At 35.0% G+C, this 72089-nt stretch overlaps 3 protein-coding genes and 1 long non-coding RNA gene across 5 annotated transcripts in view; 1 reads left to right on the top strand and 3 right to left on the bottom strand.

The window, feature by feature from the left end:
- Window positions 1-30402: 30402 nt before the first annotated feature.
- On the bottom strand, window positions 30403-37853 carry LOC147386858 (uncharacterized). 2 transcript variants are annotated; one of them, XM_086424500.1, is made up of 3 exons: window positions 36588-37853; window positions 35421-35497; window positions 30403-34128 (listed from the first exon to the last, which is right to left on the bottom strand). In XM_086424500.1, exon 3 carries the CDS (start codon window positions 33037-33039, stop codon window positions 31972-31974), a length of 1068 nt encoding a protein of 355 aa, XP_086280626.1. In that variant the 5' UTR covers window positions 33040-34128; window positions 35421-35497; window positions 36588-37853; the 3' UTR covers window positions 30403-31971. The 2 variants fall into 2 exon arrangements, with proteins under 2 accessions (XP_086280626.1, XP_086280627.1); XM_086424501.1 differs by having other exon boundaries at window positions 36592-37853.
- A 14437-nt stretch (window positions 37854-52290) lies between these two features.
- Window positions 52291-54352, top strand: LOC147386857 (uncharacterized). The gene is made up of 4 exons (XM_086424631.1): window positions 52291-52632; window positions 52716-53294; window positions 53896-54219; window positions 54302-54352. The coding sequence occupies exons 1-4, from the start codon at window positions 52291-52293 to the stop codon at window positions 54350-54352; spliced, it is 1296 nt and encodes a 431-aa protein (XP_086280757.1).
- Window positions 54353-65518: 11166 nt separating this feature from the next.
- LOC147386856 (uncharacterized) lies at window positions 65519-67514 on the bottom strand. Its single transcript, XR_015172053.1, has 2 exons — window positions 67209-67514; window positions 65519-66338 (listed from the first exon to the last, which is right to left on the bottom strand). It is a non-coding gene; the product is annotated as an uncharacterized LOC147386856 (long non-coding RNA).
- Window positions 67515-70582: 3068 nt separating this feature from the next.
- Window positions 70583-72089, bottom strand: part of LOC147386855 (uncharacterized) — a 3877-nt gene continuing 2370 nt past the window's right edge. The window contains exons 4-5 of the mRNA XM_086423906.1: window positions 71622-71679; window positions 70583-70758 (exon numbers count right to left, since the gene is read on the bottom strand). Coding sequence (XP_086280032.1) covers window positions 70724-70758; window positions 71622-71679 — 93 coding nt within the window. The 3' untranslated portion in view covers window positions 70583-70723. The remainder of the gene's footprint in view (window positions 70759-71621; window positions 71680-72089) is intronic.

Here is a 72089-nt window from a genome sequence, read left to right as displayed (position 1 = left end):
CCCTATAGGCAGAATGGATGAGGAAGTGATATGTGGGGGATGTAGATATCTGGGGATGCCAACCCCCAAATAATGCGTCTTGGGCATGGCGAGGTATTTTAAATGAGAGAGAATTTGTTAGAAAGCACGTCCGATTTTTAATTAGAAATGGGAAAGACACGTACATATGGAAAGAGCCATGGTTACAAGAAGGGAGCATTATTTCCAGATTTGGCAACCAAGTTATAAATCAGTTCGATAGTCACTCGAATGTAGTTATTCGAAATTTTACTGTGGACAAAAGGTGGGTGTTTCCAAGACCATATAATGATCGCATGCAAATAATTATTGATATCATTTCAGAGAGACCAATCCCTAAGATACTGATGAGGGATAGAATAATTTGGAAACTTACATCAAATGGCCAATTCTTGTCTAAATCGGCTCACGAGGTGCTATGTGAAAGGCAAGAGTCAATGGCTTGGAAGAAAATTATTTGGAGTAATTGTATTCCAAGGTTTTCTTTTATTGTGTGGTTAGCAATTCAAAAGAGGCTTTCTACAGTGGAAAATCTAAATAAGATGGGATTCAAATGAGTGTCTCGATGCTCTTTATGTTATAGCCATCAAGAGACAAATGCCCATTTGTTCTTTCAATGTGCATATACTAGATGGATTTGGATTCAGTGTTTAAGAAGTTTGGAATTTTGTGAGTAGGAGTGGACTCAATAGAAGCGGAAATTCAAGTGATTAAGAGTGTGCGATTTCAATGTAATTAGATAAAGCAATTGCTTTATGCTTCTTTTTATGTAGTGGTTTACTATTGTTGGAAGGAAAGAAATCAGAGAGTTTTTGTAGAAATTAATTCCCCAAAGGAAGTTGTTTTGAAATAGGTTGGAAAGGTGATACAAAACCGATTTGATGGCTTATCGATTGAGGAAAGATTTAGTCCTGTATATGGGCAGATTTTAAACAATTGGAGCTGCTGCTACTCCATTGTTAGTTCAGATTTAAAGCTCATTTCTTGGTCAAAACCAGAGGAGGACGTGGTGAAAATTAATACTGATAGATCTAGATTAATGCAAGGCTCGGGTTTGGGGTTTATTGGCAGAAATAGTGATGGTACATTAACTTTTGTAGGTTGGAGCAATATTTCTGCAGATGACATTACCCAAATTGAGTTGCAAGCAATATTAGAAGCTATGAGATATGCAAGAGCGAGGGGATTGAATCATATTCTGATTTCCTCTGATTCGTTATACTCTATTAAATGCATAAAGAATGAAATCGTTTCATCATGGAAATATGAGGAAATGCTACTGGAAATTGCAAAACATAACCAAAATTTTGTGAGTTGTTCGTTTGAATTTTTGTGGAGAGAAACAAATCGAGCAACGGATTATTTAGCGAAATTGGGTACTTATTCAGATGATTTTTTTATGATTAAAGATATATGTAATGTTCCTCAAGAACTTTTGACAATTATTGAGGAAGACTTAATCTGTACCTACACTCGTTAGTAGTGTTTCAAGGTGGGGTCCCTTTAACCCCAGCTTATCAATGATGATTGCAAAGAACTCGAAGGCTTGTGAGTATTGTCCCTGAGTCCTTCTGTTTCCAATCCTTTCATCTCCCCTACTCGTTACGACTCGACGTAGAATTTTACGCACGCCTAGGATCGCTACACCTTACATTCGATTTAGCAAGCACGTACGCTTAGGTTCGCTATACAGTCCGATAACTTAGAGACCTCGCTACGCTAGGAACACATGACTTTGAAACTTAGAAATAATCACGTCGGAATTGAAAGAAACCTCACGCTAAAATTTGTAAAAATCGACAAAAATCCATAAAATGACGAAAATACCCCTCATAAATTTTAGACCTCCGAAAGATTTCGAAAGTACCTCCATTGCACTCAAAACATGATTTCGAGTCTAACGAGACCTAAATCGACGAAAACAGAGAAATTTAGGAAAAATCATAAAAATGACCGAAATGCCCCTCGACCTCCAAACTCAACTTAGAGACCTCGATCGTTAGGAAAATGTAACAAAATCAAATTAAAAATCCAATTTAAACTAAAAAAAATAATAATAAAATTCAAATTAAAAAATCAAACAATTCAAATAAAACAATTAAACAATTCAAACAATTAAAACCTAAAAATTAAGCAATTCAAACAATTAAAACTAAAAATTAAACAATTCAAATAATTAAAACCAAAAATAAAACTCAAATTAAAAGTTAAACAATAAAAAAATTAAAATTAAAATCAAGTAACAATTAAAATTAAACGTTTAAAATTAAAATCAAACAACCGATAAAATCAAAATGCAATCAATTAAATTAAGAAATTTTCAAATTAAAATCGAACAACCAAAATAAAATTTTCAATTAATCAACTCATTCAACATTCGAATTAAAAATCAAACTTAAAATTACATAATCAACTAAAATGAAAAATTAAATTAAAACTTAAATCAAAATGTCGATTTACCGATCGCCATTCGTTAATGGTGGACTACTAATGCGCTACGAGTAGCAGGGGATCAGCCCACCTCCATTCTCTTAAAAGAAGGAAAGTGAAAAACGTGTAAAAGAAAAAAAAAAAAAAGGAGAGAAAACAAAAAAATTAGAAAGAAAAAAGAACTGAAAAATAGAAAGTGAGTTTCTATATAAAGAAGAACGCCTTCTTCTTCTAAGGGGCTTCTTCCTCAACGTCTGTGAGGTTCTTCTCCTCTTCGTTGGTGGCTGAGTATTCTCATCTCTCTCTCTATTGATGTAATACAACATTACTGCTGCAATAAGGCTCCTTCAGATCTCTTCTCTCCCTGACTCTCAGACTTCTTTCTTCCCCAACGAAGTTGCTGCAACAGCCCTCTCTACAAAACGTGGCTGTTGCAGCCATCTACCCTCAGCCCCATCTCCAACGCCTTTACTGCCTTCATCCTCTTCACGCCCCAGCAGCCATCTCTCTCTGTCCCCTTGCTGCCCCCTCCATCCTCTCCATTAAACCTGCAACTAGACTCCCTTCTCAACGTCCTCAACACAGCCACCGTAACAGCCCTCCATAGCAGCCCCCATATCACCTCTTTCTCACGTCCTACTTGCTCCAACACAGCCCCATCAACATCCTTTGCTGCCTCCTTTTTATTCACCATCAAACCTGCAACATAACATTGCAACTACGATCCCAAAACGCTCCAGACTTGCTGCTCAGCCATTAATTCTGCACCCACGTTTTGCCCAGCCTTATGTGCTATTGCTACAACGTCGCTCTTCGGCTCACTGCTACAGCACTTACGAGAACACATCTCTCTCTGCCTGCGCTCTTTCTCAGCATCCACCCCAACAACTCTCTCGCTGCCCTCGTCTCTCCTCACGGCAGCGAATACTTGCAAGTCTTTGGATCGGACTTGAAGGAACCGACTCGGCATTATTTTGTTATATAGGTAAGTCGCTTTTCTTTTAGTTTGTTTTCATGTATTTATTTTTATTTACTTTTACACGACGATAGGATTAGAAGGATTTTGTTACGAATTTTTTGTATATTTTTTATTTTTGCATAGCAATAGGATTAATAGGATATATTTTTTTTTATGCATTTTATTCTATGTTTTTTTATTTGTTTTTTTTTTTTGCATATTGATAGGATTAGGAAAATGTTGTTTTACTTTTGTCTCTATTTTATTTTTATTTTTTATGCATTTTTATGAACTTGCGATGACATGATCCTTGTATTTTAGCATGACGGTCCTATACGTTTACAATGAGGTTGTGATGATATTTTTTAGCATGACGAGTATGCATGTCATTGAATGATAAATGTTGCTGAAAAATTGAGATATGTCATTGCATGATGGTTGCTTTGGAAAAATTGATGGTCCTAGATGCTCGCCCGTTTGAGTCGATTTGAGAATAATTTGAGTTCCAATATTTTGTATGCATTGGTATTTGTTGGTCTAAAATTTGGTAAGCATGGTATTGTGACTTTTTTTCTTTGTTATTTCATAAATTTTCAAATTGGTGACCCTTGGTAAATCCATACTTTTTGATTCTGAAATTCCCATTCATAATTTCGTTTTGAAAATTCATATTTGGAACTTTCTGATATAGAAATTGCATAATTGTCTATTTAAGGAAGGAATATATTTATAAATTCCTATTTTAGGAATTTTACTTCTCATCAATTTCTAATTTAGATGATTTTGCAATTTTGTATTTAGAAAGTTCATGAATTTAGAAGTTTCTAACTCAAAATTGTGATTTTTGAAAAATTTCTATTTCGGGAATATTCCATTTTTTAAGAAATTTCTAATTTGGGAATTCTGCATATATCTCTTGAATTCTGATTTAGGAAATTTATGTTCCTAATTTGGAAATATTATCAGTCCCAATTTGGCAGGTTTCTATTTGTTCAGAACATTCTCATGATTTTCTATCTTGGACAATTTGAGGAATACTTGCAGGTGGAGTTTTTTTAATTGATTTCAGGTCATGGGGCTGATTAGGACTTTTTCAAACCCTCCCATACTTTGTGGAATTCAAAGAAGAATCATGTGATAATTGGGATAAATTTTAGCCATGAGATTTGGTTGAAAAATCCAATATGAATTGATGATGATGATTGGACTGTGACCTTGACTGTAGTCTTTGTATGTTGACCATAGGATGATTTTGGATCGTAGTAGAGACCGATCATCTTGATCGGGCGGGTTCGGTGCCTAACACCTTCCGAAACCCGTAATCTGACCCCTTACCCATATCTTTGATCCGTGGATCGATCCATATCCATTTGGAGTTATTTATGGTTCCTAGACCTAAACTAGGTGGCGACTCCCATTTCTCAAAAGTCCCCCATTTATAAATCGGACCCCTATCCACTATTTAGTGAAGACGGGTCGAGGCGATTTCATTTGGCTTGGATTCTTTTGTAAGACTTGGCGGACGTACTTAAGCTTTGAAACGACGACACACGACCGCAACTTATAATCATGCGAGAAGCAACATTTGATAATTCCCAAGAAAATAATCTTCCAGAATAATATTTTCTTAAAAATCACTAAGTTATATTGAGACTTACTTGAGAAGCACCACATTATACCACCAAAATATCCGAACTGAAAACTTAATGGTACCTGAGATGTATAGGATTAGACCTTCAAAATATCTAAAACCTAAGGCTTGTGTATACGAGTTGTACAAGATCAAACCCCCAAAATTATCTAGCAACTCATATTCTATTGTGGTTGATGTGCATAATCAAGACTTGGTGCATCTGAGATGTATGGGATCGGACCACATCTTCCATTTTCTTGAACCAATCAAAGCTAGTTCTATTACATTAGGATTGAAGAAGAAATACAAAATTGCAAACCATCTCCACACCGGAGGTCTTCGAAATCTAGTCAAAGTCCATTCCTTTTCTCCAAAATTAATTCACCATTCCTTTTTATTTGTTTACTTCAAAGTACCATTCTCTTTAAGCTTAAAGACCATCTTCTTTATTTCAACATGGTTTGGGAGTCTAGAAGATAATGGATGCTTGGGATCTTAAAGATCAAGTCTTGACTAGCGAACTCTTGCGTTCAAAAATCAAACGTTTGTATTTGAGTCAACTAGCTAGAATTTCGGAATGATCTCAAGAGCTCCTGTGAGTTGCATCTGAGTCACCTCAAATTTAATTGGGCCGAGTTAAATGGGTAGTAATGGACCCGATTTGTTGATTGTTGGCCCAAAAGGAGTGGGCCATGCATTCGGATACCACAAGGTGAGCTCAACAACTTTAGTAAGACTTGAATGTTACTAAGTTAGTAAGCTTAGCTTACCATCTTCTTCTTTTTTATTATTATAATTTTTTTTTGACGATTTTGTGTAAAACCTTTGAGGTTTAACAATTAATAGTTGGGGTGCCTACATAAGATTGGAGTTTAAGAAGTAAAACAGTTGGGGTGCCGATATAAGTTTCAACGAAACTAAAACCCAAAATATCTTCCATGGTTGCTCATTCTTGAGCGTTTGACGAATCTATGTGTTCTCCTTTCTCTTTGGCGAATAACGGCGATTCTCATCGTCTCCTCTCTCTCAAACCTTCTTTTCTCCTCTTCTTCTACAAACTGATCGAACCGGTTAGGTGAATCTCTTTCAATCCTTCTGCTGTTAATGGTTGATTCTTGAAAGACTGTTGCTGCAACACATCAATTCTTAGACTACTACGTGCCCATAGGTACCCTCCTCTTTTTCTCTTTTTTTTTTTGGTATTTAATCACCACCCCATTAAGCCGTGAAGTATTTACTTCCTGAATCAGCGAAGCTTTGGAAACTTAGATACGATGTCGTTAAAGCAATCAAGAACAGAGCCCATAAGAACATAGTGCTTGTAGAAGCGAAACATAGACAAAATTGACGATTTAACATGTTTGTTCTCTCGATTTTTAACTTTTCCTGGTGTTGATGGGAAGAGGTCATCTTCAAGAGATCTCATATTGTTAGGGATTTTATTTTATTTTGATTTTGATTAAAAGAAGAAGAACACCCCTCTCTCTATTGAGAATAAAATTTGAAAGCTTGTAAGGGACCTTTTTCTTATTTTCTCCAATCCCTTCCCAAACCTCATGATTTGATATCTCTCTTCATTGGCACACACGACGTAGAGATTACTCACATTTAGGAACGCTACACTATGTATACATACCCATAAGTTCATCACACATTTTGATAACCTAAAAAATTAGTGACAATTCAAAAATGTGACCTCGAGACTTAGAAATAATCATATTGAAATACAAAGAAGTCGTATGACGAAATTCGTAAAAATTGACAAAATGACGAAAATACCTCTTGTGAGTCCCACAACTCCAAAATATCTCTAAAATACCAATGTTCTAATGACAATAAAATTGATGAAAATAGAAAATTTTACGAAAAATTGTAAAAATAACAAAAATACCCTCTAATATCTGATTTTTATTTAGAGATCTCGATTCCTAGGAAAGCGTGACTAAAAATAAATTTTCAACAATCCTCGATCGCATGAATAGTTGAAATTTAATCCATAATTAGAAAATCAAAATTTGAAACCAAAGTTAGATTCAGAAAATTGATTAAACCTCAAATTGCTCAGTCAAAACGAACATAAAAATTTTCAAATCAACCATAATTAAATCACTCGATGGACAATCATAAAAAATTTCATAAATCAATTAATCACGAATTAAAATTCTTCCAATCGATTTGAAATAAACTTTTAAAAAGTCATCAATCTCGATGATTCATTGGTTAAGATACAATCAACAAAAGAATTGCCATAGATACATGAGTTGCATGGGATCCTACCCCCTCTTTACAAATGTGGGTTTTATGAAATTCGAAAACTTGGCTTAGTCTCTAGGTTCACTCAACAAGCAACCAAAAAAGGAAAAAAAAAAAAAAAAGAATATACAAAAGAAAAGGAAGGAAAAGATTATAAAAGAGACCCTCTTTCCTTGCTCTCTCTCTTACCTCCCACTCTTCTCTTTGCTTTTTTGGATGGACAAAATTAAAAAATGAGGACTGATGACAACTAGGATGAAAGCAAATACTTAAAAACAACACTACTACTAATTATTTAAAGAAACCTAAAAGCACCACCCAATTAAAAAAAGAAAAATTCTACTGCCACACCAAAATTAATCATGATTAAAAAATGCAAATGCTTCATGCATCCTTTTGTGTTGTGGTTTACTTATGTTGGAAGGAAATCAAAGAATTTTTGCAGACATTAAAAATCCAAAAGAAGCTGTATTGATACAGGTTGGTGAGGCGATAAAATTTCGGTTTGATGGTTTATTAATTGAGGACAGCTTCATGCATATTTATATGCAGATTTTAAACAAATGGAGTAGCTGCTATTCTATTGTTAAATCAGTTACAAAACAGATATGTTGGTCAAAACCAGAGGAGAATGTTCTGAAGATAAACATAGATGAAGCACGATCATTGCAAGGGTCGGGATTTGGATTTATTGGGTGAAATAGCACTGGTTCAATGCTTTTTGCAGGCTGCAGTAATATTGCAGCAGATGATATTATTCAAATAGAAATTCAAGCAATACTAGAGGCAATGAGGTATGCTAGATCAAGGGGATTGAATCGAATTCTGATTTCTTCAGATTCATTATATTCAATCAAATGCATAAAAAATGAAATCATTCCATCATGGAAATATGATGAAAAGTTGCTGGAAATTATAGAACAGAGACTTCTTTTTGCGGACTGTTCTTTAGATTTTTTTATGGAAATAAACAAATTGGGCAGCAGATTTTTTAGTGAAACAGGGTACTTATTCAGATGGGCTTTTTGTTGATGAAAAATTCCTTAGGAACTTTTGAAAATTGTTGAGGAAGATTTAACTTGTATCTACACTTGGTTGTAGTGTTTGTCAGGGTGGGGTCCCTTTAACAACAATTTATCAATCAAAAACAAAAACAAAAAAAGATGAAAGCAAATAAAGAAGAAATAACAAAAAGGAAAAGAAAAGGAAATCAGAAAGAAAAGAAAGTTATAAAGCGGACTCTCGCTTCTCATACATTGGAGGAGATAGCAGCAAAATGAGAGGAACATAAGACAGCAAAGACGACTAACACATAGCCGTAAGCAAAGGGAAAAGAGGAAAAGAAGAAGAAGAAAGAATAAAAAGAAAAAAGCTGACTCACCTTGCCAACTATGCAACACCAAAATAACAGCTTGTTGTCCCTATTTCTCCTCTCATTCTTAAAAGTTCTAAAGGAATATTCCACAGTAACCACCCAGCATACTATTCATTTTTTTAGTTCTCTTAATGATTTAGGGAATCGATATAGTTGGCCTCATACCAATCGCCACATTTGATTCAAGGTAAGGATTTCCATGATTTTTATAGTATATATCATGTCACTTTCCAAGTTGGTAATTATGGTGCTTAGGAATTATGACCATTTTGGTAATTGTTCATACGTGCATATAATGACATTTTAACGGATTTGGTAATTATTCGTGCATGTTATGATGATTACTCATTTGAAAATTATGAATGCATAAATATTGACTTAATTTGGAGAATTATATATGCAGGTGATATTCCAATCAATTTTGGGAATTTTACGCATGCTATACTTTTATCAATTTTGGTAATTTTATGCATGTGATATGTTTACTGATTTGAAAATTTTATGCATGTGATATAATTATCGATTGGAAAGTTTAATACATGTAAGAATATTTTGATTTGGAAATTTTGTACATGTAATATAATTACTAATTTGAAAATTTTATGAACGTGACATGTTTACCGATTTAGAAATTTATTTATGCATATGATATTTTTTAGTGACTTGAAAATTAATTTGCATGTGGTATTGTTTACCAAATTAGAAATTATTCATGCGAGGATGTGGCCACCAAATTTGAAATTATTGATGTGGTATTTTTTACAAACTTGAAAATTATTCATGCATGAGAAATTTTTACTTATTTTAAAATTATGTGGGCATACGGTTATATCTGGCCGATTTGAAAGTCATTTATGCATGTGATGAAATTGCCACGTGAGCTTTAGAGCATTAAATAACATTTGGACTTTTTTTTCGCATTTTCTACCCCTTTCGTGTGTAGAACTCCAAGAATCATTTGGATATTTGGGGAATTTTAGCCATAGGATTCGTTTGGAAAATTTGATATAAAATGATAATAATTGAACCATAGCTTGACTTTAATCTTTGCCTATTGGCCATAGGATTTTCTTTGTTTTTAGTAGAGACCGATCATCTTGATCAGGTGGGTTCGGTATCTAGCACCTTTCAAAACCCGTAATCTGACCTCTTTCCCATTTCTCTTACTCATGAACTGATTCAGAGTGGCTTTAAAGTTATTTTTGGTTCCTAGTCCTAAATTAGGTTGTGACTCCCAATTCTCATAAAATTCCCCAATTTACAAGTACGAAACTTTTTATTATTTAGTAAAAAGTGTCGAGGCATTTTTACCTGCCTAAGGGTCATCCATGGCCAGGCTTACAATCAGACTTGAAAATGGCCCTTGGTCCCTATGACTACTTGATTGATTCGATTTAAGGTCTTCTTGAGAAATTCCTTGTGTCAAACCCATTTTTGGAAGGTTCTTAATACTCTCAGGCTTGATCAAGGCAAAATAGGTTGTCTAGAACTACCCCTTTTGTAAGAGTTTCGTGCAATGAATCACAACTTTGTAAACTCAAACTTCTTTTTCTCTGGCCAAGATCGAGCATGATTGGTTTTTCACATATCAATTTAATGAACTTAGATTGAATCTGTCAAAGCCAAGACTTGGTCTTCTTCTAGTCGGAGTCTAATAGGGATTAGCCATAAAATTCTAGACTTTTTGGCTCGATGTATGGCTCTCAAAGCTTTCGAATAAAAAAGTTTTTCGGTACAATATAAGACTCTTGAATTTTTTTTTATAGACAATAATTTGGAAGTATAAATTTCAGTGTGTGTAAACTTAAGTAAAAAAATTGAATTTGCCTTTAGTGTTGCTAAAACTTTCCAAACTAGGTTTTAGCTAGGATTTTTTCTGATGATCGAACGTCCACAAATAAATTCTAGGCATGAAAATCTACCTTGTGAAAATGAATGTCTTTCTATTTTGTTTAACATTATTTTTTTGCTTTTTAATTCTTTTTTCAAATATTTTATTTTCGCCCTTTGTTTTTTTGCTTTTTTCTAACTTTTGCTTCATTTTTATTTTGTTTTTTTTTTTTCTCTTTTTTCTTTTTTTAATTTTATTTTCTATTTATTTTTTTTTTTTTAAACCTATTGTGTTTGTGAAACTTTCATTTATTTTACCTGAGTTTGGTCTCTTTCACCTGTTTATCTTTTTTATGTATGTTTTTTATGAATTTATCTTTTCTATAAAATAAAGAGGATAAATTTGAGAGGGAAAACTCCATGTGGATTGAATCATAGAGAAATTGATAACTCATTGGAATATAAACAAAAAAACTTTTCGAGAAGAAAATTTTTGGTCCGTAGATCACCCAAGGTCGACCAGAATGAATTATGCAGCTTTAAAACCCAAAAATTGAGTTTTCAACATGAAATTTGAAATTATTCTTCAAAAACCCTACAATTCTTTTGCCCTAAAATGAACATGGACCTACCAAACACCCAATAATGAGTAACAATGAAATCGGAGAAGCATCCAATACTTCGGGGTCTACTCTCCTCAACCTAAATTGATAGTTTACCAAGGAAACCTATACCACTCAATGGATTGAATCAATGTTGACAAGTGAAAAGACAAAATGGGTTGGTGAAAACAATTTTGGGTTTGTTTTGTCTTTGTATGGTGTGTTGGTGAAATGGGATTTGAACGAAGCTATGGTTTGATGTTGGATTTTAGACTCAAATGCATGTCAATTTAGGGAATATGAGCTCACTTTGATGATTGACAAATTTGAGAAGATTCTCGGATTATACTTCTCAAACAAGGTAGTCTTCCCACCCCTTCGACATAGTTATCGGAATAAGGTAATTCAACTCCTTTGGGTTCGTTGACATAAGCTAGAGAAGCTAGATTCGACTATCAATGCTCTAACTTTGATGATGGTGAATCAAATTATATTTTCTAGGGTGGATAAGTTAGCAGATTCCTCTTTGGTTGACAATGTCTCTCAAGTTCGAGAGGATAGTTAGCTAGCTCCAAAGATTTTAGCTGAGCTTTTTAGGGCTTCGACAGCTTGTGCTGTCGAGAGGTTTCATTTTTTCTCAGGGTGTGCATCCTTTTCGTAACTTTCCTATTTTTTTCAAAAGCATTTCTAGAATTTTCTGAATTTTTATGGATTTTTTTTTAAAAAGAACTTTATCTTTATTATTTTTTAATTACTTCCCTGTTAGGATGTAGCTTTGGCTATTCAATCTTCTCTTTTCTACTGAGGCAATTGGGCGTCCCTTCTCTTACAACATCGATTTGGTATCCATGATGTCTACGAGAGAGTATTTACTCTTTGTGGTTGGGAAGGAGAATTGGTACACTTACTTTTGGACCATATAATAGAGCATGATAAGACAAGTTGGTTCTTTTCAAAATTCTGCCCCAGCTTCCTCTACCTTTTAGTGATTGTCATTTCTTGTTTTGAGTCCTCTATTAATATGATCATATCTAGGGAGTCCATTTTCCTTAGGGTTTGGTAACTTGATTGGAGACCTTGATTCTTTAGATACCCCCTTACGAGATCAATTTTGTAAGTTTCGATAGAACATGGAGAATTTTCAAGCTCCCATTTTTGCTCCTCATGAATATTCCTAGTACCAATTTTCAATTTGAGAGGTGATTGATGGTTGTCCTCTTCCTACCCTAGTCCTCTCCTTAGTTTGCGTATTTCTCTCATACATGACAAATATAATCAGATTGAGGAGTTCCAAGTAGATCACCGATGTTTTGGACGCATTTGGTCTCAATCTGAGCATAGGCTACAATCTGACAATCATTGTCTAAATGTCATTTTGAGTGATAGTGACACTTTGAGACGTAACGATACTGAGAGGTACGGACTAAGATTGATGGTCTCAATGTTTGTGTTGATGACATGGCCTCGGATCTTGTGAGTGGGGATCCTTTTTATGCAAAACGAGTGAATTTTGATCAAAGTGTTAGTGTCTAAGACTTGGAGACCCGCCTTGATGCATTTCTCTCTTCATATAGCTAGATGTGGTTTCCTTGTATTTTTTGCTTCTTAGCTTTTGTTTCTACATGCTTGAACAAAAGAATGTAAAATTATGCGATGAACTGAAAAAAAAAATTTGGTATTATTGGTCTCAGATACATCTACATTTTGTTTTGAAAACTATTATTTTGATACAAATTCTAGAATTTTCCTCATAAACCAAATTTTTATTTATTTATGTTTTTAAGATTTTTTTTAAGATTTTTGAGATATAAAACAAAGTTGAAAGAAAATAAGTGGATTATGTTTTTGCAAAGTTGATCAAGTCAACGGAAGTTAGGACATGTATAGTCAAGCCTGAACACCTTGTAATCATCATGGTAAAAGGTCAAGCAAATCATGTGGATCTATTCTTGGCTTTTCCTAGATCCTTTAGACTCATTCCCTGAAATTCGAAAAGTTTGACTTTGGAATTTGAGGGAGTTGAGGTGAAGGATTAGGTTAAATAAGAGGTACAACAGAGGTTGGTGGATGATTTTCGAAACAAACTCTTGGTAATTTTTTTTTGTTTTTCTCTTTTTAGTTTTTTTCTATTTTTCTTTAAACTACCCTTCTGTTAGAACTATCAATCGTGTTATCCTCTCAACTTTTTCTTATCCTTTGAGATGCAAGTCGAGACTACTTTTTCTCCTTCTTTTCTTTTTTAGCCATTCACAATTTATACTCATGCGGGTTAGGAGATAACTAATTTTTTTCCTTTTTTTATTTATTTCTTTCTTTGACTGGCACTTTTTCTTTTTTCTTTTTTTGACAATGAATCTTTTCTTTTTATTGGAAAACTAGTTATTCACCTAGTTTACCCCTAGTGTATTCTTTAGCTTGCCCCAGTTCTGAGTAGTCAAAAAAATGATCATGCTCAAAAGGGTTTGACTAAGAGATATTTTGGTAAAACCTAAAGAGAGAAACATTTTCCTCTCGTCATTCTAGGTATTAGATCCCAGGCATAAAATTTTTTTACCGTGACAGTATTTGATGGCTTAGGGAATTCTTCACCATCAAATATCTATGAGGATTAGTTCACCTACTATCATCACCTTCTTGACAATAAAGGGACCTCGTAATTCAGCTTGAACTTCCCTCTGGATCTTCCTGTATTGAGAAGATCTTATTCATAACTAGGTCACTCGATTGAAATTCTCTCAGTCTGACCTTTTTGTTGTAAGCCCATTCAATTCGCTTCTAATTGAGCTGACCGTGATATATTATGACAAATCTTTTCTCTTAAATTTAGTTGGTCAAAACATGCCTTCGCCCATTCAGTTTCTTCCAACTCTGCTTCCATAAGGAATCTAAGGGAAGGAATTTCTACCTCAATTAAACGGACCACTTCCATCCCATAAATGTGTAAGAATGGCATTGCCCCAGTAGAGGTTCTGTACACACATGGAACGAAATGTAATATTGAGGCCAATTTTTGTAAGTTACTGACATTTTCTCTATGATCAACTTAATGTTCTTGTTTGTTGTTTCCACTACTCTGTTCATTTTTTTTTTCTATGAGCCATTGATCTATGCTGCTTTATTTGAAAATCTTTACAGATATTTCCTCATGTCTTTATTTTTTATATTGAAGACATTATCTAATATGTGGACAATTGGTAGGCCATATCTACAAATGATTTTCCGCTTCAAGAATCTGATGACATACCCTTTAGTATCATTTGTGTAAGATATGGCTTGCACCCACTTGATGAAGTAGACGAAGCAAGCAAGATAAACTTGTGTCCATTCAATGTTTTAAGATTGATCAGACCAATAACATCCATGCCCCTGAGTGAGAAAGGGCATGGTGATGTCATGTTGTGTAACTCATTTGCTGGTGCATTGATTTTATTTGCGTAAATTTGGCCAAAATGACATTTCTTGACGTGCTGAAAATAGTTGCTTTCCATTGTGGACCAATAATAGCTTATACTCACCATCTTTCTTGCTAACATGTGACAATTTATGTGAGGACCATAGACTCCTCCGTGGACAACCTCGACGAGATGCTTGGCTTCATCCCCTACGGACCCGAATTTTGTTCTACTCTCTAAAATACCTTCGCAAGATCAGTTTTCAACTTTTTTTTGTAGGTTTTGGTTCCCTTTGAGTTGGAAATTGACTTTGGGGACTCTAAGCCATTAGAACATGAATCATAAGGTTGAAAATAAAGGTAAAAAAGTCGCATACTTACCAAAGGAGGGACTTCCTACTCTATTACATGGATATTCATAAAAACCTTACAATTTGACCTTCAAGGGCTAACATGGACTTACCAAGCTCTAAGGTGTTGGCACACAATCCATTGGGATTTATTTTCAAAACACGTGTCCTAGAACTTCTGACCGAAGGCTATGCATTATTGGCTATGGGTAGGTTGGAGATTATCAAACTTCGAGCATCTGTGCAAGTCAAAGTAAACACTTTATTACTTGGTGATTGAGTTGGATGTTTTCGTCTTCTTTTCCCAAGGTGAGCGACTTGAAGGCGTAAGATTACTTGGATCCAAGGCAAAAGTATTTTTATAAGATAGGTGATTTGTGTAATTTCTATGATCAAGAGTATAAAACTGCATTTTAAAACACAAAGTTATGCTAACTTTACTAAATAATTTGTCCAAAATAAATAAGAAAAACAACCCCAATTACAAACATTCACAACAAAAGAATAACAAAAGCAAGTTCGTGTTTGAAATTTAACCAATGGTCAAATAAAAATCTGGTTTGAACCCCCATCTAATCCCCAAGGGAGTCGCCAAGCTATTGATTACATTCGATTTCTTGGTTAAATTTTAATTTGATTTTTTTAATTTGAGTTTGATTTTTAATTTAAATTTTCAATGGGCCGATTAATTTTTAATTTGAAATTTTAGTTGATTTTGAATTTTAATTGGCCGGGTAAATTTTTATTTTAGATTGATGTTGATCTAATTTTACTTAATTTTTTTATTATGTTTTCCCTAAGAGTTGGTGATTTCTCTTAAATTTCTGCAATGGCGGTACTTTCGAGATTTTTCGGAGGTCCGAAATTCATAAGGGGTATTTTCGTCATTTTGTTGATTTTTGCAAATTTTTATGAATTTTGCATGAGGTTTTTTTCAATTTCAACGTGATTATTTCTAAGTTTCAAGGTCGCATTTTCCTAGCTTAACGAGGTCTTTAAGTTATCGAACTGTATAGCAAACCTAAGCGTATGTATTTGCTAAATTGAGTGTAAGGTGTCGAGTCGTAATGAGTAGGGGAGATGAAAGGATAAGAAAAGGGAAAGATTGAGGACAGTACTCACAAGCCTTTGACTTCTTTGCGTTCATCATTTGGAATTCATGGCAATCAGGTGAAAAATTGTTAAATTAGGCAAATGCAAAAATATGGTGTCTACTATAACCGTAGGCTTAGAGTACAGTCTACTCTACTCTCTGTGTTCTCATCTGGAAATCTCTCAACTTGAGATATTAAGTCTAGTTCTTTCAGCTCTTCTATTGTGTTACCAAAATCCATGGCACTGCAAGGTAAAGGAAAAAAATGATGATGAGAGAGAAGAAAATTGAAAGAAAGATAGATAGATAGAGAGCTATATCCATAATCTGACCTCTTACCTTTGGACTGTAGTCATGATCGATCATCTTGATTGGGCGGGTTCCGTGCCTAACACCTCCTGAAACCCGTAATCTAACCTCTTCATACCCATAGACCGATCCAAATATATTTTTAAGCTATTTTTGGTCCCTAAACCTAAACTAGGTAGTAACTCCAAATTATCAGAAAGTCCCCCAATTTATTAGTACAATACATTTTATTATTTAGTAAAAAGCGTTGAGGTTCTTTCATTTGCCAAAGAGTTGGTGAAAGTAGGCACGAGTGGAGAGGCAGGTGAGGAAGTACAGGTGTGGAAGTCAAGTCTAGTATTGTTTTCGTAGGTGAGTAAGAAGCAAGAAAGACACCTACAACCAGGCTTAAAATTAGATTTGAGAGTGGCCCTTAGTCCTTATGGCTACTTGATTGATTCGATTTAAAGTCTTCTTGAGAAATTCCTTGGGTCAAACCCATTTTTGGAAGGTTCTTTATACTCTCGAGCTCGATCAAAGCAAAATGGGTTGTCTACAGTTGCCTTTTTCTCTGAGAGTTTCGTGCAATGTATCATAACTTTGTAAACTCAAACTTCTTTTTCTCTGGTCAAGATCGAGCCTGATTGATTGTTTTCATATCAATTTAATGAACTCAAATTGAATCTCTCAAAGCCAAGAGTTGGTCTTCTTACACTCGGAGTCCGATAGGGATTCGACGTAAAATTCTAGGCTTCTTGGCTCGATGTATGGTTCTCAAAGCTTTTGAATAAAAAACTTTGTTGGTAAGAAGCAGGACTCTTGGAATTTTTTGATAGAGAATATAATTTGAAAGTATAAATTTCAGTTTGTGTTCACTAAAGTAAAAAAAAATTGAATTTGCCTTTAGCGTTGATAAAACTTTCCAAACTAGGTTTTACCTAGGACTTTTTTCCGATGATCGAACATCCACGAATAAATTGAAAATCTGCCTTGTGAAAATAAATGTCTTGCTATTTTGTTTGACTTCTTTTTTTTGCTTTTTAATTATTTTTTCAAATTTTTTATTTTTTTCTTTTCTCTAACTTTTGCTTCATTTTTATTTTCTTTTGCTTTTTTTTTATTTTTTGTCCTTTTAATTTTCCCTTTTTTTTTTTGAATTTTTTAAACCTTGTGTGTTTGTGAAACTTTCATTTATTTTACCTGAGTTTGGTCGCTTTCACATGTTTATCTTCTATATGTTTGCTTTTATGAAGTTCTCTTTTCTTTGAAATAAAGAGAATTTTGAAAATGAAAGGGAAAACTCCATGGGGATTGAATCATAGAGAAATTGATAACTCATCGAAATAAAAACACAAAACTTTTCGAGAAGAAAAGCTTTGGTTCGTAGGTCACCCCCCAAAATGAATTATGCAGCTTTAAAACCCAAAAATTGACTTTTGAACATGAAATTTGAATATTTTCTTTGAAAACTCTACGATTCTCTTGCCCTAAAATGAACTTGGACCTACCAAAATGCCCAATAATGAGTCACAATGAGATCGGAGAGGGATCCAATACTTTGGGGTCTACTCTCCTCAACCAAAATCAATACTCACCAACTAAACCTATACCACTTAATGGATTGAATCAATGTCGACAAGCGAAAAGGAAAAATGGCTTGGTGAAAACAATTTAGGTTTTGTTTTGTCTTCGTATGAAGTGTAGGTGAAATGGGATTTGATCTAAGCTATGGTTGGGAGTTGGATTTTAGACTCAAATGTGTGTCAATTTGGGAAATAGGCTCTCACTTTGATGGTTGACAAATTTGAGAAGGTCCTCGGATTATACTTCTAAAACAAGGTAGTCTTCCGACCCCATTGATCTAGTTATCAGAATAAGGTAATCCAGAGAAGCTAGATTTGACTATCAAAATTCTTCACATTCGAACACACATTTTCAGGTACTAAACCGAATATCCGATTTAATGCCCTAACTTTATTGATGGTGAGTCAAATTATATCTCCTAGGGTGGATAAGTTAGTGGATCCCTCTTTGATTAATGATATCTCTCAAGTTCGACAGGATAGTTGGCTAGCTCCAACTATTTTAGCTAAGCTTTTTAGGGATTTGACAACTTGTGCTGTTGAGAGTCACAATTTTTCTTGGGGTGTGCACCCCTTTCGTAGGTAAAAACATGAAACATACTTATTTTCCTTTTTTTTTCAAATTCTTTTCCTAAATTTTTTGAATTTTTATGGATTTTTGGTTTAAAAGAACTTTATTTTTATTATTTTTTAATTACTTCCCTGTTCCGATGTAGCTTTGGCTATTCGATCTTCTCTTACAATGTCGATTTAGTGTCCATGATGTCTACGAGAGAGTTTTTACTTTTCGTCGTTGGGAAGGAGAATTGGTACACTTACTTTTAGTCCATAAAAGAAAGCATGATTAGATGGGTTGGTTCTTTTCAAAATTCTGCCCTGCCTTCTCTACCTTTTAGTGATTGTCATTTCTTATTTTGATTCATCTATTAATATGATCATATCTAGGGAGTCCATTTTCCTAAGGACTTTAGTAACTTGATTGGAGATTTTGATTCTTCAGATACCCCTTACGAGATCAATTTTGTAAGTTTTGGCAGAACATGGAGATTTTTCGAGCTCCCATTTTTGCACCTCATGATTTTGCCTAGTACCAATTTTGAATCTGAGAGGTGATTGATGGTGGTCCTCTTCTTGCCCCTAGTCCTCTCCTTAGTTTGTGTATTTCTCGCATACACAACTACTATAATTGGATTGAGGAGCTTCAAGTAGATCACCAAAATTTTGAACGCATTTGGTTTCAATCTGAGCATAGGCTATAATCTGGCATTGATCGTCTGAATGTCATTTTGAGTAACAGCAACACTTTGAAACTTAACAATCTTGAGAGGCACCAGGCTGAGATTGATGGTCTCAATGTTGTGCTCTCGATGATGACATGGCCTCGTATCTTGTGATAACGAGTGAATGTTGATCAGATTGCTAGGATCCGAGACCTGGAGACCACCTTGACGCATTTCTCTCTTTATGTAGCTAGACGTGGTTTCCTTGTATTTTCTACTTCTTATTTTTTCCTTTCTAAATGCTTGAACAACAAGGATGTAAAATTATGCGATGAATTAAAAAATATTTTTTTGGTATTAACGGCCTCAAAAATATCTACATTTTGTTTTGAAAGCTATTGTTTTGATACAAATTCTAGATTTTTCCTCATAAACCACAAATTGATTTTTTTTAATTTCTATGTTTTTAAGATTTTTGAGATATAAAACAAAGTTGGAAGAAAATAAGTGAATCATGTTTTTACGAAGTTGATCGAGTCAAGGGAAGCTAGGACATGTATATGTCAGGCCTAAACACCTTGCATTCATCAAGCTAAAGGGTCAAGCAAATCATATGAAGCTATTCTCGACTTTTCCTAGATCTTTTAGACTCATCCCCAAAAATTCAAAAGGTTTGACTTTGGAATTTGAAGGTGGATGATTTTCGAAACAAACTCTTGGTAGATTTTTTGTTTTTTATGTTTTTCTTTAAACTACCTATTTTTTAGAACTATCAATTGTGTTATCCTCTCAATTTTTTCTTAGCCTTTGTGATGCAAGTCAAGACAAAGAATGAAAATTATATTATTTTTGGCACTTTTTCTCTTTATTTTGTTTTTTTAGCCATTCACAATTTATACTCATGCGGGCTAGGAGATAACTAATTTTTTTTCTTTTTAGATTTCTTTCTTTCTTTGAGTGGCACTTTTTCCTTTTTCTTTATTTGACTATAAATATTTTCTTTTGATAGGAAAACCTAGTTATTCACCCAGTTTGCCCTCGATGTATTCTTCGGATTCCCCCAGTTTTGAGTGGTCAAGAAAATGATCATGCTTAAAGGGGTTTGACTAAGAGATATTTTGGTAAAACCTAAGGAGATAAAAATTTTCCTCTCTTCATTCCAGGTATTAGATCTCAGACAAAATATTTTTTTACCATGTCAGCATTTAATGGCTTAGGGAATACTTCACTATCAATCTCTGTGAGGATTAGTATGCCTACTATCATCACCTTCCTGACTACGAAAGGACTCTCGTAATTCAGCTTGAACTTCTTCACAACTAGGTCACCCGGTTGAAATTCTCTTGGTCTGACCTTCTTATTGTAGGCCCATTCAATTCACTTCTAATTGAGCTGTCCGTGATATATTACGATGAGTCTTGCTTATTTCACTCAAGCCGAGTATTCATCTTATTGCCTATTCACCTTTTTTTTTCTTGAATTATGTGATTTTTTGTTGTAGTTAATGATATGATGGTGATTAAACAAGTTTCTTTAGTGGGTTAGTTAAATACATATCCTTGGTGAACTAGAGTACTAGTTTTGTAGACCAAGTTCTATCCAAATTTAAAGTAAAATATATTTATTACTCTTTGTAAACCTATAATCATTTATATATATTTTTTAAGGGAGGCATTCAATTATGTGATGCAGTTATTTCTTTTGTTAGAAGGTAAAAAAGTGCTTATCTCGAACATATTAATACGTTGAATGCATTGATTTTCTTATGTGGATGTATGTATTTTACTAGAGATCTTCTGTTTATGATAGAAATGGTTTCTTATCAGGTATATATGTCATAATTCCACATGTTTGAAATATAAAAGAGGTTTTGTCAAAAAAAAATTTCTAAGGAGGTTTACTTTTGGTCCAATTATATATATGATCTATTCCTTCAATTTATTGTAATGTAATCATTTGTCAATGATCTATTCCTTCAATTTATTGTAATGTAATCATTTGTCAATTGTTTTATTTGCAGGCAAAGACATATGATGTAGAACTTATCAAAATCTCTATAATCAAGACTTTTTTTTTTATGATGAGTTGAACAATTTATGTTGGAATATTGTATTTAAATTAATTAAATTTGATTTTTGATTTCAATATTTATTGGTGATGAAGATTTCATATTCTCATTTAAAATATAAACATATTCATGAAAAACAAGTATATATATAAAAAGAATTTAATCTGCAACATAATTTTCTTCACTCTACACATGTTGGACCCTCCAAACTTGATAACCAAATAAATCTTTGATGCCTTGTATCCATGACTCCAATTGCCATGGAAGAGACAATCCCAACAGACAATTAACTATGACAATAGAGTCAGATTTGATGATAATTTTCCTTCCAAGAATATTGAAGTCGCTCATAGCATGATAAGGAGCACGCACTTCAGCGGCATTGTTTGTAGATTGGCCAAAATATCAATACCCTTACAATGTGAAAAAAGACCAAATTTGACGGACCAAAAGGTCAAATTGGCATCAAATTTTTCTTTATCAATTTTTTTTTTCCGCTGGGCTGTAACTGTCAAATTTATGAATGATGGGAGAAATTCGACAGCTCTAAGCCGTCAAATCTGGGAACATCAAGAATTTCGACGGTCCTAGACCATCAAAATTCAGTTTCTAAAATTCGTGGGCCTTGGCCTGTCAATTTTTTCTGTCGAATTTTCCAGTTTTCACATAGTGCCTGCTTGGATAAAAGTATTGTTTTCATCCCTCATGATACCACAACCTATTGCATTGCTTGGGTTCCCATTGCACACCCCATAAATATTGATTGTCCACCAACCTTTGCAAGGTTTTTCCCAAGCCAACACAAGACTATGTCTGGGGAGAATAATTTTTATGGAAAAAACCAAACTCCACAGATTCCTACTGTCTTCCGAATTGCAACTTCGTTTTGATTGAATCTGACCATCAAGTTTTATTTACCAATACTGAACTTTGGAAATAATCTAGTAAGCTGACACTTGCACCTCGTCAAAAATAGCTTTGTTACTTGGAATCCAAATGCACCACATTGTTACCAATGGAATCCAGGACAACACCATTGACGATTGAGACTTGGTTTTGTTGAACCAATAGCTCAAAGACCCAATTTTTTTTTTTAATTAGGGATAATGTCTGAGAGATTGGCTACAAAGAATATCCATACCTTGTGTGCCACCTTACATTTGAAGAAAAGGCGAGAAACATTTTCTTTGGCTTGCAAACAGAGATGGCACCGGGAAGCAAACATAAATCCCCATTTCCTTTGAACTGAATCAACAGAGCATCATGGAAAATTTTCCACACCATCATTTTCAATTTTGTAGGGACTTAAGCATTCCAAGCCAAGTTCCATGTATAATGAGGAATGTCTTTCACTCCAATAGAATTCGAAGACATTTTACAAAGAAAAAGCTCCTGAACAACCACTCGCCCAATCCAAGAATGAAACCATCTTCATTTTAAATTTTCGGAAGAAAGAAGGGCTTTAAAGTGGTGCATCGCTTCTTCACCAATTTCCTCAGAATGATCAAGCATGAGACCATCTTCATTTTTAATTTTCTTGGTAGTATTTCTAGTCGGCTAGATTTTTGCGGACATGTGAAAAATTTAGTGTTTTTATCACCATACTTAAGCCAGTCCACTCTTCACTTCTGTCTCGAAAGAGATTCCTTGTGATTCACCCACTTGTTATAATTAAGCTTGGCTTTTCAGCATTCCTCGTAAGTTAGGTTAAAAGAGGCTCAAGACCTTTGCTTTGGGTCAAATAAGAGAGAATTAGGCTAGATGACATGTAAATATGGATTTAGATTTTGGATTTTAGTGTCATTTGGCTTGAAAGTGTCTCCAACAACCTATGGATAAGGTAGTCCTTGTTCACAAGTTCTAAAGGATTCACTAGGTCGGATAAAAGAGTGAAAACCTTTTGAAATGAGTCTAATTACATTGAATACCATGAGAGTCTCTTGAATTTAAGATAAGATCAATGGGCACAAGAGTAAATCACCCCTTCTTTGACTAAACAAGATGAAGTTAAGGTGGTAATTCAACTTATGTGAGGACCGATACTGGACTAAGATTGTTAGAAGATTTGGAAAATTACTTGAAGACCAATGTGGGAGAATTATTAGAGGGTTAATGAACGGATAAGAAGGTGAAATGGGGGGATTTCTTAGGGGAAAAATCAGTTAGAAGGGATTTAGAGTGTCATTTCCACTAAGCAAATTTGAGCCCACAAGATATGTAACTACCAGACAAAATTGGGCCTGGGTGTGTAAAGGACTGTGCAAAATTACGCTTGGCTGTGGGTGAAGCCATACTGTGCAAAAATTAACATTGGCCTTGGGTGAGGCAAGGCCAGCCTCAACTGACTTGGCCAAGGGTCACCCACGGCCAGGCTTAGAATCAGACTTTAAAATGACCCTTGGGCTTCGTGGCTTTTTGATTGATGGACTTTAAAACCTTCTTGGAAAATTCGGTGGGTCAAGCTCAAGCCCATTTTCCAAAGGGTCTAACTACTCTCGGGCTTGATCCAGGCAAAATGGGTTGCTTACAATATCTATATGTATGAGCCAATACAATCCAATATTTTAACCCGAGGAGACTATGACCTAGAAAATTGAATGTTAGATTTTTTCGTACTTGGGAGGGAGTTCAATGCACATCTTCCTAAATATGGATAAGATGAGAGGAAAAGCTTTGTTTTCTTAGGGATCCATATAAAATTTCTTTGTATCAATTTTTAGGGAATCTATATGAATAATTTCTCAATGCAATCATGCATTGAATATCCAAAGTGGGTTGGATTTAGTTGGGCAGATTTTATGTTACTTTGGGATATTTTTAAGGTTCAATAATCCAAGTTTATCTCATTGAAGTTTGGAAGAGCTTCTCAATCTAATTCCAAATTGAGGAAACAATTGTTTTCATGAATCCATACACAAACTATTTTTCAATAATTAAAAAAACAATCACACATTATTTCACGTGCAATTTACAAGTTATTAATAAAAGGAAAATGATATAAAGGAGGAGATTTAAAAGAATTTCATACAGGGAAAACCCCAAAAGCATCTCCATAATAAGCTTTAGGGGCTAGAAAGGGCACATCTTTAATAGAATCAATTACAAACTCATCAATTGCACATTCTCATATTTTTCCTAATTCATTATAACCCAATTTTAGATTTTTGTTACTTACCATATTTTTATAGATCTTATAAAGAGTTATAATATCTAATATTTCTTAGGAATTATATTTATTTAGTTTCAAAGATATGAAAAATTGATTCACAATGTTTCGAGGTCAATATTTTTTATCAATCTTGGATAATATCGATATATATCAGCCGATACAGTCCAATATTTTAATCCTTGGGGACTATGACCTAGAAAATTGAATGTTAGATTTTTTTTTTTGTTGGGAGGGAGATCAATGCACATCTTCAGAAATATTGACAAGATGGGAAAAGAACCTTAGTTTTCTTAGGGATGCATATAGAGTTCCTAAGGATCAATTTTTAGGGAATCTTTCTGAATAACTTCTCAGTGTAATCATACATTGAATATGCAGATTGGGTATATTTTATATTGCTTGAGGAGATATCTAAGATTCAATAATCCAAACTGATCTCATTGAAATTTGGAAGAGCTTTTCAATCTAATTCCAAATAGAGGAAACATTAATTTTTTTTATCAAGAACCATACACAAACTATTTTTAAATAATTAAAAAAAAAAAACAACCACATTATTTCACATGCATTTTACCAGTTATTAATAAAAATATAAAATGATACAAAGGAGGAGATTTAAAAGATTCTCACAAAGGGAAGACCCCCAAAGCATCTCCCCAATAAGATTTAGGGGCTAGAAAGGGGACATCTTCAATAGAATCAATTACAAAAACATTTAAGTCGTAATTCTTTTTAAAAATCATTAATTGCACATTCTCATATTTTTCCAGAGTCATGCTGGAGTAACATTGAAATGTACATCGATTATGACATTGCTGATGTGGAGGTGCACACATAACTGTGGACATCAAAATTTTAAAGAGGCCCTCATAAATTTTATAAGTCAAAATAAAGTCCCTAACCTCACAGTTAGGCCCACAAGTCTAAATTGAGGATCCATTAATCGGAACGGGCTTCATATGTTTGGGTGTGGGTTTTCGTAGATAAAACCCATGATCTAACTAAATCAAGTGATCCACATATTAAATATTGGGCCTTATACCTAAATAAATGAGTTTGGCCCAATAATAATCCATAGAATCCTTAAATGGGATTTGGACAAATTTAGCCTTTTAAATAAATCAATTAAACCTCTTTAAGTTAGGGGTATAATTGGAAAGCTAAATTATCCTTAAGTCTATAAATACAAGAGCCTCTCTCATTGAGGGGGGATCTGGATCACTTTCTTTCAGAAGGCAGAAGCTCTCCCTCTAGAGAAGAAGAAGCACTCAAGTCCTCATCCAGAGACAAAGCAAGGTTCTTCAGAGATCCGGACTCCGACTAAAGAGAAGATCAAGTATAAAGCCCTTCTCTAGAAGTCAAGAAAACGTTCTCAGCCGAAAAAGCGCGAAGCCTGGAGAGAAGAAAATCTATAGAAGCCTCTACAGAAGATTAAACACAAAGCAAAGTAACCGTCCAAGCAACCTTCTCAACCGATAAAGCGCAAAGCTCAGAGAGAAGAAAAGCTACATACGTCATCATCACTATTTTTGTACTTGACTGTTAATCAGAGGAAACACTGAGATCTGTATCCACTTTTCATCAAAAATCAAAATAATCATTTGCAATTATTTTTCACGGATCTCGAGGTAATTCCGTTGAAATTTATTGTCGACAAATTTCTGGCACGCCCGGTGGGACCATCTCAACCTCTCATCTTTCAGTCAACTGCAAGAACATCACCTAAAGCATCGATGGCATCTCGCAACGTCAACGCTATCGCATCTGCCGCTATTGAGAAATGTAAGAAAATCCTTTCTTCCAATCTTGAATCTGATCAGGTTACTAGTCGCGATCATCATGTGACACGAACAATGACAAAGACTGGTGGAATCAAGCTAGTGGAGCCTCTCCAGCATCACTCTAAGAAACGTGCCACAAAAACGGCACTCACCACAAAAGAATCGTGGGCAGACGTGGTAGAAGATGACTCGTCAGATTCTGGATCTGATTCGAAGTCAAGCGAGGGATCGTCTAGATCTTTATCGATCACTTCTTCGTCATAAACTCACACCTCTATCAGAGCAGTGATGACAGCTGGAGCGTTAACAATGGAGGAACAAGTTGCCCAGATGGCAGACACCATAGACAAATTAACAAAAGCAATGGAAGACAAAGACATTCAGATTGCAACCCTTGTTAGTTGTTTGGAACATAAAGACAAGGAGAATGAATCGAGTGCTGGACCTTCGCATCCTCCAGGATTCACCCCTGAAGCGTACATGGCTCCGCACAAAGAGGAACAACGAGCAGACTATTCTGGTTCACGAAAAGCTACTCGAGATCCACCACAAGGATCTGTTGCCTCACTTTCTGTTCAACAACTACAAGCAATGATTACTGACACCATTCGTACTCAGTATGGGGGCATGCCACAGTCCTCATTGGTTTACTCCAAACCCTACACTCAACGCATCGAACAAATGCGTCTTCCGATAGGATATCAACCACCAAAATTCCAACAATTTGAAGGAAAAGGCAATCCAAAGCAGCATATTGCCCACTTCATCGAAACTTGCAACAACGCCGGTACATTCGGTGATTTCATGGTAAAACAATTCGTTCGCTCCCTTCATGGTAATGAGTTTGATTGGTACACCGACTTGGAACCCAATTCAATAGACAGTTGGGATCAACTTGAAAGAGTGTTCCTCGACCGCTTCTACAGTACTAGAAGAACAGTAAGTATGGTGGAGCTCGCTGCCGTCAAACAAAGGAAAGATGAACCAGTCATTTAGTACATAGAGCGATGGAAAAATCTTTTCCTCAACTGTATGGATCGACTCTCCCAATCTTCTGCTATCGAGATGTGTGTTCAAGGGATGCACTGGCAACTCCTTTACATCTTGAAAGGAATTAAGCCACACACTTTCGAAGAGCTAGCGACTCGAGCCCACGACATGGAGCAGAGTATAGCTGTGCATCAGACTTCACGCCCAAGCGAGCCTCGTAGACAAGAAAAGAAGGATGGCAAGTCTTTCAAAACTAAAGAAGTCTTGTTTACCACCACCAGCAAACCTGTCAAGATCACAGGTAAAAGAAGAGAAGATCAGCCGCTAACTGATTCAACACAAGAAAAAGGAAAAGCTTAGAAAACTCTCAAAGAGCTTGAGGCAAAGAGTACCCTTTTCCCGATGTTGACGTCTTGGGCATGTTTGAAGAGTTGTTGAAATTAAAGCTCATTGAACTTCCAGTACCCAAACGACCCGAGGAAGCAGGTCGCGACAATGATCCGAAATATTATCGCTATCATAGGGTGATTGGTCACCCGATTGAAAAATGCTTCGTCTTCAAAGAGAAGATTATGGATTTGGCACGTCAAGGGAAAATTGAACTTGACTGTGTCGAAAATGTTGCTACTTCCAACATGACCTCTGTCACTTTTGGATCTTTTAATCCAATACTCTTGACAAGTCAGTATGCTACGCAGATTCCATCTCCTTAGATCACCAAAGTTTTACCTAAACCATCACAACTCATATCCGTACATTTTGATGTTGAAAAGGCCCATCCCACGCTAGGGGCAAGGCCACATTAAAGAAAAATCATCACCTTTCCTACTCACTTCAACAAGGACCACAATCTCATCCGACTTCAAATTCAAAGTCGAGTATCTAACAGTCTACTTCAGTTGATGACGAAGGGTGGATAGTTGTCACTCGTCGAAAAAGACGTCCTACATATGTGCCGACTCCTTCTATTTCGAAGTCAAAGAGAAAGAGAAGAAAGTCAAAACCAAGTACAGGGTCAAAGAAATGAAAGAGAGCAACAAAGAAGAAGGCTTTCCGAGTTCCGCCCGCAGACCCCGAAGACATCCTTCAGCAACCTCCTCGTCTACCGATCACACTTTTAGAATTCTTACCCAAGAAGCTCTTAAAGGAAGTCTGCACGGTTTCATGTCATCAAGTAGAAACAGAAATGCTAGAAGATGATGTCGGTGATAGGCCCGAAAAACATCGTACTACTTCTAGTGAGGGAGATCAACGACTTGAGAAAGATAATAGCACCTCGGAAATAGAAGATTCACAAGTCGACGTGATTTGTCCAGTGAATTCCAAAAAGTTCAGCTTACTTCAAAGCAAAGCTCAACTGATTCAAAACAGGAAATTCAACCTGACATAGATCCACAACAAGACAGTATGTGTATGGCCACAATCACCTTCACTGACTAGGATCTCCAATTGGGGTCTCGACCTCACAATAGGCCTCTTTATGTTACAGGTTATGTGAGAGAAACTAAAATTCAAATAATCCTCCTGGATTGCGGTTCTGCGGTCAACATCATGCCAATTCATACTATGAAACAAGTTGGCATCTCATTGGATCAACTTGCTCGCAGTAAGTTGATGATTCAGGGCTTCAACTAAGGAGGTCAAAGAATGATCGGCATGATAAGAGTCAAGCTTTCTATCGCAGATTTGGAGTCAACAGCACTATTCCATGTGATTGATTGTAAAACTTCATATCACTTGCTTCTCGGCCGACCGTAGTTGCATGAAACTGGGGTAGTACCATCCACGTTACATCAATGCTTCAAATATTACCAAGATGGTGTGCAGAAACATGTGATAGCAGAAGATCAACCATTTGATAAGGCAGAAACGTATTTTGCAGATGTGAAATTCTATTTTGAAGGGGATGTCATTCAAGAAGCACTTCCAATTTCGGTACCTCCTTCGAGTAAGCAAAAATCTGACAAAGGAAAGCATGCTATGAATGACGCAGATAAGATTTCTCCCGGTCCTCTATTTCAAAAAAAACGAAGTAAGAAGAACCAGAAACTCGACAGATGAAAGTGGGTCAATCAATGGAGGACGCGTCATCCACAGTTGTATTGCCAACCCCAATGCTTCACATCAGTCAGGACCAAAACTCCATCACAGTCTGAAGAGGATGGGATTTTACTAGCCTATTATGGTGAAAGATTCTTTAAACCACGCAAATAGGTGTAAAGCTTGTCAATTTCATGGAGATTACATTCGTCAACCGCCTGAGCCATTGCATCCTACAATCGCATCTTGGCCCTTTGACGGGTGGGGACTTGATGTAGTTGGACCACTCCCAAAATCTTCAAGACAACATCTTTATATCCTTGTCGAGACTGATTACGTTTCTAAATGGACTGAAGCAGTTCCCCTTCGAAAGGTCAAGAAAGAAACAGTAGTCGACTTCATCAAAAATAATATCGTCTTCCGTTACGCCATTCCACGATATATCATGACAGATAATGGGAAATCTTTTAGTAATACGTTGATAGATCAATTCTGCATGAAGTTTAACATTAAGCAGAGATGTTCTATAATGTACAACGCTGCAGCAAATGGACTCGTCGAAGCCTTCAACAAAACTCTCTGCAAGCTTCTTGAGAAGGTTGTCTCAAAATCTAAAAAAGATTGGCATGAACGAATTGGGGAAGCATTATGGGCATACAGAACCTCATGCCGCACCTCCACACAAGCCACACCTTACTCATTGGTTTATGGAGTTGAAGTTGTTCTCCCATTGGAACGACAAATACTTTCCTTAAGGATTGCGATCCAAGAAGGTTTGACCTGCAATGAGAATGCTAAGTTACGTCTGGCTGAACTTAAAGCATTGGACGAAAAAAGATTGGAAGCACAACAACGGCTAGAATGTTACCAAGCCAGTCTGTCACGTGCATTCAATAAGAAAGTTCGACCACGTTCTTTTCAAGTTGGCAATTTAGTTCTCGCTGTACAACGACCAATCATCCTCCCACACCATTCTAGAAAGAAGTTTGATCCGAAATGGGATGGGCCTCATGTAGTGAAAGAAGTATATACTAATGGTGCATATCTTCTTGTAACACCAGAAGGATTACGTCTTGGCCCAATTAACGGCAAATTCCTCAAAAGATACTATGCTTGAAAGAATGCGCTCCCCAGCACGAGCCTAAACTGTTTGACGATGCTCCCCAACATGAGCCTAAACTGTTTGACGTTGCTCCCCAACACGAGCCTAAACTGTTTGACGATGCTCCCCAACATGAGCCTAAACTGTTTGACGTTGCTCCCCAACACGAGCCTAAACTGTTTGACGATGCTCCCCAGCACGAGCTTAAACTATTTGACAACGCTCCCCAGCACGAGCCTAAACTGTTTGACAATGCTCCTCGGCATGAGCCTAAACTGTTTAGCAATGCTCATTATCGTACGAGTTTAAACTACATAATACTCCTGACCCGCATGAGTTAAAACTGTGAACGGTCCAAAAAAAAAAAAAGAATTGAGCTCGCTAGATTGAAAATCTGAGAGGGCGGTCTAGGCAAAACTTAAAGCATCCATCTGAACTACGTTATGGTTTGATCCCGTTTTTGGGTACGTAGGCAGCCTGTAAAGTTACTTCAAGTTCAACCACATCAAAAAAAAAATACTCGTATAAGGAAAATGGGGAATTTTATTAATTTCAAATGAAGTGAACAATGTTATAATTTCCTAAGTCCTATACAGTAAAAAAAAATAATAATAATAAAAAAAATAAAACTTAATAGAAAGAAGTAAGGTTCCAAAACTTCTTTTTCAAAGACTCTCTCTTGGCTTCGCAAGCAGCTATTTCATCATCATCAATGATTGGAGCATTAGATAAGCGAGTACACTCCGCTTCAACAGTAAGTAGAGCCTCCTCCTCTTCCTGAACTTGAGTATTAAGAGATTCTTTATAAGCAACGACTTGTTGTAGTTTTTCTCTGATCTGAGTCACCTCGATTTCTATCTCAACTTCTCGTTTAGTCAGTTCAACTTCTTTATCTTTAACTTCAGTCAGTTGCGTACGTAAACTATCCACTGATTGACGTTTTAGTTGAGCTTCCTGATCTAAGACAGATAGTTGAAGATCCCTATCATCTGCTGACAAAGATGATAAAGCCTTCTCTCATCTTAAAAGATACGCTTCTACTCCAGTTATAAGTGATTCGAAGAAGTTAGTAAAAGGCATAGGATCAGTTCTGAAAGCATTCTTGAAAGAAGAGATGATGGCAGGCATATGAAGTGATTGCCATTCTCTTAGGTTGGAAAAGCCAATATTGAGCATCAACTCAACTCTAGATCGAAGAAATTCATCACGAGTACTATGTAATGCTTGTTGAACTCATAAGTCGATATCACTATCATGCAAAGAAGCTTGTCGAGTTTGGGTAGAAACAGTAAGCATTCCATGTGACTTCGGAACAATCACAGATGAATCAACCAACTTATTAGAATTAGGTAAAACTAATGCGATAGGAACCGTATGTGTAGTTGAAGTTGATGGAGTGCCACGAGAATTCTGACGAGGACATGAAGAAACCTCGTCCCCATCGCTCTTTGAGGGGTTTTCAGTATCAATCAATTTCGAAAACCCTCTACTAAGATGACTGACATTCCAAACATCTCCCATACCCGAGAAGACAGGGAGGACTGGAAAATCTTTTGAGGCGAACAAATCGGCAATGGAGTTTATATTGGTTGATGATTCTGCGAGAACAATTAAATCACAAAAGATTATTAAAAAAAAATTAATAATGAAATTTCTAAGAAAGGAAAAAATTGTGTAAAATTACCTTTCCTAGGAGACATATCATTCTTAGCTTCAGCTTCTTGCTCATCTAGAGTCACACTTGTATCTTTAGGCTCAATATGAGCAACAAGCTTTAAAGAATTCATGGGACTTGATCTATGAACAACTTGTTCTACATCTACCCCAACAATATTGGCTTGATCCGTCTGAGTAGTCGCAGGCGCTGGCAGTATTTTTTTGAAACGCAATTTCAATATAGGTTCTGTAATGCGTATCATCAATGCGAGTGTGTTCTATTCTTCTTTTTCGAGAAGGTTTTTGCGTGACAAGAAAAGCACGACGTGCCTCACGATCTTCAAATCCTTTTCTTTCATTAAAATTAAAGTTCAGAACGGAGACGCTATTTTCAAGAAGACGAAAATCAAGGGCATCCAAATGAGGTAGTACATCTTGAACCCACCAATCCCTATAATTCTTATTAAATTGCCGGTTCATGTTTTGCACTTTTGGAGGAATAAAAAAATTGACTTGACTTTTGGTCTGAGTCAAAGACAACCATAAACTGTATAACTCAATCCCATCCACGGATCTTGTGAAAGGAATCGGAGTTCGAGGGATACGTTGACGAAAGCCTTGTTGACGAGCAAACCTGTGAGGGCTATACATTTCCACCTCGCAAACATCACCATATCGAAATATAACAAATCCAAGACAACAGCTTATCATGAAAGCTTGAACTTCAAAAGGATCATTACCATCTTCAGTCCGCATCCTTCTATGACCTTTTGGTGGCCAAATCTCCTCAGGATGCCATTTAAAATCACTAGAATCTATGGTGCTGATCAGATTCCTCGCATCTTTAGCATTATCTTCCCAATAAAAGTATGAGTTGGAAACACCAGCTGTGCGAACCAGATACGGAGGTCCAAAGTCAGCATCAATGCTACTAAATACTCCCCGAGGAAAATGAAGTCCAACCCACCCAAACAAGTAATAAAGGGGACAATAACTCGTGGAGGCACCTACAACTTTCTGTGTTTTCATAGCCCAATAGGTCTGAGTTAGACCTTTGTATAAACAACACAGAAGTGGAGGTACCAAGCTGAACGTAGTACCTCGAGCCATCAATGCTGCTACCTTGAAAGTGCTTTGACGAATAAGATCACCATTCTCACAGGGGAGAACGAAACGACATAACCATAAGGAGAGGTATGCAGCTGTCATAGCTTCATCTTCAACATTCTGATTTGTAGGAAAATCGAGCCTAATAAATGGATTTTCTCCCTCTTTACGACCTCATTTAGCCAAAGTAACTCGAGAAGAAAAAGGTCTTCGTAATTTTGTTCTGGGATGCTGACGGTCACTACGATCAAAGTAAAATGATTTTGCTCTCTTCTTATACTCTACTGTCAGACGAGGATTAGAAATCCATTCAGCTTTAGTGTACCAGAAATCAAGCCATTCACTGTGGCTAACACAGTCACTCCCATTTTCAAAAATCAGTAAAGCGTACGCCTTGAATAGATGCTGGCAAGAAAGAGGAAGACCTAGAACACCGTTGCAACCCATGAGTTCATCAAAACTAGGCACCACCTCTTCATAATACTCACCCGTGATAGAAAACCCAGAAATCTTCTGCATTTCCTATAAAGAAATGCCAACTTCCCCACGACCCGTAACAAAGGTGTTAGTCTCGGGACATCAAAACTCACATAAAGCTCGATACATGTCATTAGGACAACTGTACTCCTTACTAGCTGCAAATATAGCTTCACTAAGGAAAGTTATCGACTTTCGACTTTCGACTTTGTAGTTTATGGCTCACATCCAAGCTCCAGTCCCAAAAACCACTAAGATATCGAATGTCGCCTCAAGGTTCAATAGCTGAACCCCATCGAGTGAAACGTTGCATGATTTTCTGTGCCAAAACAGCTTGTGGACAATTACGAGTTTGGTCATGATGTGGAGGATGACATAAAGATGGCTGACGCTCTGTATCAATCTCATCTCCAGGGAGTAAGTAGTCAGCTGTTGGAGGATACTCACTTAAAACTGTCATATCAAGTGATGTGTCCCTTTCTGTATCTTGTGCCTTCAAAGGACCAGTCATCGGTATGTGCACAATAAGCTTTAGCTCCACAGATAAAATGTTCCCTCTTCTTGAACGATCGGTTATCATAACATGGGGAAAACAAAGCCATTTTCCCTTTTGAGAAGGATTTGCAGGATCATCTACCCAACCTTCACGCGGTAAGTTCCGTTTGGAATGGTTCTTATTCTTTAAACCTTTGGAAATAATGTCTCTAGCCATCTCTGAAAAAAAAGGGGGGGGGGAGACCAAATACATTTATTAAAAAAAAAAAGTAATATGTCTCATTAAGTATTAGGGTCACATTGATTAGAGATACATAAGAATATGAGTAAAAAAAATCATCATGCTCAATAATGCTCTGATTTTAAAGATTAGCCAACCGGCTCGACAAATGATTCGTCGCATGATTTTCTAACCAGTTAACGTTTGTCAGCCAATTGACATTATGATGCTGCTAGCCAATCGATGTTGTGTACTCTTAAGCATTACTGATAAACAACTACTTTAAAGATTGGCTAACCAATTGGACAAATGATTCGTCGCATGGTTTTTCTAACAAGTTGACGTTTGTCAACCAATTGACGTTGTGATGCTGCTAACCAGTTGACGTTTGTCAGCTAATTGACGTCAGCCACTCCTAAGCGTTACTGATAAACAATTGCTTCAGAGGTTAGTCAACTAGCTGGACAAATAGTTCGTCGCATGGATCTTCTACATGCATAATGCTTGCGTATCGTGATTCTTTTAACCAATTGACGTTTGTCAGCCAGTTGACATCATCCACTTTTAAGCGTTACTGATAAACAGTTGCTTTAGAGGTTAGTCAACTAGCTGGACAAATAGTTCGTCGCATGGATCTTCTACGTGCATAAAGCTTGCGTACCGCGATTCTTTTAGCCAGTTGACGTTTGTCAGCCAGTTGACATCATCCACTCCTAAGCATTACTGATAAACAGTTTCTTTAGAGGTTAGTCAACTAACTAGACAAATAGTTCGTCGCATGGATCTTCTACATGCATAAAGCTTGCGTACCGCGATTCTTTAAACCAGTTGACGTCTGTCAGCCAGTTGACGTCATCCACTCCTAAGCATTACTAATAAACAGTTGCTTTAGAGGTTAGTCAACTAACTGGACAAATAATTCGTCGCATGGATCTTCTACGTGCATAAAGCTTGCGTATCGTGATTCTTCTAGCCAGTTGACGTTTGTCAGTCAGTTGACGTTGTCACCTCATAAGCACTACTGATGAACAATTGCGCTAGAGATCGGCCAACTAGTTGGACAAATGGTTCGTTGCATGGTTCTTCTACATGTACATCGTTTATCACACAATACTTTTAACAATTCAACATTGGCTACTGTTAAGCAGACTAACAGATAAATGTTCTAAAAGTTGACTGATAAGGGTTATAAGTTCTCAATTTGTAATTCTAGTTACAATTTATAAGTAAGGAAATGCGAAGATGACAAAGTTCAAAGAAAATATATGGGAAGAATGACTAAGATCCATACTTTCCTGTAGTTTCGAAGCTATTGCAATTGAATATAAAGAATCAGATCTTTGTATCAATATATTGGTAATCCTGGATCTGTAAGAAAAAAAAGAGAAGTTTCAATATTGATTCATTCGTAAGTTCTAAAAAAAATGAGACCCAACAAGGAGAAGAGATAAAGTATAACAAAATAATCAAAGCATGATTCAAATCACAATCAATTCAAGAAGATTATTTTATATGCTCAAAGGACTCTATTCATATCCTTCAACAAGTTGTTCTAAAAAGAAGAGGATTTTGTTATACTTTAGTGAAAATCACTGTGTCATGGGTGGTCAGACGATGTTTTCATTGAATTAAAAAAAATTTAAGGGAAGAGGTAAAAAAAAAAAAACACCTTTAGAATGAAGTTTCTTGTCAAATTAATCAAATATTATTTGACTTGAATTGATCAATCAACAAAAAAATTTCCTTCTCCCTCGATTATGATGACTCAGACAATCAGTCAAACTCATCAAGTTCAAAAAAAGAGAGAGCCATTCCTTCCAAAATCTATATGGATTTTTTTTTTTTAATAAAGAAGTCGATTCTCATTCGGTCAAACCTTCTAAAGGAAATGCCTCAACTTTTCAAGGGTTAGAAAAAAAAAAACGTTTCTAACAAAACATCATCTTGTCAGTAAAAGCTCTTCACAACAGATCAGTCTTTTGGAAAAATTACTTAGAGATGAAAGTCGAGAAGGTCAAGGTAAATGATTCAGATCCAATGATCATTCCCGAAAAGAAAACAGAGCTTTTCAAAGAAATCAGACTCATTGAACAACGTTGCCCTGACAAGAGCAAAACCATCGTGCTCTTTTTGCCAAGAGATTTCAAAAAAAAAATTTCAAGTAAATCTCAACTATCCGACTTCACAAAAATAGAGGATGGAAAGCCATCAAAACCAAAATATAAAAGTTTTTCAGATAGCTTTTATATTAATAATGAGGTTCAATTTATGGAGTTCTGTGTTGATATCCCATACTCATACTTGCTGCTTTACAAAGATAAGAGCAACAAAGTATCAGATGTGAAATTATGTAGCTCCATGGGTGCTCGGGGAACACAGGATCTGTTTGATGTCTCATTCGATACCATGTTCAGAAAAAAAAAATTTAAAAGAGAAGGAGACAAGGAGTAGAGGGTACCTACAGACACGTAGCGCTCAAGAAGCCTACTTGTTGCTGCAAATCCCTTCAAGAATTAACACTCCAAAACCAATGTGTCGCTGTAAAGCTCTTCAAGAATTAACACTCCAAGAACTGGTGTGTCATTGCAAATCTCTTCAAGAATTAGCCATCGACAGTATCAATCGTGTGCTCTATTTATAAGAGATGAATCCTTTCGAAATCAGCTATCGGTGTTTGAGAAGGATTGAAAGAACCTCACCCAAACTCATTGGATCTATTTGTAGAAGAAAGAGTTCTTCTTGGACACGGTTTTGGGGGCAGAAATGTGAAGAAGAAGAGAAGAAAAAAGAGTTGAGATGATGAAATAGGCGACCAAAGTTCGCCGAAATCGACGGAAGTGGCGAAAAGAACTTCACCCAAACTCGTTGATCGGTTTGTAAAAGAAGGACTCCTTCTTGGACACTGTTGTGGGTGCAGAGATGTAAAAAAGAAGGAAAGAAAAGAAAGCAAGAGAGATGAGGGTCGTCGAATGGTTCAGATCGAAATCCACAAAACCCCCTTCCATCGCTGAAATCTGGGAACGAAGAGAAGGAGTGGAAGATTTGGATTCCAATTTGGATACAACTCATATGGGCACCCCCAATGTTTTACTTCCTAGACTCCAATTCTATATTGACACCCCAGTTTTTTAATTGTTAAACCTCAAAAGGCTTACACAAAGCCGTCAAAAAATTGGTAAAAATAAAAAATAAAGAAAAAATAGTAAATTAAGTTTACTAACTTCGTAGAAAATCAAATCTTGTTAAGGGATTTTGAGGTGACTCGGTCACAACTCGTCGTCTACCTCTCCGAATTAACTCAAAAAAAAAACTTGAAAGATTCAAGAGGTGAGTCAGACAAGAACTCTTAAAGAAAAGAAAAAAAAAAGAAACCTGATCGGGCTGCAATCCAAAAGATCGTACTCAAATTTCAGATTTTTTTTTCGTCGAATGATCGTTCCACCTAAAATCCCGTCATCTTCGTACCTTCGATCAGTTTTGGCTGAGCATCATTATTGGAAAAATGGAGTTAGCTACCCCAAAGCCATTAACATCACCGCTCCCACTGTAGTTGTCAAGTGCAGACCTCAAGCCTCCCATATGAATGGTTCGCCATACAATCTATAGGAGTGGAGGCGATGATATGCTGTGAGATTCTTGAAACATAATATCTTAAAATGAATTTACATATTCTGTACTCCGTTGAAGACAAGAAATAAAAAGGTACAATTACATGCTTTACACATGTATACCATACCCCAATTTGAGGTCAATACAATTGGGCCTTGTAAAAAGTTAATGGGTTTGTTTTAGTTTGATTTAAGGCCAGTCTATAAATAATCAAACCACTATTTCTACGTGGATTGAATGTAAAACAGCTGTAGAGCTATTACCTTTCCTAAGGTGAATGTGTGGAAGGTTGGTTTGATCCAATACCTCACAAATCCATTAAAATGATCCTACGCAACTCAGGTGCACCAACTTTGAGTTAGGATATTTTGAGAGCATGATCTTATGTAACCCAAGTACACCTACAGCAAAATATGAGTTTCACTATATTAAGGGGCCTTTAAAAAAAAAAAATTTTTGAAAGGAATCCCCTCCATTGGAAAACACGTGGCAATTCTAAAGACGTGTTTCGGATCTTTATAAAAAAATGCAGGGGCTCCAAAATTTGGAAGGAATCCTCTCCATTGGATTACACGTGGCATTTCCAAAGATGTGTTTCGGATTTTAGCAAAAATGCAGGGGCTCCAAAACTTTGGAAGGAATCCTCTCCATTGGATTACACATGGCATTTCCAAAGATGTGTTTCGGATCTTAGCAAAAATGCAAGGGCTCCAAAATTTGGAAGGAATCCTCTCCATTGGATTACATGTGGCATTGCCAAGGATGTGTTTCAGATTTTGGTAAAAATGTAGAGGTTTGAAATAATTTCAAAATACCACGAGGAGAGTTCCATAAAAAAATTCGAAATGGGCTATCCGCTTCAAATTTGGACATTCTAAGTTTGAAAGCTTGAAAGATAAAGGCATTAACAAAATCATGGGGTCTTGAGGTTCCATCCGATTTGAAAACAGAAGCGCCTAAAAAAAAAACAACAACGTCAGTCTCCACCAAAGTGTCCACACTCCTTACAATATGTTCAAGGACACATTGTCCCCAACCACGTATCCGACAACATATCCTTGAGGGGGCATTTGTGGACATCAAAATTTTAAAGAGGCCCTCATAAATTTTATAAGTCAAAATAAAGTCCCTAACCTCACAGTTAGGCCCAGAAGTCTAAATTGAGGATCCATTAATCGGAACGGGCTTCATATGTTTGGATGTGGGTTTTCGTAGATAAAACCCATGATCTAACTAAATCAAGTGATCCACATATTAAATATTGGGCCTTATACCTAAATAAATGAGTTTGGCTCAATAATAATCCATAGAATCCTTAAATGGGATTTGGACAAATTTAGCCTTTTAAATAAATCAATTAAACCTCTTTAAGTTAGGGGTATAATTGGAAAGCTAAATTATCTTTAAGTCTATAAATACAAGAGCCTCTCTCATTGAGGGGGGATCTGGATCACTTTCTCTCAAAAGGCAGAAGCTCTTCTTCTAGAGAAGAAGAAGCTCTTAAGCCCTCCTCTAGAGACAAAGCAAGGTTCTTCAGAGATCCGGACTCCAACTAAAGAGAAGATCAAGCATAAAGCCCTTCTCCGGAAGTCAAGAAAACCTTCTCAGCCGAAAAAGCGCGAAGCCCGGAGAGAAGAAAATCTATAGAAGCCTCTACAGAAGATTAAACACAAAGCAAAGTAACCGTCCAAGCAACCTTCTCAGCCGATAAAACGCGAAGCTCGGAGAGAAGAAAAGCTACATACGTCATCATCACTATTTTTGTACTTGACTGTTAATCAAAGGAAACATTGAGATCTGTATCCACTTTTCATCAAAAATCAAAATAATCATTTGCGATTATTTTTCACGGATCTCGAGGTAGATTCGTTGAAATTTATTGTCGACAAATTCATGTTAGCGATGTGTGAATCGATATACATTTTAATGTTACTTCAGCATTTCCTTTTTCCAAATTCAATTGAATCCATTAGAACCGAATTATTTGATTTTCGTTATAATATCTAGTTCTTCTTAGAAATTATATATAATTAGTTCCAAAAATGAATGGACCCATCACAATTAGGACTGTCAATGGATAGATATCCGATCGGATATGTCTATATCCGAATTCGAATCCGAAAAAAAAATATCGATATTTGAATTCGAATTCAAATCCGAATCCGAATCCGATCGGATGTAATACATTGATATTCGAATCCGAATTCAACTGACTTGTCGGATATCCTATATTATCCGATTCGAAGTTAATCTATGATTGATCGAGATGACCTCATCTTCAACCCATAACCAAAAGCCCTAAAATTTCTCCTCTCCAATCCAGTCATCTTCAACCCAAAATATTAAGAGTCTTTTTGTTGTAGTTTAAAGGAAGAGAGAGAGAGAGTAATCATTTGAAAGTTGAAACCTAAGATCTCAACACACGGAGAAGACAAGTGATGATGAGTTTTCGAAGTCTACCATGGCGATAGAGCTATGGTGAGATTTTACCTTTGATTTGGATGTCCAACTCAAGTATCTTATCTCTACATGTTTAGCGATCACCGATCATCTATTTGATCGAAGCTCTTGTTCGACTATAAGCATCGAGGCTGCCATGTCCTCAAAGATATCTCTTTACTGGATATAGAGAGAGAGAGAAAGGAGGGAGAGAGAGAGGGACCTACTCAAAAGTCTCGTATAAGGATGACTTTTGCTTATAAATAATATGTAATAGAAAAAGTTGTCAGACACTTTTTATTTATATAATATAAAAAGTCTTGTATAATGATGATTTTGTTGATATATAATATATAATAGAAAAAATTGCCTAACACCTTTTATTTATATAATATAAAAAGTCTTTTCATAATGATGATTTTTATTTATATATAATATATAATATAAAAAAGCTTTCTTTTACTTTTATTTATATATAATATAAATTCAAAGTAAAATATGGATGGTTATCGGATCAGATATTAACGATTTGAATGTATCAACATCCGAATTCGTATCTAAAATCTGTTTGAATACTTTGAATATATCCGAATTCGAATTCGATATCCAAAATTTCGAATACAAATTCGAATCGGATTCGAATTTTCGACTATCCATTGACAGGCCTAATCACAATGTAAAAAAAGGCCAAATTTGAGAGATTTGGGCCATCAAATTTCAGAAAATTCGACGGACCAAGAGGTCGAATTGGAGTCAAACTTTTTATTGTCAAATTTTTTTTTACAGGTCGAAACTGTCAAATTAATGAAGGATGGGAGAAATTTAACAGCTTTAAACCATCAAATCTAAGAACATCAAGAATTTCGATGGTCCTAGGCTGTCAAAATTCAATTTCTAAAATTCGTGGGCTTGGCCGGTCAATTTTCTCTATCAAATTTTTCGGTTTTCACATAGTGCATTTAAATAATTAACTCTCGGGAGAAATATATATCATTTAAATAATTAAATGATACATTAGTTCTAGGTATCCTCTTTTTTCCATCTAGTATCTGTAGGCACCAAAATTTTGAGGAGGCCTTTACAAATTTTATAAATAAAATAAAGTCCCTAAAGTTATAAATAGGCCTCGCACCCAAATTGGGGGTCCATTAATCAGGGCAGGCCTCATATGGTTTGGGTTTGGGTTTTCGAAGATAAAGCCCGTGATCTAAATAAAAATCAAGTGATCCATTAATCAGGGCAGGCATCAATTCGTTCGCTTCCTTCGCGGCAATGCGTTAGATTGGTACACCGACTTAGAACCTAACTCAATAGATAGTTGGGATCAACTTGAAAGAGTGTTCCTCGATCACTTCTACAGCACTAGAAGAACAGTAAGTATGGTGGAGCTCGCTGCCGTCAAACAAAGAAAGGATGAACCAGTCGTCGAGTACATAGAGTGCTGGAGAAATCTTTCCCTCAACTGCATGGATCGACTATCTCAATCTTTTACTATTAAGATGTGTGTTCAATGGATGCATTGCCAACTCCTTTACATCTTGAAAAGAATTAAACCACATATTTTCGAAGAGCTAGCTACTCGAGCTCACGACATGGAGCAGGGTATAGCTGTGCATCATACTCCACGACCAAACGAGTCTCGAAAGCAGGAAAAAAAGGATGACAAATCCTTCAAAACTAAAGAAGTCTTGTCTACCACCACCAGCAAACCAGTCAAAATCACATGTAAAAGAAGAGAAGATCAGTTAAAAGCTGATTCAACATAAGAAAAAGGAAAAGCTTGGAAAACTCTCAAAGAACTTGAAGCGAAAGAATACTTGTTTCCTGATATTGAAATCTTGGGCATGTTCGAAGAGCTGTTGAAATTAAAGCTCATTGAACTTCCGATACCCAAACGACCAGAGGAAGTCAGTCGCGACAATGATCCAAAGTATTGTCGTTATCATAGGGTAATTAGTCATCCGATTGAAAAATATTTTATCTTCAAGGAGAAAATTATGGGTTTGGCACGTCAAGAGAAAGTTGAATTTGACTGTGTCGAAAATGTTGCTACTTCTAACATGACCTTTGTCACCTATGGAACTTTTGATCCAATACTCTTAGCAAGTCAGTATGCAACACAGACTTCGTCTCCTCAAATCACCAAAGTTTTACCTAAACCATCACAACTCATGTCCATACATTCGGATGTTGAAAAGGCCCATCCCATGCTGGGTACAAGGCCAAATCAAATAAATATCATCACATTTCCCACTTCACCTCAACGAAGACCACAATCTCATTCGGCTTCAAAATCAAAGTCAAACATTTAAAAGTATGCTTTAGTAGATGATGAGGGGTCGACGGTTAATACTCGACAAAAAAGACATTTTACACATGTGCCAACTCTTCCTACCCCAAAGCCAAAGTTTAAGAGAAGAAAGTCAAAATCAAGTACAAGGTCAAAGAAACGAAAGAAAGCAACAAAGAAGAAGGCTTTCCAAGTTCCGCCCGTAGACCCCGAAGACATCTTTTAGTAATCTCCCTGTGTGCTGGTTACTCTTCTAGAATTCTTACCCAAGAAACTTTTGAAGGAAGTCTACATGGTTTCATGTCATCAAGTGGAAGCGAAAGTGCTAGAAGATGATATTGATGATAGGTCCAAAGAACATCCTACTACTTCCAGTGATGGAGATCAACGGCTTGAGAAAGACAATAACATCTTAGAAATAGAAGAATCGCAGGACGACTTGGATTTTTCTAGTAAATTCCAAAAAGTTCAGCTTACTTCAAAGCAAAGCTCAACTGAATCAAAACAAGAAGTTCAACCTGACATAGATCCATAATAAGATAGTATGTGCATGGCCACAATTACCTTTACTGATGAGGATCTCCAATTGGGGTCTCGACCTCACAATAGACCTGTAGACACCCCATTTTTGTATATGCCTAATTCGACAATTCGTCACCCGGTTACCGTGAATTCCTAATGATGAACATAAAGAACTCAAAGGCTTGTGAGTACTATCCCTGTTTCTTCCCATTTCCAATCTTTTTATCTCCCCTGTTCGTTACGACTCGATATAGAAATTTACGCACACTTAGGATCATTACACCTTATACCCGATTTAGCAAGCACGTACGCTTAGGTTCACTACACAGTTCGATAACCTAGAGACTTCGCTACGCTAGGAAAATATGACTTTGAAACTTTGAAATAATCACGTTGGAACTGAAAGAAATCTCACATTAAAATTCGTAAAAATCTGTAAAAATTGACAAAATGACGAAAATACCCTTTATAAATTTTAGACCTCCGAAAGACTTCGAAAGTACCTCCATTGAACTCAGAACATGATTTCAAATCTAACGGGACCCAAATCGACGAAAACAGAGAAATTTAAGAGTAATCATAAAAATGACCGAAATGCCCTTCAACCTCCAAATTCAACTTAGAGATCCCGATCCTTAGGAAAATGTAATAAAAATCGAAATCCAGTTAAAATCCAATCTAAATAAAAATAAAACTCAAATTAAAAAATTAAACAATTCAAATTCAAACAATTAAAACTAAAAATAAAACTCAAATAAAAAATTAAACAATTCAAAGTCAAACGATTGAAATTAAAAATTAAACAATTAAAATTAAAATCAAGCAACAATTAAAATTAAAATCAATCAACAATTAAAATTAAAATTAAACAATTAAACATTTAAAATGAAAATCAAACCCGATCAAATTAAAATAAAAACGTAATCAACAAATTAAATCCAATCAAAAAAAATTTCAAATCGATCAACCAAAATTCCAATTAACCAATCCTCAAAATTAAACTCAAATCTAATCGACAAATTTAAAATCCAAAATTAATCCAATCCAAGATCAAACTCGATCGATAAAATCAAATTGAAATTAAATCTTAATTGAATAATTCAAAATAAAACACAAACTCAAATTTAAAAATTTTAAGTACCAAATCAAAATCAAAATGTCGATGAAATCCCATTAAAAATGAACCCAAAATGAAAATCCTCAACCAATCACAACGCTATAACAAGGGACAACCAACGCTACGAGGAGTAGGGGATCGCTCCACCATCATTCTCCCAAAGGACGTGTAAAAACAAAAAAAAAAGAATGAAATAAAAGAATTAGAAATAACAAAAATGGAAACTTTGTTCAATAAAAAAAGACGTCTCTCTCTCTTGGGGGCTCTCTCATCTTCGGCTAGACAACCCTCTTCACGTTTTCTTCTCCTTTGGTAGGATTCTCCTTTGTCTCTCTCTCTCTACCACGTCCTCAACACAGCTCCTGCAACACCACTCTCCTCTTCAGCAAAAAAAAAAGAAGGATAGCTCCTCTTCACGCCTTCTTCTTTTTCTTCCTCTTCTCCACAGAGTCTGCAACACAACCCTCCATCACCATCACGACTTTGCTGCCCAAACGTCCTTTCTCTCTGCACTCTTACTCTCTCTACTCTCTTCACCATCTCCACGTCCTCTTCTACATTTGATTGTCACACATTCAACAGCCTTGCATCAGCCCCTCTCTCCAGGTCTTCAACACAACCATCTACTACCTTCACCATCTCCAGCATCATCACTGCTACAGCCCACATCTTCATCATCTCCTTCATCTCTATTAAACCTGCACCTTGCTGCCCACCCCCCTATTCAATTCGTTACTGCAGTATCCAACGCCCCAGCCATCCTCTCTCTCTGTTTCTTGCTGCCCAACACTCAGCAACCTCCTTCTACTTTTCTCTGCAAAAGGAAATCTCCCTCTCTCTATCTGTTGACATCTCCACAGCCACAGTGCACACAAGCCATTGGGATCATATCCGAAGGAACCAATCCGTCATTTTCGAATCAGTAAGTAAGTCGGTTTTTATTTATTTTTCTTCGTGTTCTTCATGGTACATTGTCACTTACCTCTCTGTTTCTGTATGATTTCCTCATATTAAGGGTTCATGTTGATTTTGGTGCCATGATCATCATGAAATTGGTTTAGGGAGGATTTTTTTTATACCACGTAACGTTTTGTTGCGTCTTGGATGGTCTGTAATAAGGGAGATGCATTGTTTTTATGTTTTGTTTGATTTTTGCATGTCAATAAAATTATGAAAACATTTTTTTTATGAATTTTTTGTTTTTATTTTTCTCGTTTACTTATGCACGTTAGTAGGATTAGATTTTTTTTTTTTTGTGTATTTTTTATATTTGCATATCAATAGGATTAGAAAGTTTGTTTTCCCTTTACGTCTTTTGCTACATTTTTGTTTGTCCTTGCATATTAATAGGGTTAGAGAGATTTTTTTAGGTACTTTTGTGTTTTTATATTGATAGGTTAGGAGAATATTTTTATGCCTCTATCTTGTTTATTTTTATTTGTTATTTTATTTTATTGTTGCATGTTAGAAGGATTAGAGGATTTTTTTTTTATCATGATCATTATGCTCAAGTTAGATTTATATGATTTATGATGATTTTCGGGCTCTTCTTATTATTTTAAGATTTTTTTTTCCTGTGATTGAGGTACCCCTTGACTTGATGAATATGCATGCCGTTGAATGAAAGCCATTTTGACAAAATTGAAAATCATGTATGCATGGTCGTTTGATTAGTTTAAGGGTTCGATGAATATGGAATTTTTCTTATGGATTTTCCTTCAAATTTGAAAATTTTATACAATGATATTTATCAATCTCCAATTTGTAAGTATAATAACCTGAATTCTTTGTTTTTTGGTAAATTTCCAATTGGTTGACTCTTGACAAATCCATAAGCTTTGACTTCATTGTTTATATAATTCTCTTTTTTGAAAATTATTTGTGGATCATTGGAAAATTCATATTTGGAAACTTTCTAATATGGGATTGCATAGTTTTCTATTTTGGGAGAATATATTCATAGGTTTCTAATTTAGAAATGTCATATTTTAATAATTTCCTATTTTAGAAGATTCTACATTTTTATATTTAGAAGGTTCACATTCATATGGAAATTTGGAAGTTCCTAATTCAAAATTTTACATTTCTAGAAACTTGCTACTTTGGAGAATGTATCCTTTAAAATTGTTAATTTGGGAATTCAACGTATATTTTTTGAATCCTAATTTGTGAAATTTTAGATTCCCAATTTGGAAACTCTATGACTTCCAATTTGGTAGTTCCTATTTGAGACAGTTTGAGAAATACTTGCAAGTGAAATTTCTTAATTGATTTTAGATCATGGGGCTAATTATGACTTTTTCAAATCTTTCTATTTTTGTGGAATTCAAAGAATAATCATGTAATGATGGGAGAATCTTAGCCATAGGATTCATTAGGCAAGCCTGATATAAATTGATGATGATGATTGGACCATAGTCTTGACCGTAATTTTTCCTGTTGACCATAAGTTAGTTTTGGATCGTAGTAGAGATCGATCATGCTGATCGGGTGGGTTCGGTGTCTAACACCTTCCGAAACTCGTAATCTGACCCCTTACCCATCTCTCTGATCCGTAGATCAACCCATTTCCATTTGGAATTAATTTTGATTCTTAGACCTAAACTAGGTGGCGACTTCCATTTCTCAAAAGTCCCCCATTTACAAATCTGACCCATATCCACTATTTAGTGAAGAAAAGTCGAGGCGATTTCAAGGCCTCGTTACGTCATAGGTTTTTTAGGGAAAATAAAGTTCAAAGAATCCTCTTGGATTGTGGTTTTGCGGTCAACATCATGCTAATTCGTACCATGAAACAAGTTGAGATCTCGTCAAATCAACTTACTTGCAGTAAGTTGATGATCCAAGGCTTCAACTTGGGTGGTCAAAGAGCTATCGGCATGATAAGAGTCAAGTTGTCTATCGTAGATTTGGAGTCAACATCGCTCTTCCACGTGATTGATTATAAAACTTTATATCACTTGCTTCTCGGTCGACCATGGTTACATAAAATTGGAGTAGTACTATCCACGTTACATCAATGCTTCAAGTATTACCAAGATAGTGTACAAAAACGTGTAGTAGTCAAAGATCAACCGTTTGATAAGGCCAAAACGTATTTTGCCGATGCAAAATTTTATTTTGGAGGTAACGTCATTCAAGAAGTACTTCCATAAAGCTCGATACATGCCGACTTCCTCATGACCCGTCACAAAAGTGTTAGTCTCGAGACATCAAAACTCACATAAAACTCGATACATGCCGTTAGGACGACTGTACTCTTTATTAGCTACAAATATATCTTTACTAAGGGAAGCTGTCGGCTTTTTTGCTTTATAGTTTATGGCTTACATCCAAACTCCAATCCCAAAAATCACTGAGATATCGAATGTCGCCTTGAGATTTAATATGTGAATCCCATCGAGTAAAATGTTGCATGATTTTCTGTGCCAACATAACCTGTGGACAATTGCGAGTTTGGTCATAATGTGGAGGATAACATAAAGATGGTTGATGCTCTGTATCAATCTCATCTTCAAAGAGTAAGTTGTTGGAGGATATTTACTTAAAGCTGTCATATCAAGTGATGTGTCCCTTTCTGTATCCTGCACCTTCAAAGGATTGGTCATCGGTGTGAGCACAACAAGCTTCAGCTCTATGGATGAAATGTTTCTTCCTCTTGAATGATCAGCTATCATAACATGGGGAAAACAAAGCCATTTTCCCTTTTGAGAAGGATCTGCAGGATCATCTACCAAACCTTTACGCGATCAGTTTCGTTTGGAACAATTCTTATTCCTTGAACCTTTGGAAAGAATGTCCCTAGCCATCTCTAAAAAAAAAAGACCAAATACACTTATTCAAATAATTTTCCAAACCTTCTAACAAAGACCCTTGGTCAAGTGTCGGTCCCCACATTAGTTGAATTACCACCTTAACCTCATTTTATTTAGCCTAAGAGAAGCTAATTTACTTTTATGCCCATTTATCTTATCTTCAATTCAAGAGATTTTCATGGTATCCAATTTAATTAGACACATTTCAAGAGGTTTGTCTCTTTTGTCCAACCTAGAGAATCCTCTAGAACTTGTGCACAAATACCACTTTATCTCTATGTTGTTGGAGAAGCTCTTAAGCTAGAAGACAATATGGTCAAAACCCAAATCTATATATACATGCCATCTAACCTAATTCAAATATTATTTGATCCAAAGTTTGGGCCTTTTGACCCTTTTAACCTCTCGCAAGAATTCTCTAGAACATGTTGTCTTTTACAATCTTATTATTTTATCATCATGATTGATAAGACTCTTAAGACTGTAAAAAAAACTATCAAAGACTATATGATAGATGGAAATTAAAGTCTTTCTTTGTGGTTTAGTAAGAATATTGGGAACTCGAGGATTTTGGACAAATTTATCTCAATGATCTATAAAAAAAACCTATAAAAATAATGCCTATACAAGACAAAAAGAAAGAGGAGCTTAAGTGATACCAAAATTTTGTCAAACTAGCCTACCAAAATCTACCCAAATCTTTTCTTGAACCTCTAAGAAACCTAAACCAAGAGAAAGACAAAGAAAGAGGAAGAAGAAGAAACCAAGGTGGGGAAGAGTTATTTTTGTTTTGTTTTTTTATATAGTTAATCCCCTCTCACTCCCCACATTTATCTAAATCCCTCTCTTTACATTTCAGGTGCCTTTCTTTTATGTTCTTTCAATTCTAAGCAATGGAGACTTGTAAAGCTCATAGTTTAAGTCTTGGTTGTAGAGAGTAATCCTTCCTACTGAGGTAATCGCTTTCAATAAGGCCTTAATAAGCTCCTTGAGAGAATTTTTAATTTCTAGCAAGTGTTGTTTAGTTAATCTATTTTCTAGGAAAGTTTACATTCTTAGTTGTAATGTCTTTCTTATTTTATTGCAATGACTTAAGAGCTAGAGAGTAAACCCTTTTGAAGTGATTTTCTCTTTGTAAATCCTCTCATGCATATACACTTGCACATACCACATCCTTTCTTTTCAAAGAGATTAAATGTCAAAGGTGGTGATCTCCCTAGATCACTACCTAACTCTCTAAGTGACATCGCCTCAACCCGTTTTCACTAAATAGTGGATAAGGGTCCAATTGGTAAATGAGGATTTTTAAAGATTAAGGAGTCCCCACCTAGTTTAGGTCTAGGAACCATAGATAACTCCAAACGGATATAGATCGATCCACGGATCAGAGACATGGATAAGGGGTTAGATTACGGGTTTTAGAAGGTATTAGGCACTGAACCCGCCCAATCGAGATGATCAATCTCTACTACAATCCAAACTATCCTACGGTCAACGGGTGGAGGCTAAAGTCAAGCTAGGGTCCCATTATCATCAAATTATACCAGATGTGCTAAACGAATCTCAAGGCTAATATTTTTCCAAATATTACATGATTTCTCAAATTTCGCATAAAGATATAAAATATTTGAGAAAGCCTTCTATAATCCATGGTCTAAAGTTAACTACAAATCCTCATACAAATATTTTTCGAATCAATAACAACAGAAATTTGCGAAAATTTTTCTAAATAAAAAAATTAGAAATGTAAAATTTCCAAATTGGAAATATGAACGCTCCCAAATTAGAAGTTTACAAAACGATGAGTTTCCAAATTAAGAGTTTACAAAAATAATTTTTCAAAATAGAAAATTACTAAAGAACATGAGATTTCTCAATTAGTAAATTATAAATCCATATAGAACTTCTAGACAAGAGAGTACAAAATTACTGAATTGGGTAATTACCAAAAAAAGAGAAATTTCTAAATATGGACTTTCTTATAGTAGTAAAATATGAAATTTCTACATTAGAAAGCATCAAATATTAACCCCCCATAAAATGGAAACTTGTGATCATGAACTTTCCGAAATAGAGAATATGAACAGGAATTTTCGCGATAGAATATTGTAAATTTAAGTAGAAAATTTCAACACACGTGCAATTCATGAATTTTCATATTATTAAAATTTCTACATCGGCAAATCACTCACATAGGCGGAATCCCAAAATCAACAAGAGAAAGATATATGCCAACTTTCAGATTTACAAAAAGTTTGTTTGAAATATTCATCAATTTCACGAATAACTCATAGCATAGCATTATTCATCACAATCCATCAACTTAAATGATTATCCATTTCTAAACATAAAAACTATCAAAAGGATTCAAATCGTTCTTATTGCCAAAAGAATTCAAATAAGCACAATTTCATCATATAAAATCAGCTTAACCGTGGCGATCATGAATTTCAAAAAAATTATATAATTCCTAATCCTACTAATATGAGAAAAACTAATAAGAGATTAACAACTTCCTATACCCTAAGCTTCATGATAATCACTATTCTAAAATAATGGGAAACTCCAATATGATATAAAATAAATAGAAAAATGAGGAAGAATGAAGCTTAGACTGTGTTTGGCAACAGTTCTGAAGTCTGAATGGAGGTGGTCCACCGTTCAAATTCAGACTTCAGCTTTGTTAAAAATGTTTGTTAACTTTCAGATTTCAGAAAAAGAGGTTCATTTCAGCGGAAAAAATTCAGCGATAGAAAGTCGCTGGAGGATACTTCTGATTTCTTAAAAAATTATTTTTACCTAAAATACCCTTATAAAAAAATATATTTATATTTATTATCCCTTATAAAAAAAAACGTTAAACCCTTACCTCCTCTCTCTTCTTCATCTCCTTCCTCTCCAACTCGGCCGTCAAGACCTACGCAGGTATGTGCATCTACCACCACTCTATTGTTCTTTCTTGATTAATCACACCATGTGAATCTAATATTGAGAAAACCAAATCAAAAAAGAATTGGTTCAGATTTTTTACCATGTAGTTTCAGATTTTTTTAACCATATTTCCAGATTTTTTAATCAGTGTTTATTGGAAAACAATCCAAAAAGAAGTGATTCAAATTTTTTAACCATAACCATAGTTTCAGATTTTTCAATCATATAGTTTCAAATTTTTTAACCATTGTTTATTGGAAAACAATCTAAAAAGTATTGTTTCAAATTTTTTAACCATAGTTTCAGATTTTTTAACCATAACCATAGTTTTAGATTTTTTTAACCATAACCATAGTTTCAGATTTTTTAACCATAACCATAATTTTAGATTTTTTAATCATAGTTTCAGATTTTTTAACCATAGTTTTAGATTTTTTAACCAGTATTTATTGGAAAACAATCCAAAAAGAATTGGTTCAGATTTTTTAACCATAGTTTTAGATTTTTTAACCATAGCCATAATTTCAGATTTTTTAATCATAGTTTCAGATTTTTTAACCATAACCATAGTTTCAGGTTTTGTAACCATAGTTTTAGATTTTTTAACCAGTGTTTATTGGAAAACAATCCAAAAAGAATTAATTCAAATTTTTTAACCATAACTTCAGATTTTTTAACCATAACCATAGTTTTAGATTTTTTAACCAGTGTTTATTGGAAAACAATCCAAAAAGAATTGGTTCAGATTTTTTAACCATAATTTCAAATATTTTAACCATAACCATAGTTTCAGATTTTTTTAACCATAACCAGTGTTTATTGGAAAAACAAACATATTGGGCTGCGTGCCATACATATAAAACGGCTTGACATATGTATGGGCTGCGTGCCATACATAGAAAACATATGTGTTTTCTTAATATATGGGTGAAAATCATCTATGATAATGTGCATGTCTATTATTGTGATTCTTCCTATATTCCAATATCATTATTTGTTGAGACCACCATGTTAAAGTTTACACTCCTCACATATATAAATTAATCCTGAAATTTGAATATTATTGGGATTCTTCCTATATTCCAATATCTATTATTTGTTGAGATCATCATGTTAAAGTTTGAACTCCCCACATATATAAATTTACGATGAAAAATTAAAACAAAGATCCATTAAAAATAAAAATCTTCTAAGATTTGTAATTGTGAAATAATGAAACAATAACAAAAATCAAAATTTCAATAAAATCCCAAAATTTCAAACAACCAACCGAACCTATTATGGAGAAATCGAATAAAAAGTAGAAATCGAACCCTTTTTAACATCTTTCATTCTTTCTTTTTTGTTTTTCTTCTTGCATAAAGCTCGGTCATTAGATATATTGTTGTGGTATTGGCTCCATTTGATTTATACTTCCATTTCATTGTTATTCATAGATATGGCTCACAAAAATAAAGATAAAGAAAAGAGTGTTGATAGAGCAGACTTTTCTACAGACCAATCGAAAAGGAAACACTTTCTTGAGTTGTGCTTAAGTGAGGTGAACAAGGAAGGGTACAGAGGAGTATCTCTTACCAGTGCTTCATGGAAAAGATTAGAATCTGAATTCAATAAGGCATGGGGAGTGAATTTTAGTCATAAAGTGTTCAAGAATCAATATGATTACTTGAGGGCTGATTACAACATATGGCGAAAACTTGTTGGATTGTCCGGGCATGGGCTTAGTGCGGATATCAATACTATAAATTGGCCTCCGCAGAAGTGGGATGATGTCTTAGAGGCAAGTCTCTAATCTTACGTACATATTTTTAACTTGATTAACTAGACTTAGTCTAATTATTTTTATATTATTGTTTGAAATAGAGAATTCCCGAAGCTAAGAAGTTTAGGAACAAACCTCTTGTAGATGCTGAATTGATGATGGGTGTATTTGAAAGTACTCTTTCAAATGGCGATAAAGCATGGAGCCCCTTCTCATCGATCCCGCGCCCTACTGTTGATAGCGATGTGAATGGTCCTGAACCTATGGAGTACACAAATTTGGACGCTGAAGACACTTATGGTGACTCATTTTTAGGGGAAGGGGATACATACTTCCAAGGTGTAAGTGTGGAAGGCACCCCTAATACCCCACTTGAAGAGAATACATCACAAGGTCCGATGAAGAAGAAACGTAGGAATTCGAATAGTGGTGACACTATTGAAAAAAACTTGGAAAGGCTTATTAATGTCATCGAAGAACAGATTAACAAAGAAGAGGCTAACAAGGGACCTTGTTTTAAAGATGTGAATGAAGTTATGAAGGATTTGAAGAACTTAGGAGTGATAAGTATTCATACTTATCATGTTGCTATATTGAAATTTGCACAACTACCGAAATTGGAATACGCATTTATGGACTTGGATAATGAAGCAGAGAGGGTTCAATTTTTGGAGTTTATTGTAAATAATTAATTGAAGTCAAACATTTTTTTATTAAAAACCAATGATGTATTGGTAATATTATGAAATTTTTGATTGTTTAATTGGAATTATTATCTTGTTACCTAATCGAATATGCATGTTTTAACTTACTAAATAGATTGCATGTTTGAAAAATCTTTTTTTACAGCTTCAATTAATACTAACTTTTTTTAATTTTTCATTGTGTTTAGTGATAATGACGTCAAAACAATGGTTGTTGATGAGATTGGTAATATTACTTTTTATGCTTAAACTTAAAAATCGTATGAATGTTCGACAAAGGTTGTACACATCATCACTTTCTGGCAAGGCATATGTGCGAGAACTTTTGGAAGGATCTTCAACACAAATGTACGAGATATTTAGGATGGAGAAGAATGCTTTTGTACAATTATGTCAATATTTTCGAGATAAAAATTGGTTAAATGATAGTAGATATATAGACGTAGAAGAGAAAATGGTAATGTTTTTTATGACAATATGTCATAATTGTCGGAATCGATTAGTAAAATATCGATTCCAACATTCTGGAGAAACCGTAAGTAGGTATTTTCATGAAGTGTTGGATGCAATGATACAGTTTGCACGAGAGATAATAGTCCCCCCAGCATTTGACAAGCCAATGGGAGAAATTCGATCTCATGTACATTTGAGAGAAGGGCCATTTAAGGGTGCTGTCGGTGCTTTAGATGGCACACTAATTGATGCGCACATTCCGCTTGATCAACAAGTCCCATTTAGAGGAAGGGGACAGGGAAAATGTTTTCAAAATGTAATGGCGGTGTGTGATTTTGATATGAAGTTCATATATGTGATGGCTGGATGGGAAGGAATTGCACATGACTCGAGGGTATTAAATGAGACACTGCGAACCCGATTAACAATTTTCCAATGCCTCCTTCAGGTATGTATTTTCAAATTATTATTTTGAAATTAATCTTATAATCAATAATATAAATTTTACATATGTTTTATATTTGTTGCAGATATGTATTATTTATGCGACGCTGCATACACACACACTAGAGGTTTTATGACTCCATATCGTAACACACGCTATTGGCTAAGAACATATCGAGGAACGCGTGCAATGGGTAGAAAGGAGAAATTTAATCATGCACACGCTCGATTAAGGAATGTCATTGAGAGGACCTTTGGTGTATGGAAAAAAAGATTCCCAATTTTGAACAGAATGCCTTCATATGATTATCACACTCAACGGGACATTGTTATTGCATGCATGGCAATACACAATTTCTTACGTCGTGTTTCTCTCCATGATGAGTTGTTTCGACAATATGAAGTTGATGTCGACGAAGAGAGTAATTTTTTAGTAGAATCCGAACCATCACATGATCCACCATGTTATAATGACATATTCTCATCGCAAGCACAAGCTGATATGATCGCTTTACGTGATCAAATTGCAATTCAACTAGAAAATGAATGATTGTTTATTGTTTGAGTATTACTTTGTTAGAATGTAATTTTTCAAGTATGAATTCAATTTAAAAACAATACTTTTGGATTATTTAATTTGAAATATGTTGATGGTTTCATTATGCGTAACATGTTATGGTTTTTAGTAAAAACAATTTATTAGAATTATAAAAAGGTAATGTTGTCAAAATGACCATTATGTTTTAAAATTCTATTTGTAATCAGAAGCTCTTAAAAGTTATAAACAAACAACTTTTCCAGAATAAGATTCCAGATTTCAGATTTCAGACTTCAGATTTCAAACTTCAGACTTCAGACTTCAGACTTCAGAAGTGTTACCAAACATACCCTTAATGAGAAAGAGAAGAAAAAGAAAAAATCAAAAATTGAAATTACACCAAACTTACCTCAATGGTGGAGTGGTGGTTGGCTATGGTTCCTTCAAACAAAACTCGGAGTAGCGTGGAGATGCTGACTAAGGCAAGGAGAACGTTTATCGCTGCTATGGAGAACAACAAAGAGAAGCGAAAAATAAGCAGTGGCTGTGTTCTGAAACCGTGAGTAAAAGAGGGTGCTGCAGATGATGATAATGGCTGAACCAAGAGATAAAAGGGAGGATGGTAGAGGGCAATGCAGATGATGGCAATGGCTGTACCGGGAGATGAGCGTGCTGGGATGAAGAAAAGGGAAGACCAAGTTTGAAAAGAGAGATGAGGTCTCTCACACTGAACGGAGAGGTGAAGGTGGCTGCTTCGAGTCGTTGTAAAAGAGGCGATGGCTGGCCTGCGAGGGGGAACGGAGGTGATAAAAAGAGAAGGAGGCGGGGAAGCAAGGGAGAAGTCGCAGCAGTAGGGTGCGTTGCAGGTGTGACTACAGTGGGTTATGTTGCAGGTCAAGCCGAAGAAGAAGAAGATGAAGGGGTTGAGATGTGAGGTGTAGGCAGAGAAAAATGAGTGCAGGGAGAGGGGTATGCCGCAGGTTTAATGAAGAGGAAGAAAGGGTCTGTGGGGGAATGAAGGTCCAATGGAGAAAAACCAGTCCGTGAGGAAGAAGAAGAAGCTTCGTTGGAGAGAGAGACCTTTTTTTTTTCGTTTTTCCTTCGGTTCTTTTTTTGTTCTTTTCTTTTTTTTTTTTTTTTTTGCTATTTCAAGAACGTCCTCCCTTTGATGGGTTCAAAAAGATGTCAACCTCCCTCTTGCTATTTTTTTGTTAACTCCTTTTTTTTATCCAAAAGAAAGACATGGCTCTTTATATAGAGTTTATTTTCTATTTTCTCTTTTTATAAATTTCTCTTTCTTTTCTTTTTGATGTTCTTATTTTATTTCTTTTCTTTTTTATTTTATTTGTTTCTTTCTTTGATCGAACCAATAGAGAGAATATCTCTCTTTTGAATTTAGAAGGAAAGGGACCATGATCCCATGCTTCACAACACGTGGTATATTGGTGGGTCATTATTGCTTAACCTTCGATTTTTAATTTTGATTGGTTAATTAATTTTTTTTCAATTTTTAATTTTTGTTTGATTTTAATTTGATGAGTTAATTGTGTTTCATTTTTCGATATTGATTGATTAATTAAATTAAGATTTCAATTCGATTGGTTGATTACATTTTAATTTTAAATTTAATTTGATTGATCGATTGGATATTAATTTCACTGTTAATTGGTCGATCGGATTTAATTTCAATTTGATTGGTTGATTGAATTTTAATTTGAATGTTAATTGGTTGATTTGGATTTTAATTTAAATGTTAATCGGTTGATTGGATTTTGATTTAAATGTTGATGGCTTGATTAAATTTTAGTTTTAATGTTGATTTGAAAATTTTCACATTAATTGTTTAACGTTTAATTTTCGTATTGATTTAAAAAGTTTCAAGTTAGTTGTTTTATTTTGATTTTCCTAATGGTCAAGGTCTCTACGTACAAGTTGAACGTCGAGGGGCATTTTGGTTATTTTGTGATTTTTTCATAAACTTTTCCAATTTTGTCAATTTGAATCCCGTTAGACTCAAAATCCCATTCTAAGTGCAATAGAGATTCTTTCGAGACCTTTCGGATGTCCGAAATTCATAAGGGGTATTTTCATCATTTTGTTGATTTTTTTATAAATTTTGGCATGAGATTTCTTTCGATTCCAATGTGATAATTTCTAAGTCTCAAGGTCGTATTTTCTTAGTGTAGTGAAGTCTCTAAGTTATCCAAATGTGTAATGAACCTAAACGTACGTGCTAAGTTAGGTGGAAAGTGTGGCAATCCTAAGTGTGCGTAATTCTATATCACGTGACAAGGAGAAGGAAGATAGAGAGAATTGGAAGGGGACTTCTCACAAGCTTTCGAGTTTTTTGCGTTCATCATTAAGAATCCATAGCATCCAGGTGACAGATCGCCAAGTCAGACGGATGCAAAAATAAGGTGTCTACACTAAGCCAATGCAAAAACAGCCTCAAAGAAGACACAAAGCATGCATAAAGGTCCTTAGTTTTTCTATTGTGATTTTCAACTCATGAAAACATCCGAAAGGTTAAATCAACAAAACAAAAAATAAATGCTTCAAAGTAAGCATATAAGCTTCTAAAAAAGTTTTGGTAACCAAGATAGTGAAATCCATGTGGATTTCCACCTAAATCCTTAGCTCATAAAAAATTTCAATAAGCACATTTTTCTAGTTTTAGTTTACTTAATAGTTTAATTCTTCATTTTCCTAAAACTAGATTATTGTCAATTTTTCATAAATTCGCTCTATAATTCCCTCTACTTTTAAAACCCAGAAATTGAGTTTCTTATTTCACCATTGGCCATTAATGGTAACCATTTTTGGATGGGAGGGACAAGGTGTCGAACACCTTCCTTCTCCTTCAATCGAACCTCCTTACCTTAATTCTCTAGGTAGATCTTTCTCTTTTATCCTTTGGTTATGTGAGTCACTACAAGCCAAGTAAAACAAATTTTAAAATATTTTAGTGTTTTTCATTCCAACCCAAACTCTTTGAATGGTGGCGACTCTTAAACCTCAAGTAGATGAGATCAAAACCTCGAAAGCTTTTGAATCCTCATATATCTACATATATTGTCCAAGATTGATACAAAACATTGAGCTCGAAACATTATGCATCAATTTCTCATATCTTTAAATGGGCTTTCTACCATCAAACTCGATATGGTTTAATTTAAATTAAGTTATTAGTCACAATAAATTATTTTAGAAGAAACAAAAATCAATCAATAGTAATTGTATCTTTGAAAAGGCTAGCCTGCATAAAAAATAAAAATAGAAAACTACAGTTACCTCTGTATTTTCTTGAGTCGTAGTGGTAATTAAATTATTCCTTGCCATATGATAACATTTACGAAAGAATAAGAAGCAAACATAGCTACTTTTTAAAGATAATTCCTTACATAACTTCTTTGTTCTACATTAGGAGCACCAAAAATCTACTCTTAGAACTTTGAGTTTGGAAATAAGTCTATTGAAGGATGCATTTTATGCTGGATATTAAGCCGATGCTTCCCTCCTGAGTGATACTAACCTTTCATATAAACTTCATTCAAATTCAGATGACTTCAAAAATCTAATACATTGTCATATTTCTACTTGTAACCATTGTGGACAATTGGCCTTGATTGGCTACAAGTAGTATGTCTAACACCCAGGAGTTGCAGGGGAATGACTTCTATTCGTGCAAATTAGTTGGGTTCGATATAGCCAAAAAATAAGTAAGCCTTTTCACACAAAATTTTATGATCAAACCTTTATCAGAAAGATCGTGATTCTTCTACTTAACAATGACATAAATAAAAAAAGCAAGAATCAATCAATAATAACAATACAGTTGAAAAGGCTTTCCACTATATCAAAAATTTTGTCTACCTCCACCAATTAGTTATGAAATACCAGTAAATCTGTGTGCTAGCAATATCTAACTGCACTTCGTTGAAACATAACTTTCACCTATTTCTTTTTTTCTAATACAAAAGTTGAATGTATTGAATAGATATCTTCATTTTTTATTTCATCACTCAGGGTGTGATGAAAAAAACCCGATAGTTATATGAGTGAAACAAAACCACGTATAGATGAAACAGTCTAGAAAATAAGTAATTCTATTTACCAATGCTAGTAATTCTATGTGTGCTTGCAATATCTACGGAACCTGAACCATATATATATATAAATGATTTCAGGCATAAAAAGATTAATAAATATATTTTAGTTTAAATTAGGATAGAACCTGGTCTACAAAACTAGTACTCTGGCTCAAAATTCAAACAAAACATACTGCAACATCACAATTTGGAATTTAAAAAATAAAAAAAAAACCAAGTATATGTACTTAACTAACCCACTAAAGAAACTCTTTTACTCACTATCATATCATTAAATATTAATACTAGGCTTGAGTGAAATCACCAAGCCCTTGATTAAGTAATATTCATGAAAAAAAAAAAAGTCTAACTGCCAAATGTTTAACTATAGTACATTGTTAATTACACCGAGGCCTCGTCTTAGAAAATATGTAGCTAGCTAAAACATATAACAATAGCAATAAAACAAGTGAACAAAAAATGATTAGAGAATGTAAGAATCTAGTTAACAATTTAAGAAACTCCTCTATCCCCTCAAATTCTTTAACATACACTCTGACTTTGGTATAAAACGTATTGCTATATCTAGATTTAAAAAAATGACTGATTCATCAAAGAATACCAAGCTGAAAATCCATACCAATCAATTGTAACCTTCTAGATGGAAAAATAATAAGGGGGAAATTATTTAAGTCAAATAAAGTTCATGCCTTAAACAAGTAAATACCTGAGAACATAATAGTATATATTGTTGCGGGGCAATGTTGTGAAATAGAGGCCCAATTCTGCACGTTCATTTAAGGTGCAAGCGTCAGATTACTAGATTATTTACAATCTTCAGTATTGGTAAATAGAACTTTATGGTCTGCTTCAACCCAAACGAAGTTGCAATTCGGAAGACAGAAGGAATCTGTTGTGTTTGGGTTTTTCCATAAAAAATATTCTCCTCCGATGCAGGCTTGTGTTGGCTTGGGAAAAACCTTGCAAAGGTTGGACAATCAATATAATGAGGCGTGCAACGGGAACCCAATCGTTGCAGCAGGTGGTAGTATCATGAGGGATGAAAACGATACTTTTATCCAAGCAATGTATTGGAATTTTGGCCAATCTACAAACAATGCAGCTGAACTGCGTGCACTTTATCATGCTTTGAACGACTTCAATATTCTTCGCAGTTAAATGTCTTTTGGGATTGTCTCTTCCTTGGCTATTGGAGTCATGGATGCAAGGCATCAAAGTTTTAATTTCTTATCAAGTTGGGAGGGTCCCACATGTGTAGAGAGAAAAAAATTATGTTGCAGATTCTCTAGCTAACTATGGTGTAGTTAATAGAGTTTCTAGATCTTGTTTGGTAGTTAACTGTCTCCCTTTAATCACAAGAAAGTGTAATATAGGGATAGGCTTGCTCTTCCATACTTTCTGGTTGTGATCTAAGGAGGTTGTCCCTTTGTACAGTTCACTTTTTTCTATACATTAATGCGAATTTAACATCTATATATATAGGGTTATGATCCCTTAACTCCAAAGAATGTTTCACGAAAAAAAACACATGATCCCAAATCTTTAAATGGAAAATCCAATGGTTGAGATTTATCCTTGTGATAAGTATCTCCGAGATTTGTGTTATCAAAATGCTCATAAATGTCAACCATTGGATTCTATGTTTAAAGGTTTCGGATACATGTTTTTTTCTTGAGTCATTCTTAGGAGTCAATGGATCCCAACCCATATATATGTGGGAAAAGGTTGCATGCACCAAGCGATTTCATGCATAGCATGGACTGAGATCTATATTTGGGCCAAGTAGACTGCCCCATTGGTCCAAATGACAACTCAACCTCTTGTTTGTGGTCTAGATTAGGCTTGAACCCACCCCCACCCCCTACGAAAAAAAAATAAAAAAATTGTTTGGCTTCAATTCTTGAGTTTAAAAATGGACGATCATTGAACTCTTAGATTTAAAATTTAAATCCAACGGTGAAAAAGTTTTTTGTTTCAATTCTTTTTTTTTAAAGCTCTATGTTGACATGTGGTCCATAGCTATAGAGACAGAAAGAGAGAAGTTGAGCTACAATCCATACATCCAACACTTCAGCCATGAACATCCATTGGAGCTCTACAATTTCCACTATAGGAAAAATTGGTTATAGCAACCACTTTTAGTGATGGTCATATTTTGACTGTCACTATAGAGTCATACAAACCAACCCACCTCACTCACTCACTCTCTCTCTGTCTCTTGTCTCAGACGAAAACACTCTGTTACTCACCCTTGACATCGATGTTGGCCTCTCCGTCTCTCTCTCTCACCCTCAAAGTCGATGTTGATCTTTCTGTCTCTCATCCTCAAAATCGACATCGATGATGATCTCTCGATCTCTCTCTCATCCAAACTCGACATCGACACTTATCTCTCTGTTACGCTGATCTCTCGATCTCTCTCTGATCTCAAACTTGACATCGACTCTGATGACTTTGTAATGCTGATCTCTTGATCTACCTCTTATCGCAAACTCGATGTTGATCTCTATACGTTGAGCTCTTGATCTCTATCTCTCTCTTATCTCAAACTCGATGTTGATCTCTATAGGTTGAGCTCTTGATCTCTCTCTCTCTCTCTCTTTGTATAATCCTAATTTCTATAGTGTTGATTCAAATTTTGGTTTGATTGCAAACCAAATTCCTAATTTCTATAATTTTAATTCAATTTTTGGTTCAGTTTCAAACCAAAACCCTAATTTCTCATTTTTATAGCTAAGATTTTAATCATAGAAAGTGGTACTTTTGATTACGGTGTAGCACTCGAATCATAAACCCTTAATTTCATTTTCTAGATTTTTAATATCGAGAGGGGATGAGCTCAGTTGAGCTTCAATGCCGAAAGACAAGTTTTTAAAGATTTTATTGATTGTATTTCAAATTTGACCTCAATCACTTTTTGGATGAAATAAGATTTTAGGTGAGTTTATGGTTAAATTTTTTCTTTTTTACTTTCCCGAAATGCAATGTGCAGCTGCTTTTTATTATTTTTTGCTTATGGTAAATTTATTTACTTGAATGTGATAGTTCATTGTCATTTCCCGAAATAGTAGATTCACCTTTCTAGCTTGTAGACCAATGTAAAGCACTATAATTCTAATATATGTTATTTCCAATGCTTTTGATTTCATTTCTACTTTAACTTATTTATGTCTATTTTGTTGTTTAGTGTTAGACTTTTCCAAGTTCTTGAAGTAATTTAAGAGTTGAAAATTTATTTTTCACATCTTTTGAATAAGTTCTTGATTGTAAGGCATGTGTGTTCATAAATTTTCTTACTATTGTCATCCACATCATTCTCAGCCTTCCTTTAGAGCATTTCTTGCACCAAAGGGCTTCTCATTGATGTTATTTTTAGTCTTCTTTACATATGATCAAACCTATCTTAACTGACTTTATTAGGTTTTATTCTAATTTTTCCCTGGTTTAACCACTCATCCATCGCAACTTTTTTGTGGAAGTTGGTTTTTGAATTTTCAATTCTTTGCATCACAAAAACAAATGATATTGGAAGGTGCTTGTCCCACATATCAACACTTCAAATCTTAAACATAAATAAGATCCACATCATTTCCTATATTACTCTAATAGTTTAGAGCCTTGAACATGCACCAAAGCTTTTCGTGATTTTGTCAGCTAAGTGTTCGCTTCTGTATTGATTTTGAAGCTCTCTTCTTTTCTTTTTCTAGTTGGTAAGTGTAGGACAACCCCAATATGAGACCATTGTACGAAAAAAAAGTTAATGTGGAGGTTCCAAATTGGTGAACAAAAAGACCACACAACTTAGCCTATAGAGTTGTTCAATGATTTGAGTCGGCCCAGCTATAGAAATTGGCAGAACTAGTCCCTTTGTGTTCTTTAAGAATGATGGAGCAATGGAAATAAGGATCTTTGATTTATCTAGTTATCATTTCAGCTATGATGAAATTCGAAAATACTATGATTCCTTTCCTTCTTTATGCATTTCCCCTTGTTTATCCTGAAAATTATGTTTCATTTATGATTTCTTTCCTTATTGTCGCCATCCACATTATTCTCAACAAAAAGCATGAAGTTTATCCTGAAAAAAAAAATTGATATTTCATTTAATTACTTGACGCACACTATAGAGCCATTCAATTACTTGATTTACTTGTTATTCTTTGCTTATTTCATTGGTTTGCAAAATAACATTGTTTTTCAATGAAGAGACATTTCACTCTCCTTGGCCATAGTATTTATCTTGCTTTGATGCTTCTTTTTTACAGTACATCTATTAATAAGCATATTTCCATATATCACTAACTATTTTACGCGAAATAAACTTTCCTATTGTGATCTTTCAATCAGAGGAAACTAGAGCAAACAGGATGATATGGCACCCTAAGGGTGCAATATCTTCAGGTACTCTATTCTAATTATTTCACATTCTTTATTTGGCTTTCCTCTCTCAGTGATTTGATACATTTAACCATCTCTCTTTCTATCTCTACTGTAGGAGTTGGTGAGCGTGTTTCAAAACACAACTACAGAAGGTATTTATATAATCAATTTAACAATCCTGCTTTTTAATGTTTTTTTCCTCGACCAAGTGGAACTTTATATGTTTGATGATTACGCTCAACACTGCATTTTATTGAGAGGATCATAGATTAAAAATTAATTTATAATGAAGCTACTTCTCACAAGTATGAATGTATGTTCCGACACATGTGTGAAAAGAGTTCATGCACCACCATCTCTACTAAAATGGCTGAATCGGTTACTTTTTGCTAAAAGTATGTCCGTAAAATACCATACATATGCATGCTAACCAATAATACAAGAATTTGTTGCACACACTTTGCAACTATATAAACTACAATGTTTTATTAACAGCGACTTGTAGGAACCTTCTAGCCTAGTTGCTGCTCCCACTTCTTCTCCTACTTTTTGGAGTAACGGACTGTCTTCTAAGGACCTTGTGGGAAGTTTTCGAGAGTTTGTCCTTTTCGGGTGTGAAATTGCCTTGACCCTTTTCACTAAATAGTGAAGAGAATCCGATTGGTAAATGGGGGATTTTCAAAAAATGGGAGTCGCCACCTAGTTTCGATCTATGAACAAAAAATAACTCCAACTGGACTTGGATCGATACACAGATCAGAGAAATGGGTAAGGGGTCAGGTTACAGGTTTCAAAAGGTATTAGGCATTGAACCCGTCCGATCAAGATGATTGGTCTCTACTAAGATCCAAAACTAACTTATAATCAACAAGGAAGACTATGGTCAAGGTTATGATCTAATCATAATCATCAATTTACTTCGGATTGGCCAAACGAATCTTATGGCTAAGATCCTCCAATTATTACATGATTTCTCAAATTCCGCACAAAATAAAAAGAGTTGAAAACCCTTAACTTCGGCCCCATGATCCAAAATCAATTAAAAAGATTTCACATGCACATATTTTCCATATTGTCCAAAATAGAAACACATGAAAATCCCCTAAATAGGAAAACAAAAAACTACTAAATTGGGACTTATTAAGCTTCTAAATTAGGAATTTGAAGCGTCCTAAGCTAGAATTCGAAAAATATGCGATGAGCACCCAAATTAGAAGTTTATGAATTGAATTCTCCAAAATAGAAAGTTTCCCAAAAAATCAAATTTCCGAATTAGAAAACCCCAAATTTTCATGGACATGAAATTTCTAAATAGGAAAATGCAAAATCTTCTAAATTGGGAAATTGCTAAAACGTGAAATTTCTAAAAAAATAAATTTATAAATATATGTTTTCCCAAAATAGCAAATTATGTAATTTCCATATTAGAAAGTTTCGAATATGGATTTTCCAAAACAAAATTATGAATAGGAGTTTCCAAATTAGAAAATTGTGAATTTATGATGAACCATTAAATTAGAAATCAACAAAATAATAATGAAAAATTTTCACATCATCATGCTTACCAAATTGGAGATCGACAAATACCCAATGCATACAAAATTTTCAAATTAAAAAAAGAAAAAACCTAATTCATATAATTCTTAAATAAATCCAAAGTAATTATCATTCAATGACATGCCTGTCAATTTTTCCGCAATAATCATCATTCAACGACATATATGCTCGTCATGCAAAAAATGTATCATCACATGGAATAGTCTTCAACTCATCATAAATTCATTGTAAAAAAATTGTATAGACCCATCACTCTTAAACACAAAGATCATGTCATCACTTGCCTGACAAAAAATCACTACGTCATAATGCCTAAAAAACGACTGTCCCTACAGTCGCAAAAAGAGTTGTTTTAAAAGGAGTGGTTTTTAAAAAGCGACAGACCAAAACAGTCGGGAAAAACAACTGTCCATGGCAATCAGAAAAAAAACGACAGTATAATTGGGATATAGCGACGGTCGGCATTGGGATATAGCGACGATTGGCGACCGTCGCTATAGGGTATTTTGTGTAAAAGAAATACATTTTACACCTGCCCCCTCACATGTTGCTGAATAATGGAGATACCCCTATGTGTTGACATTGATGACCTAGACCCCAACTAACAACATGAAAAGACTCAAATGCCCCTCGTTACTCTCCAACCCAATTCAATTTATGTCAATTTAAATTGTTAACACTTCATAATCATGAGATACATAAAAAAGCATTCAACTTACTTGGCGGTGGGAACTCTGGTATAGTAAAATTGAAAAAGATCACCAATTAAACGAAGAGAGAAATACAAAATGGTATAGTAAAATTGAAAAATTACTGAAATGGCACACTACTTATTTTAACAGAGTAGAAACCAACTTCTTTCCTTCAAATTCCTTCAACTGACCCACAACATACTCATCAATAGCATCAACCATGTAAAGTACTTCATACCCTTTCTTCTTGAGCTTCTCAAGGAATGGGGAGTTCTCAACAGCTCTTGCTTTCACCAGTGTAATAGTAAATATCATTCTAACCATCCTTCATCCTTGTGACGTAGTCCTTGAGGCTGGTCATCACGTTCATTTTAGATCCTAAGCTTCTGCATTGAGCTTTCTAATGGAGACATCAGTGGTCTGGATCGTATTCAATGTATGACAAAAGTTCAATATTTTGGATTTCAGACCAGCCTACCAAATAATTAACCATCCACTAGTACCACAGAAGTAATTTTTGTATACTAGGATTCAAAACACAAATGGTCAATGCATATAAAAGGTCAAATCAAGAATTGGCACAAATTGGAAGCAAGGGATGTACTGGTCAGATCAAAATCACATACCAGCCATGAACAGTTCCAATTAAGCCTCCGTCATTAATAATCTTTAGTTTACTAGACTCATTGATCGGAGCAACATTCATCACCCACACATCTCTATCCTTAAGGGCAGCAGCAAATCCACCAAGGTTCGAGTTCATATCCATGATATTTCAGAAAGAATTCTTCTGTATGATAGATTTCATCTGTTTCCAGTATCTAATCACTCTAAAATGCCAGATGTCCTGCATTACATTTCAAGATAAGATACTATACTGAATTTTTTAGGACGATAATATAGTTGAAAAGAGCCATGACTGAAGCAAAAATCTAGGTATTATTTTGATGGGTTGAAATTCAGTTAGCTCAAACTCAAACTCAAATTCTTCATGTGTTTCAGTTTCATCACCGAGATTGAGTAAACACATAACAAATCATATTGTCAAAGCCATATCCAAAAGATTTGGGGTAGGCAGTAAACAAATAACAAATCAACATATGCCTTGAAAGTTGAAAGTATAGCCCTACAAAATGTGAATGTTGAAACCAATTCATGTGCCAGGTTACAGGGCTGACTATATGCCACTTTTTGAGCATTAACAATTTCACTAGCTGCAGCTTTAGCTTGTGAAATGGCATTAATTGTGTCCCCCTGTTCAAACAAGTTATAGTATAAATAACTTTGAAAGTATAGCCATTCTAATTTCTAATTGTTTGCTCTATGAAACCAAAATCCCATGCTTTATTGAGTTGAATGTTGAGCTAGCAAGAAAGATGTTCCAACAATGTAAACCACATCATCTTATGGATAATGGAACCAAGAAAATGAAATGGTCTCTTTAAAACATTACCTACCCATCAATTTTCATTGGACCTTCCTCTCAATGCATGTCAATGCTAAAGCTACACTCCATATGCTTTGCCTTGGTCCTATTTATTCTAAATTCCTTGAATAGTGTAAGCAGTGTTCAAATTGGCGCAGAAGATTGTTTGGTGAAGAAAGGCATAGTGTACAAAAAAAAGCATTCAACTAATTATGTGTGTGTGTGTGTGTCTGTCTTAAAGATAAGGTAATATGGGCAAAGCTGAAATACTCATCTCCACTAACTTCTTACCTTTGAGGCAAGGCCTTTGGCTGCAAGATCTTGCATAGTAATTTGAACAGCCCCAGGTTGCTTTGGTCCACATGACACCCATGTGTCATTAGATGTCTTAATGAAAAACATTGCATCTTGAGTTTTGTGAACGGGTTCGAAGAGAACGTCTCTTACCTGTCAAAGATCCAAGGAGTGTGATACCAATCTAATCTCAACAGCATCACTCAAGAAAAGATGTACAACAGCACCAAAACATTGAAGTGAATGAATGAAAATAATCTATTAAAGTCTGTTCACGTACACAAACATAAATATCCGAACCAAAGAACCCTTCCGTCTTGTGTGCCAAGGTCTCGAAGTCACTTTCAGTCAAGTTGTGAGGGGTATCTCCTAGATGAACCTGCTCATAACCATCAAGTTAAATGACAGAGGCAACTAAAGAGATCAATGTTACAATTACCCATATTTTAATGGACTGATTTTCTCACCTTTTTAACCTCCTCAACAACATAGGAAGCTTTTATTGGTATTCCCAGCTCTTTCGGTTGGACATCGATAATGACAAACACAAGGTTGGCAACACAGCTGCAATAACAAAATGAATTTAAAACTCTAAGTCTGCCGTTTTCTCCTTTAATTTATATGTATGAATGTGTGTATTTATGCATGAATACAGTAATGTAATGAAAAATATGAACCTAAACAAGTCAACGAATGATAAGTGGTAAGCAAGACTACCAAGAGTTGTCCTTACCTACACTCTAATTTATCAATGTTAGCTTGTGTATGTGTAATTTTGTTCGAGTGTCAATCAAACAATAATATGAATGCACCTTAGCTTGTGTACGTGTAATTTTGTTCGAGTGTCAATCAATATGTTCATCTTCACTGTCAGAATCTATGTGACAAAGTCAAGCATTTCAAGATCAAATTAACAGAGAATAGAATAATTGTGTCAATAAAGCTAAGTGTAATGCATATCAGACACAAATCAGTAGGAGGGGTAGCTTGAACTTCTGTCCATTTACAAATAAATGGAATTGTTCATCTTCAATTGAATTTTCCATGCAACTGTCAAGTATATTTCAGTTTATTCACTCACAGAAGAAATGTATCTAAATTCTAAAATAAGGCCAAATTCAATGAAGATCAAATGAAGAGTACTCTTGTTAAATAGCTAGATCTGTCCATCATGGTGCTTAAAAAGTTGGAAAGATACCTATATATATTTCAGAAGAAATATGAAATGTTAACAAGATTATGGCCATTTGAAGTTTTGAAGATGTTTCACAATCATGATACCAACAACAAAAGAAAAAAAAACACTTAATAATACCTTTGAGTGTTGTGAAACCTCTTTTGACAAGCTCCTGGAAGTGGATATAAGCCATAAAACTGCAAGCCGAAGCTGTCCATAGCTGAACCACCCGAACTCCTAGTTTCTAACCGGCTTCCACACCAAAGCCGAAGCTGTCAATTATTATTGGTATTTATTCAAAATATAAAACTATACACAAAGAGTAACAGTTTACTTTTGAAAGGGGAAATTTGTTTATGTTGCTGACCCCAATAGTTGGGATTAGGCATTATGAAACACTCAAAGGAAGAAACACAGTTACACAGCCATAAGAACGTAAGAGAATCATTGCAATCATCGCTGCCACATATTTCAGAAAAAATATCCCTACAACAGTGGTGTCAACGATTAATTAATGTCCATTTTCCGTTTGGGAAAATTCCACAACATCACATACAAACATCCAAAACATCAGTAACAGACACTAGAAACAAACAGAGCAAAATAGAATGACATCAAAGGTGGTTATGATCTTTGCTCATAAAGACAAATGGTGATGGAAGACAACTGATCCAAAGGTTCCAACAACACTTCTTCAATAAATGTTTTTTTTATAAATATTATTAACTGCATTTAATCTCTCTTTTGTTCTTCTAGACTAGATAGATTACAAATCTCCACAGAATTACCACATAAAATACATATCGATATCCAAACAATTGAAACTAAAGAATTAGAGTCGAACTTGAATAAAACCGAGCACTAAATGATCTGATTCCATTAGTCTGCCCTGCACCTACTTGCCAATATGTAAGGCCACGTTTACCTATTAATGCTAGAATGTTTCAAAGGTAGTACTAGCATGGTTTAAAATATCATATCGATTGAACAGATAACAAGAGAAAACCTCTCAAGTATACAGATTGGGTACTGGTAGACATTGGATGGTATTCAATGTATGACAAAGGTTCAATATTCTGGAATTCAGACCATCCTACCAAATAATTAACCATTCACTAGTACCACAGAAGTAATTTTTGTATACTAGGATTCAAAACACAAATGGTCAATGCATATATAAAAGGTCAAATCAAGAATTGGCACAAAGCGAGGGATGTACTGGTCAAATCAAAATGACATACCAGTCATGAACAGTTCCAATTAAGCCTCTATCATAAATGATCTTTATTTTTCCCTTATGTAAGAAGACAAGAAAATAGTTCAGGATCATTTGTATAAATTAATTATCTTTATGTCCAGGTAGTTGAAGTAGGGGGTCTCACCAGAGAAGATTGTGGCGGCGAAACTAAAAGGGATTATGTGAGTCTGGATGAAGAATTCACAATAAGACTAGCAACTCCAGCAGAGATTGAGCATTTGAAGGAGGGAAAAGATCATACTTTCACTACAAAATTTTAGGTTTTTAGCGGGGGTCAAAAACCGCCGCTAATAGATTGTATTACCGTCGCTATAGATATGAGTGAGTCCTATAGTCACGGTCAAAAACCGCCGCTAATAGTGTATAACCGTCGCTATAGATATGAGTGAGACATATAGTGGCAGTCAAAAACTGCCGCTAATTTTGTATTACCGTCGCTATAAATATACATTGAGATCTCTGGTGGTGATTAAAAACCACCGCTAATTAGTTTTTTACCGTAGCTATGAATACAATTTTGAATGCTTATAATGGCGGTAATGGCCACCGCTAATAATATTTTTTTTTAATTTTTTAATTTCTTTTATTTTAAAATTATTTATAATTAAATACCTATTTTTATACAATTTGTCAATTAAACACAATTACTTAGTAAATCAAATTAGTTAAGAGACAAGAATAACAAAATAATAAGTCGATTGAATTAAGAGTCAATGCTTATAAATCCATGTTTGATGTTTATAAATCCATGTTTATCACTCAAAAAACAAAAACTATCTATCATGGTTGTTGTTGTGGACACTGATCATTGTCGGATTGATTGTGCTGCTCATCAACCTACAATTCATATACATATTAATCAAATTAGTTACATCAATAAATATTTATTTATTAATAAAATATTTTAAATCAAATTAGTTAGATCAAAACGTACCGACTCAACCAAGCAAAATTGCTTTAGTACCAAGGAACATGAAGTCGTTGCAATGTTCCATGCTAGCAATCACTCCATTTCCTTTAAAATGTTTCCTCACAGAATCAGTTATGGCTTTGTAATAAGCTTTAGCAAGCTCTACTCTACCACCATAGTCTTCCCCTAACATCTCTAAAACCTGCAATTAACCCAAAAAAAAAATTATTTCTTCACACTACAACATTTTTGATGTACAATGGCGGATTTTTCCGCCGTTACAGGGTACTTTTTCCGTCGGTAAAACCTATTGTGGCGAATGAGCAGTGGAACCAAGATCCGACGGTGTTGCCTCAGTCACTAAATATATCAACGGATAACGTGTTCCGTTGTTGCAGATTATACCTTTAGCGGCGGATATTCATATCCGCTGCAATAGGTTAATTTTTTCAAAAATATAATATAATACATATAGCGGCGGATATCAATATTCGCTGCAATAGGTCAATTTTTTCACAAATATAATATAATACATATAGCGGCGGATATTAATATCCGTTGCAATAGGTTACTTTATATATATATAACATTTAACCCATGTCATCCAACCTGCATGCATTAAAAATAAATATACAATAAACAACACTATATAAAAAAATTGTGTGTATCCCGGGGCAAATGATCTACGGCTCTACGATAGGGGGCATACGTCAGACTGTCAGAGAGGGGAAATTTTCTGTCATTTTGTGAGGCAGTGGTATCTGTGTCTACATTTTTTGGAATCTTTGGTACTTGTGTGTATATTTTCTTAAGGGGTGTTCTAATTCTGGGGTTTCTATTTTGGGAGGTTTTAAATGTTTTAGTAACTCTCGTTTATATAATTATAGAACTCTCTTTTATATAGTCATATTTTCGGAGATTATATGCTGGAATGACCCTCACCTTCTCATAAATTTTGATTAGAACAGAATGATCCAATACAAATTAAATTAAGTACATGTATTTAAGAGAACTACTAAATGTACTCTACCAACAAATAGAGACAAACTAATATCAAGAACACACCTTTCTCAAGCTTCAGTAATAGCCCTTTCAACAACAGCTTGTTCTGCTCTTCGACGTGCTTCGAATATATATAACAAAAAAGAAATTAAACTCACGTTACTCAGAAGTCAAAAATAAAATAATATATTAAAACTGAAGCAATTAACATGGTTTTGCACTCAATCATTGAGAAAACCAATACTAAATGGAATTATCATATTTGAAAGTTGAATTTGATGTTGATTTCAATTAGTTATATTTTTAGACCTCTGTAGGCCTAAAAAGCTGTAATTAGCTGAAGTTGGTTTTTCGGTTTTTCAGCATTAGTAGTCAATTTCTTAGAATTAATCCTACCCATCATGAAGTAAATGCTTAAATTTGAAAGGGGTCACAATCTATGTTCAGCCATGCTTTTCTTAACCTACACCATGTGACATATCTGCAAAAAGCTTCTGAAGCCATTATAAGAAATCATATGTTGTAGGGTGC

The sequence above is a fragment of the Akebia trifoliata genome, chromosome 14 (assembly GCF_017979445.1).
Source record: "Akebia trifoliata isolate Shusen 1 chromosome 14, ASM1797944v1, whole genome shotgun sequence".
Taxonomy (NCBI): Eukaryota; Viridiplantae; Streptophyta; class Magnoliopsida; order Ranunculales; family Lardizabalaceae; genus Akebia; species Akebia trifoliata.
This window is presented reverse-complemented; position numbering and strand designations above follow the sequence as displayed.

Bases quoted from the DNA above. Each gene is read 5' to 3' on its own strand.
- LOC147386858 (XM_086424500.1), bottom strand. From the start codon at position 33,039: ATGACAGCTGCATACCTCTCCTTATGGTTATGTCGTTTCGTTCTCCCC.
- LOC147386857 (XM_086424631.1), top strand. From the start codon at position 52,291: ATGGCTCACAAAAATAAAGATAAAGAAAAGAGTGTTGATAGAGCAGAC. The intron at 52,633-52,715 runs GCAAGTCTCTAA...TGTTTGAAATAG, and splicing joins AGTGGGATGATGTCTTAGAG to AGAATTCCCGAAGCTAAGAA. The intron at 54,220-54,301 runs GTATGTATTTTC...TATTTGTTGCAG, and splicing joins TTTTCCAATGCCTCCTTCAG to ATATGTATTATTTATGCGAC.